We start from the raw sequence: 72,089 nt of genomic DNA on the forward strand, positions 1-72,089 counted from the left end.
ATTCGTACGAGTGTCAACAATGGCGCTTAGTTCAGTGCAGGGCAGCATACGGACGCCGGTGCATTCCGTATTTATGCGGCAGTCATTGCACGCCTAGAGGGTCAAACTCTACACCCAAACTCAGATGAAAAACAAAGGTTCACCGACTCTTTCTCGCTCCCGTGTTCTCTCTTTCCTCCGTGAACAATGCTTTTTATGTTTGGAGCCAGAGAACATGCTTAAACAAGACGTGTCCATACGTCCGAACCGCTCTCGAAACAGCTTGACCCTTTCTGACCTCCTCATCAACGCGGTCGGAATAAATTAACTTCTCAATTAACTTCTTAGGAGAAGTTAATTGATTCCGACCGCGTTGTGAAGGAAGTCAGAAAGGTTCAAACTGTTTCGAGAGCGGTTCGGACGTATGGACACGTCTTGTTTAAGCATGTTCTCCCTATTCTTGCACCCCCTCCTCCTGGGGCTCGGCCTTCTTCTGTACGCGCACACGTCAAGCCGATGCGGGAGTCAAAGGCATCACGCCTCCTGTCCTATTCCGGGGCCTGGGCAAACACAGGGGGCAAGAACTAATGCAATATATACAACGATGAAAAGAAGGGAGATCGGGCGCCCGCTTTCCCGAAATAGACCCCGGAACAAGAGGTTATTTCGTACCCGACTTCGCTCCCCATTTTCCCGGGGATCAACGTGATCGGCGCAGCCTTTGCGGTACGCTTCTGTTGTGGAACGCCTTATTTTTTTGTCCTCGCTCTCGACTAAATCCCGAGCGCGTGCTCCGCAAGCTAAAGAGGTTGTGGTCTCTATTCAGAGGGACGCATTCATAAATCTAGTCTTTGTGCGCTGTTATCGCGGTAAAATTTATAAAGGAACAATCACATTTTTGTTTCCTTGGGTGGTGAGCTTTGAATAGAGAGACACGTGGCGCCATGCTCGAGTTTATTAGATAGACCAGAATAGAAAGCTCGGGGAGCCGCACTGCTGTACAACCTGTTGGTTGACAACCAACGCTTAGAACGCATTGTTCCCAAATATGCACAATATAGTTGATAGCTCTCTTTTTTTACCAGCGAAGCTGTTTAAGCCTGCCGTAATTTGTGGTTCGTATTAAGAAACTATCATCATCAGCAACGAAGAAATAAATAAAAGGAAATAAACGTTCTTGCTGAGGCGGGATTTGAGCCAGCGTACTCACGGTCCCAAGGCGAGCGTCGTAACCACTGGGCTATACAGCCAGTTTTTTCAGCACGGTATTTATTACAATGAATGAAATGTTGTATGTAAGGGAACTATTTACAATAATATGAGCACCAGGTGGACATAAGTAATCAAACGTCAACGAGCAGTCCATATGAAGAAAACGTCACACACAGCAACACCGTCCTTCACAACAAAAACTTGTAAGCAGTGGGCTATACAGCCACGCTTGCAGAACACGCATTTATGCGAGCCTTATGAATTCGTTCGAGCGTCGTCGTCTTCGTCCAGAGCTGGCGCGTTCGCACGCGCTCGTGCCAATGCTCTGCGAGGGGAAGAATAGGTTTTGCGTGCTATGCTCGGGAGAGAGATAAGGAAAATGAGAGCGAGAGAGAGAGAGAGACGCATTCACGGAGCGGGTCTGCTGGAATGGGTTGTCGGCATTGCAACGCAGTGGAACGCGGTGTTGGCATTGGAAGGCGGTGTCGGTGTTGCAAGCTGCGCTATGCAACGCGCAGTGACGGCCGTAAGTCCGGGAGAGTGAGAGAGACATGCATTCACGGAGCGGGTCTGCTGGAACGCGTTGTCGGCATTGCAACGCAGTGGTACGCGGGGTCGGCATTGGAACGCGGTGTCGGTCGGTGTTGCAAGCTGCGCTAAGCAACGCGCAGTGACGGTCGTAAGTCTGAGACGCGCGAAAAGGCGTTATCATCATCATGAGTAATAAGATGAAAAATACGCGCGAACTTCCGGAACATGCTGGGCTACGATCACCCAGCTTCGCGGTTTCAAGCCTTGCGCGGCCGAGTGCAGGGTTGAGCTTTTTTTAAAGTGTATCATGCCTCCTTATTGCGGGTTTGTGGCAAATCCATAGAATGAAAGAAAAGTTCAGAATCTAAAATAAAATACCAATAAAAATTTCGCAGCACTAGTTTCGATCAGGAATAAACTTCTTTTTTTCATTCCGTATGTATAATCAATCGAATAAGTTGTTTCGGAGTAATTTCAACGTGGAAAATTGTGAGAAGTGATTCCTTTCCAATTAGGGCTACCTTTATAAATATGCACACGCAAGAGGCAGGGAATAGGTTGACGTGGGGAGGGCGTACAATTTGGCTATGTCGTAAAATCTGACCTATAACAAAGAGCTCATACAGTAGATGATTTGTCGGTGCGAATCACATCCTATTATGCAAGCATTTTTTATAGGCCAGATCGTCACGCATCGAGCAGTCGAAGCAGCGTTTGCACTGAATATTGTTTCTCAGTACGCGGCTCGAGCTTTAGTTAAGAACAGTTCTGACGTGGCAACTGCTTCGCGACTGCTATCCATGGATCACTGGTGCCAGCGCTCCGTTCCTCAGCAGTGTACAACTTAGGACAAACTAATCGCGAACAGTGGCTTGCAGGCTATAGTAGCACGATGCCACGAAGGCTCCTAAGAGACATAGACTGCCATCAAAAGAGAAGAAGGTGTTTGTGTAAGCATGGCCAGAAAACTATTGTCGTGATTGTCGGGAGGAAAACAATGTAATCAGCGAGAGCGTACTGACCAGGTAACTTTAGATCTAGCTTCGGATGTTTACATACCCGGGGTAATGTGTCTTACGACAAAAACAAGGTGACCAAACGAGAAGGTATAACGGGAAGGACTAGGGTTGGATTACCTAGATTAGCAGAATTAGAGCTGGATATCTAAATATAGGCACAATATGTCACTCAGAAAAAGTATTTTTTGCCACACTTAGGTGGATTACTTTGACTGCTAGTCAGGATACACGCTGACGTCAGCAGCTCAGTGTCATCGGCTTACGCTTTTCTTGCTTATCGTCTATGCGTGGGTGTTTTGCAGATTTTTTGACAGATCTCGGTTCCTTAATAACCTTATGATTTCCGTCTGACACCCTGGCCTTAAAATTTCAACAAAGTCAAGCTTTCCCTTCGTGCACTCTCCTAGCAATCGAAGCCCTTGCTCCAAATGATAAATAACCAGAGTATTGAAAATTATTTCTAGGCTCATTCAGTGTCGCTGTTTAGTGTGAAATGGTATGAAGAGGGAAGTTTAATGCAAAGTTCAGCGTGAAGTCAAGACGTTGTGGAGACGCTGTGCGCATAATCGATGACCGGTGGTCTACTGGAATTTGAGTGGACTGGATACAAAAAATAAAGAAAACTCTATTGAGCGACAGCCGATGACAGATAAAGCGGGTTGGTGAAATTAGTAAATTCGCAGGAACATGATTAAGTAGGTCGATGATGAAGGGTGCGGCTTTGAGGACACGGGCAAGAAGAAATTTCTGCAAGAAGCATGCATGTCTACCTGTAATTAAAAACGCTACTGCTGACGAATAAAAAAAATTCAGAGACCTTCCACTACTCTGAAGATGGAAGCCAGCAAAGCTGTGACTATGGTGGGTCTGCATGATGTAGTGAATATCGCCCCCACCATGAGAATGGACGTATCGACGTTGGGCATCACCCAACCGAACATGTCTATCATGAACGTTTGGATGTCTTTCGTAGGCATTGCAGGTGGGATGTACACAGTCGCGATCACCGTACCGTCAAAGCGTTTTATTAAAGACGGCTACGCCTGCGCGGCGCGCACAAGAGCGCTCACGTTCTCACGTGGTTGCCAGGGTGGTCTATTAGTTATTATTTGATTTGTAAGCATATACAGGAAAGAGAAAGCGAGGAGCAAGGCTGGTAACTGCCACCAGAAGGGGCACAACGCCTGCTTACTCTTCAGAAAGCACCAGACAAACATAGAAAGGAAAGATAGGAAGGAGGAAAAAAAGAGCGAGATGACAAATCTCAAAGAATAAAGTACAACATACAGTAGGGCCCGTCCCTGCAGGTCATGCTACTAAAGAATGTAAAATAAAAGAAATAGTTGCTGGGTTACAAACGTGCCCCTAGGTCACATAATGAAGAAGCAAACGTAAGATCCGGCAAAAACCGTGGTATAATGCGCACAATTTTACAATCCTAAGTTTGAAAACGCCGTCAATCCGGCGTTTTTATACGACTCCACGAGGTGGTGTGATGTGTCTGGAACTGTACACAACAATTGCCATTTTATACGGACGCAATCTCCTGGAACCTAGCCTATAACAGCTGCAATCATAAGTTTGAAAACGCCGTCAACCCAGCGTTTTCATACGACTCCACGAGGGGGCGCAACGTGTCTGAAATTGTTGAACACTAAAATTCTGGTTTTCTATGGGCGCAATCTCCTGGAACCTAGCCTATCACAGCTTTGCTGTAAAAAATTGGAAGCTTCGTATGTTTCAGTCTTCTCGTCAGGCTTATCGACACCAACCACTGGGATACAAAACCGCATGAAGATAAAAGAGTGCTGATGACGATGTCAATGACACTGATTTCTGTCACTCCTTCCGTTTGGCGGGAATTAGTGGCAGTTGTGCTTATTGGTTCGAGGATTTCGATTAGACTCCCAAACATCGTGTTTGCCTAAATATAAAGGGGGAATTACAACAGGCTTCACGGGAGTGCATGATGGCTCCAGTGCATTACAGTATACCCGCAGTGGGTGGACATAGACGAGTGTGAGTGTGCTTCTGAAGAGAGCGGGGGAAAAAAAGAAGTTATTCGCGCAAAGAAAACGCCACTTCCGCTTGACATTAACGTTTCCGTCAACACCATTAGCAGCGGAACTCCTGAAGAAGCAGACGACACTGTTGAGAGTGCAATCGCAAATGACTTCTTTCCAGCTGACGATAAGGGGGTAATGGAGGGGGGGGGGGGGGGCAGAAGGAAAATAAGATGAACATTTCCTATAAACTCGTAAGGCCTGCTCGACCACTGGGCGTGTGACAAAGCAGCAGCAATTCTTAATGCGAAGAATAGAAGACGTCTATCTCTGTAATGGCATGTCCTTTCATTTGGGCTTCGAGTCGAGACAAATATCGCTTCCTGACAGTCGTAGCTGCCGACCTCGTCTTTGTCATCTAATGCTTAAAGGGGCCGTTCAGTGCGGTCAGCGGCAGTGACGAGGCCGAATTGGAAATCGATGTCACAAAGCGGGGCCGGTCACTAAGAGCCTCGACAGTTCCTTTTGAAGGTCAGACGTGGAAAGCCATTAGAAAGAATGTTGGACATTTCCCGTAAGAACGGCGTCAGTGCTCCGCTGGAATTTTGCCAAAGAATAGTGCTACTGTTGCAGAATGTTTGTAACTTTTGCTATCGATCCAAGCATTTCAGCTAGCTTTCTTGCTCGATGGTTTTCACCGCTATCCCGAAGGGAATCTGCTCGATCATCCCGGAATATATATTTTATCTATTTGTCATGTTCAGTCGTGATAGTTTGCTGGAACGATACAAAGTACCTGCTGGTTTATTCTCTCTTGCGTAAGCATTACGTCTATAAAGCACTTCCTATGGTGCTACTTTTACTAGAGGTGATGAACTGCCGCCAACTTCAACTTAAAAAGAATAATAATAAACAACATGCAATGCCATCCTTCAAAGAAACTAAAGCAAGAAATGAACTGAGCTGTACTGTAGTAACCTCTTCTTCTGAAAAAAGAAAAAAATAAAGAAGGCAATCCACTGTTACCAGAAAAGAAATATTTGCAAATAACAAGAAGCACAAGTAGGAAGGATAGGGGGCGACACCACCTTCGCGTTCTCGCACAAGATATCTGTGATGTCACAGCTTTTGATGGCGTTGCCAGGGCTCGATGTTTTCTTACAGGTAATGACGGCCTACAAAGTATTCAAAAGGAGCCACACACTGAACTTCGCAAGTTTCACGTTTACAGAGACCAAAAAACACATATACGGGACAACGCTTTAAAATTTGTGACGTCACGTCGCACAGATGCGCAGTCTATCACTGCAGTTATGGCTTGACATGCAATAAATAAAAATTCGACCTTCATTTTCTCTTCTAGAGATCAAGCTCTTAGGGCGCAAGTGAAGAAACTAATGTATTAAAAGAATACTTATCTGTTCAAAACATTTCACTGATTTTACTTAGCGTGCCATTAAGAGAATGAATTTGAAAACTGGAAAAAACGACGAAGAACTTTGGTCTGGCACTGCAGTGAAATGCGTCGTAAACTTGAAGGTGACTATTTTGCGTAAAGGCTGGACTGTTCAACAGTGCGAAAAGTTTTCGCGTCTGTTCCATGGGTCCTAAACAGTTCGCAGGGAAAGGTTGTGGTATCACACGCTACACTACTAAAACAGGAGCGTTACGACTCCCGAAAAGATGCCTTAGTTGGGTGCGCAGCGTTTAAGCAAGAGATAGCGTGAAAGGTTGCCGAGAGAGGACGGCGTGGGCGGAATGCTTCATTTACAAAATGCGTCGGCACTTCGCTCTTCCTTTCTGCATGAGCAAAACTGGAACGTGGCTTAACAGTTCTCAGGAAAAAAATGACGCCGGGTTATATTTAGGCTCGCGTGTTTACGCATCATGGAGAACGCCGATCTGCCAAATGTAAGGACGATGTGCTACTTTAGGATAGGGGGAACGAAGTTTCTCGTTGGGGACGATAAAAAGAAACGAAATTCAGAGCCCTTCCACTACTGTGAAGATCGAAGCCAGCGAAATTGGGACTATGGTGGGTCTGCCATAGTGAATAGTGTTATAGTGAATTTATATATTATCATTACTGACTATATTGAGCGTCTTTGGCATGTTCGTCAAAGAATAAGGACACCAGCGTTTTGTCTTTGCCCGGCGCGATGGCCAAGTAGTGTGTTTGCTGCGTCAAGTCCGCCCCATCGTCATAGACTAGCGTATCAGCCACAGCGTTCATAGCCGCGGCACACTGAACGGCAGTGCCAGGATCCTGGAAGACGTGGTCAAACGAGCGTCCGTCCTGGAGCGAGGCCAAAGGGCAACTGCTGATAACAGCGCGATCTCTACGTCCCGATACAAAGGTGCACAACGATTGGTTGGACATACAGCCGCCGAGTATCGCGACACTTGTGAAAGAGGCATCGGTGGTGGCGAGGGGTATAACAATGTGCCATCCATCATCCGTTTTGACACCTGTGCTAAGGAACAACTGGCGGGAAACCGCCACGCACATGGAGCCTAATGTGCTGTACACGCCGGTCGGTCTACGGATGCGATCTCCTGGAACCTAGGCCTTAACAGCTTCGATATAAAAAAAACTTTCAGCAGGGAAGACGCAAGCATCAGTTCATACTGTCAGAAGGTTTGGGTCTAAGCACACACACACACACACACACACACACACACACACACACACACACACACACACACACACACACACACACACACACGCACGCACGCACGCACGCACGCACGCACGCACGCACGCACGCACGCACGCACGCACATACAGGCACACAAATAAAAATGCACATACAGATTCACGCACACACACAACGGGATGTGTCAATTGCGTGGACGACGGTAATGACAGCGTCGCGGCACCAGTCTCCACTCGAATACGCTCCAGCTGGTTGAACGCAAACGTTAGCCTAGCTAGCGCTGTCAGAAGAGCAGCATTAATTAGTGGTTGCACTACGTTTGACCCCTCTTGGGAGAGTGCATACTACTCGAAAGACCAGTCCAGTAGGCATACCCTGCTTCCGCCTGATTAGAAAGAGCGCATTTCGTTTGGGAAATGTGCGAAAAATATAGGAAATTCAGTCACTAAACTGGACACGCACTTATATTCCCCCAGAGGAAGTTGCTAGCACAATTGTTTTTCTTAGAGTTGTTTCTAAGCGCTACCATCGCATCTTGTACTCTCAGAATCGTTAATCATAATACTCGCCGGTAACACTATATTCAGTTGATTATCGCCTGCCACGGGACACATGTTAGGACGGCGGACAAGACATGTGGATTCCCTGCGGGAACGTCCACCCTCCCGGCAACGCGAAGGAAGTGTGCGCGTTCAAGCGCAGAGCCGGAGTCCTCCCGTACACAAGCGATGTGTCTGTACCGTTCAATTTCCATTAGCGGTGCCGCTCCCGAAATTGGCGGCGCTACGTCGCTCGATTCCGTCCGCCGGTGTATACCTGATTCAGGTTAACGAAAACAACCCGTCCTTCAGACCTGAGGCTTTCTCGACCTGCACGTTGGACACCAAACCACTTCGCAAAACTTACTTTCTCGCTTCGCTCAAAGTCTGCGCGTACTAATTCGTCTAGACCGCAGGTCTGCTTAGCGCCTCTGCCCACCGCTATTAATACCTCTGGCAGTCAAGCCTGTCAAGACTGCACTTGCTTGCCCCGTTCAATCTTCTCGCTCTCGAGAGGCCGCATAATTTACATGTCTCGCGTTTCGGCTGACTACTACCGAGAAACCGCACCGTCGAAGAAGACAAAAACATCCTCAGGAAGAAAAAGAAAAGAAAGGACGTAAGCAACCTTTCCCCTTACGGGAAGCAGGAAATGACGTTCATCGTCGCCGACAGTGGGCCCTTTCTGGCAGCTCTTGAACCACAGCTATAGGACGTTCCTTCCTCACCCTATCTATTCCTCTTTTCCTTAATCTCCTCGCCCTCCTCCCCTCTCCTTCCTCCGGGTCCTTTTTGGAGTGTCTAGGTTATCGACCTGTACTGCCTCGACTTCTCGAGCGCCTCGGCGGTTCTGTGGCTTGCTCATTGTGGCTGTCGCCATGTCTACGTATACAGCGGCTTTTTCGCCCTCACAAGCGCGTTTTCTTTTCCAGTAAAGAGGCAGAGGGATAGTTTGTGAAGGGTTTCCTTCAAAGGAAGAAAAAGAGGAAACATTGAGCTTTGCTTTTTGGGACCAGCTGAGCTCTCGCTTTCGCTTCATTTCTACCCCCATTACCGCCCATCGTGTTTTAAGGAAGCGAGATCCTCCCCAAAAGAGACCGCACTGTCTTCAGCCATCGATTCCTGCTGTCTGGAGGACACAAGCATCTACACACACACACTGTTCACTTCAGTGATTTTTCCTTCAGCGAAGAAAAGAATACGCATTTCTTTTTCTTGCGTACCTCCCTAAATTTCTATTCATGCGCCACCTCTTCCTAAATTTCTCCCTCCGTACACCTCCCTTTCTATGCACTTCTCTAAATTTCTCTTTCTCGACACCCCTCTTCCTACTTAGATATCCCTAAAGTTCTAACTCCGAGTGTATTGCGAATCTCTGCATGTCTCCCTTTTCTCGCTTTCTGTCTAATTCACGCTGCGCGCATAGTCATGTTACGGCTTCTCAATGCTCCCGAATAAGCCTTTCCTTGGGGGAGTTCTTCCCTTAGAGGGTATCGTGAAAAAAGTGACAGTAATGGCTGCTTTCAGAGCAAGGTGTAATTTGGCGCCTTGTTCGTGGCCGTTAAACATTTGTGCCCATTCTCGACTTGAAAACTAGAGAGAAAAAAAATAGAACGAAAAAAATTTCCGTTCAACATTGGTGCTTGAACAAAACGAAAACACAGGTGTCAAAGGGTGCTTTCCTTGGAAGTTCTGCTTGTAAGCGTTTCTGCTGGGTGCCATTTATTAACAGTCTCCTCGCATTTTAAGAAGCGCGGAAGGTCGTCTGCCTCGAGAGAGTGAGAGATAGCTTTTCTCCGGAAACTTTGGTAAAGAAGTCTAAAGGGTAGCGTATTCATATAGACTCGGTGGAGGCTGAGATGCAAACGTGTCGCGTATGGAGCATGTTATTTTGCTGTCTCACTCACTCTGACGAAGCAGGAAGAATCGGCATTTTTGGTTGGCGGATACTATATATGATAGTTTATTTTAAGCAACACGCGCAGAAAATGTTGACGGAGTGTTTGGTTTGAGAGAGGAGCGAGTTTTGAGGTTTTCAATATGTGATACACCCTGAAACAAAGGACCATGTAATCAGCACAATCGTAATATGCATATATATATAGTATATATATATATATATATATGCCTCCTATAGCTGTTAATTATTCAGTTGATTGGGAAATATTGGTAATGCAACTACTGATGGCAGTGGTTCTACAGGAGATTGGTATGAAGGAAGCACTGTGAGCGCTTCTAGTCTTGCTGTGGCTTTAATTACAGTGATGACGATAGTTACATCATAGCTTGGAACCTCAACCATTGTTCTCGCCGCACTGGGACGGGGGCTATAGAATCTTTTCATGAATATCTTTTCGGGAACTCCACTTCCCAAGGCTGCGTTTTGTTTACGCCCAAGCATTTTCTGATCTCAGGTCCATGGTAATACACGAAAATATTCGTATGCTTATGTTTAGGGGAATAGAGCCCCATGGTGATCAAAATTAATTTGGCGTTTTGCAGAACTGCGTTCCTCATAACCCAATATGCAGTTTTGGGACATGAAAACGCAGAATAGTAATAAATTTTATTTTTCAGTCGTTTTGACTTGTCGCAGCAGTCTGAAGGCCTGGCTGCGACATGGCCATTGTCCTTTTTTAATCAAATGACAAAAGCGTATTTCTGCCATTATCGACACCTGTCTCTACAGCATTGTTCCTATGCGTACAGATTATATCGATCACCGAAACGTCATCGGTAGCCTTCGTCGCACAAAGAAAACCTGCGCCAGCACTCAAACAGCATGCTGCTGAAGGTCATCGCTGCCAGCTATTTCAAAAATAAGAGGTTCGCATTTGTTGCAGCACTAGAAACATTTAGCACGGCTCACCGATCGATTACTCGCGAGGCTTTAGCTGGGATCTCGAAGACAGAAACCATTTGCTTCGTGATTCTCGCAATTTTATATCTTTTCGAATTTATTTGAAATGAAATGGAAAAAAGATCTACTGGTCGCATGAAAAATGAAAAACAAAGAATAATAAAGAGCGCGAGCTTTTACCTAATAAAAAAAACTGAACTTCAAGTGCATGCCAGTCATGATTATGTGTTGTCTTGTCGCGTTACTTTTTCTCGTGTACCGTGTATAGCGCTGGTATTTCAACTAGGCAAATAATTATGGTCGTGCATGTATGGCTTGCATATGAGTAGTTTGAGCCTGGGTCGCACGCACTCGAGCACACACACAAACACACAAACATCCACATACACAGGAACGCACGCACGCACACGTGCATGCACGCACACAAACAAAGAAAGCGTTTCGTACTGCTCATGATGATCTTTTTGCAATGGCTGTCGAAGGTCACAACTCGAAAACAGTCCTCGAGGGAAGCTTGTAAGTCTTCATTGCTTTAAAGTTGAGGCGCAGTTCTCGCCTTTAACAAGCACGAAGCTGACATTTTTTGCTGCACGTGTGAAACCTGCTCATGTTGTTCGCCTCAAAGTGTCACGGAGATTTAGTGCGCCGAATTTTATGGAGGAAGTGGTTGCTGAAACGCATACTGTATGACCATAAACTACGAAACAATGTTTCCTCGTCTCTTTGTAGGTTAAGAGAGAGTATGAGTTTTAGTTCTGGTCCACTGCATACAGAATCAATATTACCGCGACAGCGTTAAGGGCCTCGTGTCGCATAAACTCCGGTGTCCGTGAGCGAGCATTTCCGCATATATTTATACGTATATGTATATGCCACGCCTTGCTAGATGGCATGCGGTATATGCGGGTCATATACCGCGAATAACTGACACGCGGAGCAGGGGGCCACGACCTCGTCAGGCTCTTTTGCCTTCAGTCTTTGCCTCCCCCAAGGAAATTTTGTATTGTTCCCGCAAATAAACATGATGGTTTGTATATTGCCTCACCACTCTATCACTAAAGTTGCGCATACCTTGTCTTGCATTCTTGACAAAGTTATTCCTCAGAATTTTAAGAACAGCCCACAAACAAATGCCATGAAAAAAAAAAAAACACACTGACAGAGCATGCCTTTTATGTTAAATCTTCTCAGGCTGAAATATTAATAGTGCGAAACAATGACAGAAACCTGAAAATTATGTTTTTTTTTTTGCGGCAGTACACTACCTCAGCGATTAGCCCACGCAAGAGGCCGCGTTTCTACCAGAAAGCTCGCTTTCGTGCATATCGCTCGCCGCCAGCGTGACCCGGTAAACACTACGGTTACATAAGCTGCAGTTTCCGGTAAGCGTCAGAAGCAGTCAGGGATATTTGAATGCTATCGCGTTCCGCTCTTAAAGGCGAAGCTTAAGCGTGCTCCAAGGTACTTTTTTTTGACTGCATCGTCGAAACTATATTGTCTTAGGCACTTCCGTGGGGTGCAGCAGGTGTGGTCTTGCTCATGGAAAGTTTTGCCAAACTTAAGAAAAACCTTTAGCTCTGGGGCCAGCTCCCGCTTCCTTCTCAAAATACATGTGAAACGGAGACATCCTTTTATGAGACAATCGCTGGGCGAACTTGAATCACATTTGATGCATTTGAGAGAAAGCGTTATATTCTAGTGAAGGGTATATTGAGAATTGTAACTTCTGGCCTGGATGTTTTGAGAAATGTTCCTGAAATTCGGCCAGTTAAAAAAAATATATACGCACGAAGTTCACAAATCTGTAACTCCGCATCAAAACAGATAACCCATTTCTGTAAACTGCGTCCGTTAGAGTGCATAGAGCGGACAAATTTTGAATACGAATTGACAGCCTACGTGAATACTTAACAACGTTTAGAGGTATATTTCAGATGTGTACATAACACCAAAAAATTTCTCCGCTTCGGATGTGTTATCGTCGGCAATGTTTATCAAACATTCGACGACCTAAATAAAATCTGCTTCCTAGAGCCCCTAGAATTATGGTGATAGCAATTATGGGGGCCCTCCAAAACGTAGTCGCCATTGGCATGGGGCTCCGTATATAGTGCAGTATCCGAAAATTAAGGTATCCATCTGTTATAGAAAGAAACATTTATTTTCAATTTTTAATACATTATTTGAAAGTTTGATCACTCCTCTAGTTCTTTACCTAAATGCCATTTCGGTAAATGCATTTTTGTATGCGTTGGGGCACTTTTTGTATGCCCATGTCATACCAGCTCGCCGCTATGTTGCTGAGGAAGCGTCGGATCTCATCTTCCTCCTTGTCATCGTCGCTGAAGTGCCATCAGGCCAAATGTTCTGCCAACTTAGAGAACAAGTGGTAGTCACTGGTTGCCAAGTTCCGACTATAGAATGGGTGGGCGCTGACGTCGCATCCAAACTGTTGCAGGAGAGCGACGGTTTGCCGCACGATTTCGGGCGAGCTATGTCGTGGAGAAAGCTTACGCCCTTGCTCTGCATTTCTTTTCTCGGATTCTGAACCGCCCGTACGTCTGAGTTGTTTAAGTGTCTCAAAATACCTGTCAGCGTTTATTGTGGTCCCAGGGTTCACGAAGTCGACCAACAATACTCCGTTTCCATCCCAAAACATAGTTGCCACGACTATGCCTAGACAATGTGCTTGTTTGAATTTTCGTGGCCTGGTGGTGAAAAGGAATTAATGCCGCCACTCACAGGATTGCTGTTTGGTCTCAGATGTGAAGTGAAACAGGCAGGTTTCGTCACCCGTAACAACCGAATAAAAATGTTGCCCTTTTCGTCTGCGTAGCAACGTAGAAATTCGCAGCAAAAGTCAACCCAATGTCATTGGTGTTCTGTGGTGAGCATCCACAGGACCAATTTGACGCATACCTTCCGATATTGCAACTTTTCAGTTAAAATACTATGAATAGTGCTTCAAGAAATCTCGGGAACCAAAATACAGAGGTCATCGAGAGTGATCCTTTAGTTTTTACGCATGATCCGTTCAACCGTCGGGGCTGTTTGGACGGAAATTGACGGTATCACGTTTCTTTCTTCGCCGGTCTAACAAATGTCACTCACATTTTTTTTTAACACGAAAGTGTTTTATTCCGGGGTCCACCAAGACTTCACTGACGTATTTCCGTCACGGAAATACGTCATAGAACATAATACAAAGAAAGAAACCAGAAGAAAAAGTTCCACAAACATGCAAAATTTGGGAATCGAACCCACGACCTCTCGGTCCGCGACGATAGATCGCCGAGCGTTTAACCCATTGCGCCACAAACGCATTCGCAGAGAGCTACACAGACGCGCCTTATATATCTAACACTCCTCCGTGTACCCGCGCTCTTGCTCGGGGCGGTGCCGCCGCCTATGAGCAGAAAAGAGAAGTACTGCATTATGACACTAAAGCCCGGGATACATGGAGCGAACTTTCTCGACGAACTTCACGCGTCAAGTAACGACGCGGCGACACGACGCAGGATGTTTGCTGTGTTGCAATACATGCGGCGAACGCCGCCGCGCGTTGGCCGCCGTGTTGGCGGCGGTCCCGGCCGCCCGCTTCGAACTGAATTTGGCGTTGTCCTTGTAGAATTCACTTAGTTGGAAGCAAATGACTGCGTAAACGGCTTTCGCTTAGTCTCAGGCCGCTTCGACGACAGAGTATTATGGATAACCTTGAGTAGTTTTCGAGATCGCTTCTCGTTTCGAACGCGTCTAAGCCTAGCGAAAGAAATATCCGATGCCAACGCCATCTATCGGGGAAGTCGGGAGATAGGCATGACGACAGCATGTGGCCTCTGAGATCAGAAGATTTCTGTTGAAGGTTGTTGTAGAGAGCTTGCACTGCTTGTCTGTTTCCTCGCAGATCAGCGGATATGGGATGTACAAATACAACGCGATTCCTGAGAGATCATACTAGGAACTACTCAATCGGTGCAGAGACATGCAGACACGGCAACACCAACGCGATTGCAGACGACGCGAAAAGGCGCGCGCGCGCGAAACACCAGCATGCATTGCGACCGGAACTAGTGCCTCCTGATTGGCTGTCGTCCACCGCTGCGCGCTAGACGCTTCCGGCGGCGGCGTTCGCCCGACGAAAATGTTTGGACAGGCAGATCGGCTGCGGACGGCAAATTTCTTGACGCCGGCCGTCGGACGTTCGCCGCCCGACGAAGTTCTTCGCTCGGACGCCGGTTATTCGCTCCATGTATTCCGGCCTTAACGCGCACCGACAGTGAACGCTTCGGTGGTCTCAGTACTACGACGCCTCGATGCCAGCATTCGAAGGGACGCTGGCATCAAGAAGCACTACCAACGCCACCTAGGTGGCGTTCACCGTACTCAGCACAGCGGAGCGTGGCCTCCGCAATTAGCTCTGAAAATGTTTCTGAAGTTGATCGCGGAGGCTGCAATTACGACGCGCTGTACGCGCTGATTTGACTCGGTGACGATTCAGTTACGTGCTTTGTCTTGCGCGTTGTATTAGTGTGTCAGTTACGTGCTTCGTCTTTCGCGTTGTGCTAGCGTGTGCAGCGTAGTGCAGCTTCCATATGCACGACGGTTGCTCATGGTCATCGACGTTGGTAGTCGTGATGGAGGAGACGTGCCACCAGGCGTCAGCGTGGGTGCATCAACGCCTAAGGGCGCTTTAGCCACAAAACACCAATAGACATTATATATCAATGTGCAATAAACATTACACTACTTCTGTGAAGACACGTTTCACTTTCGTGTTCTATACCGATTCCTATATAAGAGGGATCAACCACATTTTTTTTGTAGATGTCAAACTTGGTTGTTGTGGGTGCCACTGAAGAAGAATGCCCATCGAAAGAGGCAAGTGCTGCCCTGAATGCTAAGCCTAATGAGAATGGTCGACACGATCAACGATGTGAACTTTTGGATATCAGATTTGGCCTTCCGCTTTGCCTTTGCACACGGCACAACCTTTTCGCGAAGTATTTGGTGCGAAGGAAAAAGTCACGACCAACACTGGTCGGAAAAGGGTGATAACTAACGCGCAAAAAATGTTGCCTGTCAACACGCTCAGTTTAATATCAATAAAAGGGAAAAACAAAAAAATAACGAAAGAGAAAGAAAGATAAAAGAGAGAGGTTCTATATATGCGACGTGCATAAGAGAGCAATTTACACAAGAAATATCAACACTAGAACAACAATGCACGTGCTAAGTAACGCAGTTTTGTTGCAGCGAGGAAGGAAGAAGTCGTAGACGAGACACACTATTACACTACGCCACACGCGGTGTTCTAACAATGCTCAAGCGATAAGGCACCACGAAGCATGCGACACAATTGCTGCGTTGCGCCGTAGGAGAAACAGCGGTGTTTCAGAAATCAGGCGTCTCAAAACGCTCGCATTATGGGGCGAGTGCCCGCCGCAGAGGTGACATTCCTCGCTCCTCGATGGTGCAACCAGATGAGACCTTGGGTTATTGGTCAGGGCCCAACAAGTAAAACCTGCTTGGCGCCCAGCGAAAGAATTAGATTTAAGTGTCACGGTCAACTGTACGTTCCGCTCAAACCAGTGTGTGTTTGTGCACCAGGGTGTGTTTTGCGCACATCTACACAGCAACAACTCTAATGTGAGTGTGCGCAAGGCTCACTCCAACAACGGCATCCAGAGCGCTTCAATGGATCTGGCTGATTAGATTAGCGTCTCGTCTCCCAAACACTGACGGGGGAATGGCCAAGAAGCAGGCGAGCTGAATATGATGTCGCCTAGGTTCATCGCTTTCTTTTAAGCGAAGCTTTATAGGCTCACAGGTTTCGGTGGTGGTGGTGGTGTCACGCTAAAACGTGGGCCGATCCTGGCGATATTGCAGAAAGGGTCTAAGCTCTTTAATGGCGCATACCCCTGTCGTGTGGGCCGATCCTGATGACAGTGCAGAAAGGGTCCAAGCTCAATGGCAGATACCAGGGACAAGAAAGAAAGAGAGAAAAGAAAGAAAGGAAGAAACACTGAAAGAAATAAAAAAAAGAAGGAGACGACGTGCGGCGCACACCCGCATTGGAGATGCTTCACGCGTGATCACGCGACACGCGGATCACGTGACACACCCGCGACCAATCGGGTTCGTTTGGTGTGTCACGATAAGGGACATGGAAGGAAAGCGGGTTGGTGCGCGCGCCTTCGGGCTTTCCTCGCCTCAGATCAGGTTTGGCGAACAGATGGGAAAGCCACGCGTGGTGCGCTCTGCAAAGGAGCAAGCTGAGTTTGATGAACGCCGGGGTGAACTCGCTCGGGAAAGGAGTCGTCGTCGACGTACCGATTCTAGCGTGAGGGCTTCCGAAGCCGAGGCCCGCCGTCAGCAACGATCAGGGAATCCCGAGGCGACGGCTTCCAAACGTTACCCTGACGAAGGTCAGATACACACACGACAAGCTTCGCTTACCCCCATTTTCTCGACAGGGGAAGGGCTGGTGATCTTTTTGGGGCACCAAACGCACTCGGCAACTCTGGAGGACCCAACTTATTCCACATGCACGTGCCAATAAGCAGGCTTGTATGTAAAATGGATTTATGTAAATCACGGCCCCCGGGTTAACGGAAATCGACAAGCAGCAGCGAGGGATCCATGAGCCTTAGACATCGGCTGTCGTCGGGACGACAGAACTATGACGTAGGTCGTCGAACTCGTTCACTCCATTACGTTGGGGCTTTGTTTGAGCAACACTCGCTTATTCGATGTTTCTTTCGACTGTATTTGGCCTCAAGTATTTAACTCCCCTTTTCACTCTATGTTATCTATCGCAAATGCCTAAAACGGTGTACCACCAGGAGCGCACTCTGTGGGCTGAGGGTATAGTGTTTGCGCGTGATAAGTGCACTTTTCCTTTTGATTGTTGTTGTGGATTCTCTTACTGTTTTCCTCTAGATTCTCCTTTTCTCTGTAATTGCGTGGAAGTAGCCGAGAGAATGCTTCTGTGGAGCTTTCCCGTTGGAGATTCGGAAATAATTCTACCCATTCACTGCTTCAACGACTTGTTTTTCACAACTACCATTGTTTACAGCACCAGGCCCTGGTATAAAATGCTTGCAGTCATGCATGAGACCATATGAAATGGAAAAAAAAACAAAGAACATAGAATACGACGTCTAAATACTAAAAAAATTGCTTTGACTCCCAAAGCTTCTTTCTCTAAATATTGAAATAATACAGAGAAAGAGAACGATTGAAACTGAAACCGAAACAACCTCAACTCCGAGAATTGAGGGTTAGCGAAATTCTGTTGTGCCCGCTACCACCGCAGATACATAAAATAAATCGATGACAAAACTAATATGAATCATAATGTTTGACCTGTTTTTGTTAGCGGGGCGGCAACCTACTATAAGTGTTTTTCCACTTGTGATGTCAGCATACCCGACTCCAAAGCACAACGAAGAATTTACCGGTGCTTATTCATCTGTCCTCGCTGAAAAATTAAGGAGAAAAAAACGACATAAAATTCGAAGAAGCGACTTCTCTGTACACCTAACAGTGCACAAGTCCTTCTCTGCTTTGACGTCACACCGAGAACAACTTCGCTTTATAGCGTCGTCATTTTGTGTATTTTGTTCTTTCCTGAGTAGAGTCGTTTGCACAAAACGGCGCTTTCCCACCTGCAAACGGTCCTACTTCTCGATTAGTCGCATAAAAAGATAGAAAGACACAAGAAAAGAAATAAAGAAAGAAAAGGAAAGAAAGGAAAACAAGACTTCTTGCGGGGGCCTCTGTAGTCACATTCGTCACGAAAAGGAACGAACATGTGTGCAAGGTAATTTGATGTTTTTTGGAAAGATCACGGGGACGCCATAGACGAAGTACGATCCGCTGCACCGCAAGTTCTAGGGCAGCAACCGTAGAACTTTTTAACACGAAAGTGTTTTATTCCGGGGTCCACCAAGACTTCACTGACGTATTTCCGTCACGGAAATACGTCATAGAACATAATACAAAGAAAGAAACCAGAAGAAAAAGTTCCACAAACATGCAAAATTTGGGAATCGAACCCACGACCTCTCGGTCCGCGACGATAGATCGCCGAGCGTTTAACCCATTGCGCCACAAACGCATTCGCAGAGAGCTACACAGACGCGCCTTATATATCTAACACTCCTCCGTGTACCCGCGCTCTTGCTCGGGGCGGTGCCGCCGCCTACGAGCAGAAAAGAGAAGTACTGCATTATGACACTAAAGCCCGGGATACATGGAGCGAACTTTCTCGACGAACTTCACGCGTCAAGTAACGACGCGGCGACACGACGCAGGATGTTTGCTGTGTTGCAATACATGCGGCGAACGCCGCCGCGCGTTGGCCGCCGTGTTGGCGGCGGTCCCGGCCGCCCGCTTCGAACTGAATTTGGCGTTGTCCTTGTAGAATTCACTTAGTTGGAAGCAAATGACTGCGTAAACGGCTTTCGCTTAGTCTCAGGCCGCTTCGACGACAGAGTATTATGGATAACCTTGAGTAGTTTTCGAGATCGCTTCTCGTTTCGAACGCGTCTAAGCCTAGCGAAAGAAATATCCGATGCCAACGTCATCTATCGGGGAAGTCGGGAGATAGGCATGACGACAGCATGTGGCCTCTGAGATCAGAAGATTTCTGTTGAAGGTTGTTGTAGAGAGCTTGCACTGCTTGTCTGTTTCCTCGCAGATCAGCGGATATGGGATGTACAAATACAACGCGATTCCTGAGAGATCATACTAGGAACTACTCAATCGGTGCAGAGACATGCAGACACGGCAACACCAACGCGATTGCAGACGACGCGAAAAGGCGCGCGCGCGCGAAACACCAGCATGCATTGCGACCGGAACTAGTGCCTCCTGATTGGCTGTCGTCCACCGCTGCGCGCTAGACGCTTCCGGCGGCGGCGTTCGCCCGACGAAAATGTTTGGACAGGCAGATCGGCTGCGGACGGCAAATTTCTTGACGCCGGCCGTCGGACGTTCGCCGCCCGACGAAGTTCTTCGCTCGGACGCCGGTTATTCGCTCCATGTATTCCGGCCTTAACGCGCACCGACAGTGAACGCTTCGGTGGTCTCAGCACTACGACGCCTCGATGCCAGCATTCGAAGGGACGCTGGCATCAAGAAGCACTACCAACGCCACCTAGGTGGCGTTCACCGTACTCAGCACAGCGGAGCGTAATTTGATGTTTTTTCGAAAGATCACGGGGACGCCATAGACGAAGTACGATCCGCTGCACCGCAAGTTCTATAGGGCAGCAACCGTAGAACTTTTTTTATCCATCTCTGTGTTCAAGGGCAAAAATTGGATGGCGCTTACGCTTCGCCTTTGGGAGTGGAACGCGATAGAATTCAAAGATTCGTGACTGCTTCTCACGCTTCCCAACAACCGCATCTTATGTAACCATAATGTTTACCGGGAAACGCTACCGTCGAACTCTATGAACGCAGGCGAGCTATCTCGTAGATACGCAGCCTCTTGCGCGGGCCGATCCCGGAGGTAAAAAGTACAGCCGCGCCAAGCGAATTACATCATTTTCAGGTTTATGTTATTGTGTCACACTTTTAATATTTCAGTTCGAGAAGCTTCAACATAAAAGGAACGCGCTGTCGGTGTTTTGTTTCATGACGTTTGTTTGAGTACTCTCATTCTCGAAATTCCGAGGAATAACTTTGGCAAGAATAACTTTGCCTAGGTTTGTGAGTGGTGGCGCTGGCTAACACTCCCAGTGTTAGTTCTAGTTCTAAGACATAAATGCCCCAGAAAGTGGATGGGAAGACGGCGCCGCGGTAGCTAAATGGTAAGAGCATCGCACGCGTAATGCGAAGAGGTGGGATCGTTCCCCACACGCAGCCAGTTGTATTTAAATTCATTTTCATTATTTTTATCATTTCTTTAATTCAATTAGTAAGTACTAGTTATGTCCCCTGTGCTGTCCTTGGTATCATTGTTTGTTGGTTTTCTATCGTTTGTCAAGAATGTGACACAAGGTATGAGCAACTTTAGTGATGGAATGGTGTGGCGATATAACCCACATATACCGCATGTCATATACCATGTTATGGCATGTAGCATACTTATACCTAAATATATGCGGGAATCATCGCCCACGGGACGTCGACGCCGCATCTTCACCGACACCACTTCGCTTTCGCCTTAGTAGTAAGTCAATAGGTCCGCGACTACTGCATCGAAGTGACGCTTCGTTTGTTTGGATCCGAACCCCGACTGAGCACGTGCATGTCGTATGAGTTGTTTCTTTGAGCTGCGGGCGCCGCCCGATAAAGCTAAGTGCGGCGACAACGAATCGGACCGCTTTTTTTTTTTTCTATAAGCCTGCGAGGCCGAAGAGGAGGCAGCCGACGGAAACAACACCCGAGTCAGCCGCAGCTGCGATCGAAGACGAGTGAAAAAAGAAAACTGAATAGGGAACGGTGTGAAAAAGTTCAAAAAATATAAACAAGAAGGCAAATGTAAGAAAGAGAGGCGGCCAAGAAACAGAAGAAAAGCCGCCGGTGATAGAAGCAGCTGAGTCGCGCGTAGTTGGGCCGTTTCCGTGGCCTCTATACGCGACTCGAATGCGGTGCCTATAGAAGCGAACTCTTTCCCATTCACTCTCTCTTTCTACCGCCGTTTCTCTCTCAGTATGCTGCACTCAAAATCGCTTGTCCCCTTCTTTCTTTCTTTTTCTCCCTTTCTCTTTAGATCTCTTGCGAATATATTTCGTTTATCAGACAGACAGCTATTGATAGCTAGAGATCTAGATAGACACCTAGATAGGTAGCGTCTACCTAGATAGGTAGACGGACGGACGGACGGACGGACGGACGGACAGACGGACGGACGGACGGACGACAGACGGACGACAGACAGACAGACGGACAGGACGCAGACAGACAGACAGACAGACAGACAGACAGACAGACAGACAGACAGAAGACAGACAGACAGACAGACAGACAGACAGACAGACAGACAGACAGACAGACAGACAGACAGACAGACAGACAGACAGACAGACAGACAGACAGACAGACAGACAGACAGACAGACAGACAGACAGACAGACAGACAGACAGACAGACAGACAGACAGACAGACAGACAGACAGACAGACAGACAGACAGACAGACAGACAGACAGACAGACAGACAGACAGACAGACAGACAGACAGACAGACAGACAGACAGACAGACAGACAGACAGACAGACAGACAGACAGACAGACAGACAGACAGACAGACAGACAGACAGACAGACAGACAGACAGACAGACAGACAGACAGACAGACAGACAGACAGACAGACAGACAGACAGACAGACAGACAGACAGACAGACAGACAGACAGACAGACAGACAGACAGACAGACAGACAGACAGACAGACAGACAGACAGACAGACAGACAGACAGACAGACAGACAGACAGACAGACAGGACAGACAGACAGACAGACCAGACAGGACAGACAGACAGACAGACAGACAGGACAGCCAGACAGACAGACAGACAGAGACAGACAGCAGCCAGACAGGACAGACGACAGACAGACAGACAGAACAGGACAGAACAGACAGACAGACAGGTACAGAACAGACGGACGGCCGGACGGACGGACGGAACGGACGTACTGGACGGACGGACAGGACGACGGACGGACGGACGGACGGACGGACGGAAGGACGGACGGACGGACGGCCGGACGCCGGACCGGACGTACGGACGGACGGACGGACGGACGGACGGACGGACGACGGACTGGAACGGACGGACGGACGCGACGGACGGACGGACGGACGGCCGGACGGAGACGGACGGACGGACGGACGGACGGACGGACGGACGGACGGACGGACAGACACTGTCAAAGTGGGAAATGTTCGCCAACAAATGCTTCGCATTAAAAAAAAAGCGAGGATAGATTATTTATGAGCGTCGGCACTGTTACGCGCGTTCTCCAGAAGCTGTCCATTTTTCTCACAGCTTTCATTGTCATCTCTTCCCCACACCATTTTTTTTCTTATTTTCCTACTCCCCGTCGCTCTTGGCACAGCTGCTACTGCTGCTGTTGACCTGGCGACTTACGTCATGGCCCCTCGGTCCCGAGCCACGTGTTCGGCGCCTGCGTTCGACGCCTAACCCGGGGAAAGGAGGCTGGCTGCAGTGCGCCGCTTGTCTTTTTCCTACGCACATACGTCGAAGTCGCCGTCGGCGTCAGCAGGGAGCCGCCAGAGGCGATTGGCGAAGGACTGTCAGTCGGCTGCAGGGGCTCCTGGGGTCTGTGAGCGGGGCTCGTTTTCTTCCGGTCTCGCCTTGTACAACGTCGTAGGAGCAACCTGCTAAGCGCACAGGGGCAAGCCATCTCAGAGGTTGCACTGGTAAGTGGAGCTTATACAAAAATGTGTATAGAACACGGGGTGGGTTTCAGAAGGGAGGTGGTGGGGCGAGTTGTCGTCCCTGGAGAGATCAGTTTAATGTCGCGCTAAGTTAGCCGGTTTAGTGTGTGTGTGTGTGTGTGTGTGTGTGTGTGTGTGTGTGTGTGTGTGTGCCCTTTGCTGTGAAGTGAAATCTTTTCTTCGTGTGTATCTTGAACGCTGACGCTTGCCACAGGTAATGTGCAAGACTGTGCATTGCGTATGATATATGCATAGTGACGTTAAATTGATGTCACGTTCTTATTTTGTAATGGGACTTTCATTTAGTCTAAGCGATTGTCAAAGATTGATGGTTTCTTTTTTTAACTTTGTTGCTGTCTCGTTTAGTGTCATTTTTAATGCTTTTCGCTATAGTCTTACGTTGGCAGGTTCTTCAGTAGTTAGGTTTCTCATACTGTCGCTGTTATTAAACAGACACGCACACACAATACTCGGTAGTCAATATAGCGTGTGGTGCAACCTGTATTCGCGTTTTTTCTGCATGTGATGGAACGAGTCTCGGTCTAAAAGCGGATTTCGTTGGCTCTCTCTAGCAGACTAGGGTCTAGCTTTATGAACCTGCGTTGTTTCTTTTTTATCTTACAGTATTCTGATTATTAATATTATCACTATCGTGAAAAGTAGCAGCAGCCACAAAGTAAGCCGACTAAGTCTGTTCATTTATTTCTGGTTCAACAGACAAAAAAAAAAAAACATTAAAAAGTATCGGGGAAGCGCATAGTGTAACATGCATAGAGGAGCGAGATGGGCTTACTCTTTTCTGAGGACAGATGTTTACTGAGTCGTGCGTCTCAATCGGACATGCCATTCATGTTAGTACTTCGTGGACTTTTTCTCCACGAGTAGGTAAAGACTGGCTAAGTGTATCTCACATTTGCTTAGAGGCGATAAAAAGGAGTAATGCAATAATTGAAACCTCTCTATCTCTCTCGTGTTATCGTTAATATGATCTCTAGGACCAAATGCTTGATGTTTTATTCATTTATTTAGGTTTAATTTTGCTAAGAAACACGTATAAGTGGAGTATAGCCAAGGACTTTGGCGCCTTAGGTCTGTCCACAGCAACCGATACAAGAATGAAATAAGAGAGCGCGAATTCTGCCACAAAAGCTGAATTGAATTCGTCCAGTGCCGTAGCTTCTTTAATGTAGCTTACAGATGAATATCAATTCGGACATGCGGGAGTCTATCTAGCCATTTTAGACAACTTTGCAAAACGTAGTGGGCGAGTCTGCTGTTTCCTGTTTTTGTAGCGAAAGAAGTACCATGCTTTGTGGCACAAGCTGGGACCAAATCCGCCGCACTCCAAACAGCAGCTGATCGCAAGGTTTGCGCACTGTGCCAACCACACCGAAGCCTCTGCGCAGCGTTGTGTGCACACGCGAACAGGTGTTACAGCTCTCGCAGCGTTGATCGTTCTTTTTTTTTTTCTTCTTTTTTAGAGCATTTGGTGTTTTAACGACCCGCGGTGACAGCGGCCTGTGTGAGATACAGAAGACTTTTGTGTAGAATTGTGCGGCTAATTTAAGTCTAGCAAAAACGAGCGTCACGCATAACCGGAAGTGTTTTGAATCCCGAGACCATACCCTAGCAGCTATGGCAAAGGAGACCAATGTTGGTCCAATGTTAGTCAAGCCGATAATATTCAATATATGGTCACCGTGTGGGCGACGTACTGGCAATATATTGCGGGTAATGCATGGAGAACAGACTCATGGAGACTCGTGGAGATAGGCTTCTTCGTTGAGTTGGTTGGTACAGTGAGAAAGCAGCGCGCCGCTCACGGTTGTCCTTTATGCGTCCACGTTGTTTAGGCGCTATTGGCACTAATGTATGGTAATTGTACTGACCATTGAATGATAAGTACAATGTATGGCCATGCATGGCCATCGATGACTAAGATATGGTTGTTGTACTATTATATGCATGGCCAATGTTGGCTTATTGCGGCGCCATATTTGCCCAACATTGTTCAAATACAAGACCGCCTGCCATGTAGCCTAGGTAGCCGCATTAAGAAAGCTTCGAAATTGGCAGCTTGTTGTTTTCTTTTATCCGAAGTTGTTTTCACATTGTTTCGAAGGCTTTTTTATACAAGTTGAAACATTTATTTCGTGCTTATCAGCACGATCAGACTGACACAGGTGATTGCCCCTGGCTTGAACACATTTACTGTGACAGGAAGCAGGGTGCTATCACAGCGCAAACCACGATCTTTCTTTGTTGCGCCCCTAATAATAGCGCTATTTTTTGATGCAGGCAACTTTACGTTTTCGCACGAGGTCCTTTCACACAAGATCCACAAGGTCCGCCACTCTCTGAGTCTGTGTGGCTCGCAAAACTGCGCGCAATTTGAAACGTGTTCCTGGGGCGACGACCGAGCGGCTGCAATTCGGGCAAGTCGGAAAGGTTTCATTATAAATATTTCCAAAAAGAACGAGGACAAGTGCGAAGCAAAACGTCGCTTCCTTGTTCTACGCTGGTGTCCGCGTTCCCTTGCATGTCGTTTATAATGAACTCATCAGTTAGCGCGTCTAGTGAAGCACGTTCCGTAATGTGCACGTCGCGTAATAGGCACATCTCTTCACGTTCACGTCTCCTTACATGCACGTCCCGTAACGTGAAGGCATCGGCAAGTTGGTTGTTCACATTCGGGCTGGAACAATGCTAAGTACGAATACAAAGGCACATAAAAAACGACGCCAGCGCAGCATGTGGTTTTGAATGCTTTTTTGTTCTCACACATTGCGCTGTTCACGCCAGGATCTAAGTGCTAACAGCTGAGTGTCCTAAGTGCCACGTTTCTTGAACTTCACCGAAAATAAAAAAAAACAAAAGTCAACCATCCGGTAAGTTGTGTCGTATCGCAAATGTAATCTACGACAAAATGCTGATATTATATTTCCTTTAGTAGACAACCGGTGCTTAAGGCGCTATCACGCAAAAATATATTGACCGAACGACATGATATTGATATTCCAAAAACCATGCTATTTGTCGACTTAGTTAGAGCGAGAAGGAGACAAAATAACGTGCGCGCATTTAGCACTCAGCTATATGACCTTCTTGCTTAGGCAGGAAACAAAATCACGTGCAGGACACAATTGACGCACAAAGTACGAGATTTATTCGTATGCAGCGTCACAGAAGCTTTCTGGATTCAATAAAAGTGTAGGTTATACGCGGGTAAAACATTCTTACTTTGTTTCGGATTCATGCGCCTATAGCGTATAAACTAAGCTCGGAAGGTTGCCACTTGCGATCGTATAGCCATGGCGAAGGCGGTGACCTATATTGTATGGCTGCCGCATCTTGCCCATAGGAAGGTCAGTGCCGACGTTCAAAGCAAGAAAGTGCGCGCCTTAATGCATCTGTTGCAGGCCGATTTGTCGAAGAAGAACAGACCGGGGATTAATGTCTGCTGATTAGACATCGATTTTTTATACATTTGTTACCGATGAGTTTCAAACATGTGTATTGATCGGACAGGGTTCTCATCGAAGCGTGCCGTTACATTCTGCACGCCTGCCTGCTCTGACAGGCTAGTTATAGAATGCAATCAATTAAGCGGAAAGCGATTGGTGTCAATAAGTCATTGAGTCAATTTGTTCTTGGGTAATCATGCACTAACGGCACGGCGTGAACAGTGCCGGTTGACTGCTAAATAAAACATGAAGTCAGTGTTGTATCGTAGATTACACTTTAGATGTGACATAAAGATTTACAGATGTTTTTCTATGCTTACGTGTCTTTTTAACGCCTCGAGTGATGGATGGATGGATGTGAAACTTTAATGAAACGCCTCGAGTGAACAACTTTCATTTTTTTGTGGAGGGGGGGGGGGGGGCGATGTGCCGGAAATGTGACGCTTAGGACACTTACGTGTTGCAATTGAGAGGTTTGCTTTAAGAGTGTACTCTACAATACCCACTTTTGTATAGTTTGTAACGCAGACTTTACACGGAATCTCCGTGTCTCAAGCCGATAAAAAAAGACAAAAAGCCGATCTTGCAGCTTTTTAAAGTGCAAGGAATATTATTGTCCTCTCTACTGCCGCTATGTTCGCACGCAGATGCTTCACGACACACATTATCCGCTGGATTGGTTCAATTTATTCCAAAGGACCTGAATGCGTTTGGCTCTAGCGCAACAGGGCAATACTCTTGACCAGAACAGACAACGTTTAGAGTGTAGATTTGTATGTTGCGTCATTGTTCTGCGCAAAACTAGAGATCACCTTCAACAATTCCTCGATTAGCCCGATCTGTAAGGAAAGAGTCTCTCCAAAACAGTAACCGGCTCGTAGCCGCCCACGTAAGATTCTTGTGCGCGTTGGCGCGAATAGTAGCCCGTGAATCGTGCTCCGTAACTTGCATGGTGTTGATTACCTTCTTTCGGCTTCCAAGGTCATAACTGCTTATTTCTTTTGGGATGGCTTGCATCAAGGCATGAAGAATCAAACAAAGTTAAATAAAAGCTTCCAAGTCAGCATCGCGCAAGAACTGCAGCAGGATATTTGCAGACTCGCTGTCCCTCACCCAAAAGACATAGTTTTCAGGAGCAGCCTGGCTTCAGCCCAACCTTCAGTACTCATCGCTCCCGGCAGGGCACATCCAAAGCAGGTGTCGAGCAGCTGAAGTTGTCACAGGAGCCAGGTACTTCGGGCACGTTCCTTCGTCCTCTTTTGTAGATCGCCGAGCATAGCGGCGACCGATGTCGATCCCTGTCGATGTAGATCCGATGTCGATGTCGGTCCGATGTCGATCAACAGGTGTCGATCGCCGAGAACAGGTGACCGAAGCCTCCGAAGAGATACTTCGTGCTCCCGTGTAAAGTTATGGGATGGGAAGCGGACACACGGGGAAATCAAAGCGCTCGTGCACCGTTCGAGGCTGGACTTCAATGCTTGCTCGCAGAATGCCGTTCGACGCACCATGGTGTCAGCGCTCTCGGGTTATGGCCTCGAGCCTATTCACGCTGTTATATGTATTTGAGTTCGTCTCCTTTGGCCCCTGTCCCCGCTATATGGCGCCCGGCGTCTTTTGCACCGCACCACATGAAGTCCCCCGCTTTCATTGTCGTACTCGGTTACTAACGTACTTGACTGCGACCGGGTGGCGCACAAGCCCGGAACTCGATACGGGCATTACTTCAGTTCCTGAAGTCGACAGGCTTCTCATGTTTTACGTCTACCGTGAAGCGGGGACGAAATGTGTCGTACGTTTGCACGAACCTTGCATTTCATCGCGCACATGTGACGACCTCAAATATTCGGAAAGTATTCGGAAAATATCCTTACTTGCGAACAGTTACTATTCGATTTCGAAGACCGAGACGAATAGGGCAATATTCGATTCGTTTTTCAGTAGTTTCGAATATTCTCACCGCCCCTACGCCCTACCTATAATATAGAAGAAGCGCGCTCGAACTAATACATAAATTATTCGAGCCTGAATAAAGGACACGGCCGAAATGACTCGGCGAGCCAACGTTGCAGCTCGACAGCTGTTGCGAGCAGCACTTCCCTTCAGCACCGCGTGTACGAAGTCATTGAAATACGATAGCCTCGAGGCGTTTCCGCTGCCTAACGGATCTGGCTACACTGCAATGCCCTTGGCAGGTGGGAAGGCGACTTTGCTTTATGCCGGTTGCGCCGAAAGTGGGTCATTACAGGAACGCGAGAGTTTCTACTGCCTGCTGCTGATGTACTACGTGAGAATCTTACGCTGTAGCAATATACGAAGGCAACGTTTCTTGGCTTATTAATTGATTTATTTAATGTGAATTCGAAGTGTTGGTCACAATTACAGTACTTCTGGCTGTTTTCTCCACAACGTTGTGTCATGGTATGAGGGAAGGATGATAACGGGAGAAGTGAATACATTCAGGTGAACGATTCGCTTGAAAACGTAAGACACTCACAAGTAATTAAAAAATGCATGAGAAATTCAATTTGCCTTTTCTCGCGTAACCAAGAATTAAAAATGATTGTGAATCTTTTTTTTTTGTTTAGCTGGCGTAAATCTCTGGCAATGAATGTTGTCTTTTGCGAACACGAAGGAGGAATGTCAGGCTAAGCTGGATTGGTAAATTACGCCTCTTCAATCGAGTAAGGGCAGCTGCTACGGTGATGGAAGGCTTGCGAAGCCTGGAAAGGCGCTAAGAAGAGAAAAAAAGGAAAGAAAAAGAAAAGAGAAAAAGAAGTAGTGGCACCACCACCGTGAAGTACCAGGCAGTGGAGCCAAGCAACCATCTCGCTGTGACCTCAGAGATTTTGACTGTATCAGCTCTAGTTTCGTTGATCGCTTATCAGCTAAAAAGGACTGATTCTTATTTAATCGTGTAATTCTACATGACAAAACCACGATGTGATTTTGAGGCATGTCGTCGTGGGGGACTCCGGAATAATTTTGACTGCCTGGGGTTGTATGACGTGCACCTAAATCTAAATACATTGGTTTCTGGCATTTTAAACCACCATTGAAAAACGGCTGCCGTGGCCTGGATTGAGCCCGAGACCTCTAGCTCGGTAGTGCGCGACGCCATAACAACTACGATACCGTGGTAGGGGGGCTTAGAGAGGCTACTCAGTGTGGAATAAAAATAAGCGCCAGGTGCACATGACTCTTTATCCAAAACCACAGGCTCAATCGCGCTCGAAGTTTGAACAAAAACATTATTTTGTACGAGTTCAATACAACAATTACGGGTATTAGCTACTACTTTGGTACTCAATAAACCTAAATCAGGTATTGTCTAAGGCAGCGCGCCAAAGAAACATGTCGGTTCCACTGCAGTGTAACAGTGGTGTCATGTGTCACGGCGACGGTAATTTTCCTTGGTCTTAGCTTAAACAGTTACTCATGAACTTGCCTAATTGGCAATTACGCGTATTGTGCGCCAAGTTTTCCCTCAACATCCAAACAAAATTAAACGGTTTGACTTTTCCCATAATTATATTTTGTGATTGCTCTCGAGAGATTGAGGTAGACAGTCCCTCAGGTGCTGCATTTCTCCATGTTCAACAGCAAGAAATAACAGTTCGTATGTCGTATGCTGTCTGTCTTTTGTATCACGCAGCGCAATATGTTACTGATGTGGACAATCAAGAATGTCTTGTGAGTCACTGTTGGCGTGTACCAACACCGCGTTAATGTTTCTATTTCCCTTTGGAACTTCTTCGCAGGACACCTAACTTTCCGCGGGGACACCTCTGACAAGGAGTCCGTCTAATCCGACAGTTGCCGACCTCGTCGTTGTCACCCTCGTCACCGGTAGTGAGACTCTGCCAGCGGCCGATAATAGCCATGCCGAGCACGGGCCAGGTACCGTCGCTGTCGGCGCTCCAGCCACCGCACGAAGACGCTCACAACAACCGCCACCACCACCACCCGGCTAAGGACCAGTACCGGGTGGTGGTACTGGGAGCAGCGCGAGTGGGCAAGACGGCCATCGTGCACCAGTTCCTGTACGACGAGTTCCCCGTCGACTACTTCGCCACCATCGAAGAGGTGAGCGTGCTCCCAATGGCCTCTTCTGACCTGCTCTCACGGGCACGCGAAGTGTACGATAGACGGATCGATGACGGGCGAGAAAGACAGATAATGACGCGGACCGATTTGTGCCTAACGCGATACTGGTATCTTGTGTGCATTCTAGCTTGTAGCATTCTTGTAGAGACGTTTTCTGAGAACATCCTACCCACTAATTCCGTGCGTGGAATGGGTGCGCTGCCTGAAAGAGTACTGCTTGCTTCAGAATCACTGTACGAAAGGTGAAGAAGTACTGTACTGACAGAATGAAACGCGACAGTGGCATGATGATAAGTGGTTCTTGAGGGAAAGGGAAAGGTTGACGCTATCTTCTGCAGCCCTTGAGGAAACAGTGGCATGGTCGCGACAATCGCAACAAAGGGCGTCTGTGGTTCCCTACAGGCCTCCTCGCCTTCAACAGGAGGCAGTAACAAGTGGCGTCCAATTGCGTGCCCCACAGGGTGACGCCCTCTGCGTTTGAACATGCGGATCTTCAAGGCGATGATTTTGCTGGCTGAATGAGGGCGCAAGCATTTTGGGGAAAACGAAACACGTCAAAAACGTCGGGTTCTGGGCACCACCGATTCTTCTCTAAAAAACGCCTCTCACCCTCGCGGCATACTAGAATCCAACACCTTTCTTGCACTTGCGGGCCCGGATGGCGCTGCAAGTAGCGGCGATGTCAATATTAACTGGTCAGAATTCGAGGTGAGGAAGAGACGTTTATAGTAACGGTGGAAACAAACCCATGAAAAAAAATTAATAGAGCCGGAGTCGCTACAGGCATAACTCACTGTACAATGTAGAGATATATCCTTTAATGAAGAAAAGAAAAGTTGTCGAAGTTTCACCTGAAAGGCGAAGCATCAATTGCGATAGCAAATTTTTAGAGAGCTATACGGAGTAATGATAGTAGCTTTATCAGGTGTATACCCTTGGACATGCAGCAGCACCTGCAACACGCAGAACTGTTGTCGACGCCGTCGGCGTTTTGCCCGCGTTCTCACAAAATGCGTACGGCGTTTGTGACTGTTGCCGGAGCCTCCGATATAAATAGGCACTTGATGCCGCAGCTAAACGTCGCCTCCCTTCCCTCCCCCTCCCCCCCCTCCCCTCCACGGCCTTTCGCGCGTCGGAAGAAGGCGCGTTTGTTCTACATATATGGTGATTGTAAAGGAGGAAAGAGACGCCTACTTCTGCAGCCCTTAAGGGAGCACGGCGCAGAACGCGCGTTTTTTCTTCGCCGTGCGTTCACTCCCCGTGAAAGCGCGCGTCCCTCGCGTCCTTTCACTCGCACATACAGCGTTCGGCGCGCGGCGGCGATTTCATCTCCTCTGACGTCATACGGAACCTCACGGCGACGGCGACGGCAGAAATCTGCTTTGGAGTGTCCATATAATTGCTGTCGCAATAAAAAAAAAGTTGTCGCAGTTTCACCCGAAAGGCGAAGCATCAATTGCGATAGCAACTTAGTAGAGAGCTATACGGAGTAAGGATAGTAGTTTTATCCGCTGTACAAACTTGGACATGCAGCAGCACCGGCAACACACAGCACTGTTGTCGACGCCGTCGGCGTTTTGCCCGCGTTCGCACAAAATGCGTGCGGCGTTGGCGACTGTTGCCGGAGCCTCTGATATAAATAGGCACTTGGTGCCGCAGCTAAACGTCGCCTCCCTTCCCTGCCCCCCCCCCCCACGGCCTTTCGTGCGTCAGAAGAAGGCGCGTTTGCTCTACATATATGGTGATTGTAAAGGAGGAAAGAGACGCCTACTTCTGCAGCCCTTAAGCGAGCACGGCACAGAACGCGCGTTTGTTCTCCGCCGTGCGTTCACTCCCCGTGAAAGCACGCGTCCCTCGCGCCCTTTCACTCGCACATACAGCGTTCGGCGGCGCGCGGCGACGATTTCAACTCCATTGACGTCATACGGAACCTCACGGCGACGGCGACGGCAACGGCGACGGCGACGCCGACGGCAGAAATCTGCTTTGGAGTGTCCATATAATTGCTATCGCAATAAAAAGTTGTCGCAGTTTCACCTGAAAGGCGAAGCATCAATTGCGATAGCAAATTTGTAGAGAGCTATATGGAGTAATGATATTAGCTTTATCAGCTGTATAAACTTGGACATGCAGCAGCACCGGCAACACGCAGAACTGTTGTTGACGCCGTCGGCGTTTTGCCCGCGTTCGCTCAAAATGCGTGCGGCGTTGGTGACTGTTGCCGGAGCGTCTGATATAAATAGGCACTTGGTGCCGCAGCTAAACGTCGCCTCCCTTCCCTCCCCCTCCCCCCTCCCCCACGGCCTCTCGCGCGTCGGAAGAAGGCGCGTTTGCTCTACATATATGGTGATTGTAAAGGAGGAAAGAGACGCCTACTTCTGCAGACCTTAAGCGAGCACGGCGCAGAACGCGCGTTTGTTCTCCGCCGTGCGTTCACTCCCCGTGAAAGACGCGCCCCTCGCGCCCTTTCACTCGCACATACAGCGTTCGGCGCGCGGCGCTTGGCGCTGAGCCGTGCTCCCTCAAGGGCTGCAGAAGATAGCGCCAACCTTTCCCTTTCCCTCAAGAACCACTTACCACCGCGGCGCTGAGCCGTGCTCCCTCAAGGGCTGCAGAAGATAGCGCCAACCTTTCCCTTTCCCTCAAGAACCACTTATCATCATCATCATCATCGGCGACGATTTCATCTCTAAATGACGTCATACGGAACCTCACGGCGACGGTGACGGCAACGCCGACGCCGACGGCAGAAATCTGCTTTTGAGTGTCCATATAATTGCTATCGCAATAAAAAAGATAAAAGAGGGATGGGCAAAACGCTACACCGCTATGCATATAACGTAACACCTGGTTCGCTCAAATAGGCTAGGTAACTAGTTTTTCGCCGCTTCGCTTCGAAGGCGATGCCAATAGAAAACATCATAACCAGCCATATATGCTCCGACTATCGCGTTTCATTCCGCGAGCACTGCACATGATGCAACGGGTGCGTCTGTACGCATGTTGTATGAATGTGCGCGTGTGCGAGCGTGTGAATGAGCCTATTCGTGGGTGTGTGGTATATTATGCACACGCAACTGCCTGCGTGCAAGCCTTTAGTAAACGCCCCAGCTGTTACCGACAAATTAAGGAACTCTGACGGCTCATAAAAGTGATTCCGCGGTTTTCCAACTCTCCCCACAAGTTTAAAGCTTTTACAGATTTCACTTCCACGAGTCGTTCCTTCAGTCGCCCATCACAACACGACACCCGCTTCTGGGTAACGCAGTACAAGAGTTGCTCGTATCGTCTAATAAAACGTAACGGCACCCGGCAATAACGAGTTCAATGTGCGCCTTTCGACCCCTCGAGTATTCCACAAACTGCTCCGTCACGCTCGCTTGTCCTCCTTTCCAATAACACAGAAACGTCAGCGACCTGGCGTAGCATTTACGAAATCCACCCCGCGCGAGTTCATTGAGTGCTCGGAACGGCGGGCAAAAGAAGCGCTCAACTGCTTCGTCTCCGCGACGCGGTTCGCGACGTTCACACGGCGACACTTTTTGCCGATGTCGTTCGCCTTTCGTCTATACGTTTACCGTCCTAATGCGCGCTTGACTCGCAGGCTAGGGCTGTTGTCGTCGTCGGTGCCTGTTCCCGACCCTTATCGTAGTTTTCAGCAAGTAGGATCGCACACGTGTCGACGAAGATGGAAAACAGAAGGCAGAAGCGGACTGCAGAGCTGCGTGGAAAACTGGGTCACCGGTTGCTTGCCGTGTTTGCGTGGTAGAGCATGAGTTATGTCGCGCGCCAAAGTGCGCCCGTGGCTCCCGCTGTACATAGGGGCCGTGATAAAACGCGCTGCCGTGTTCTTCGAGCGAGTTACCCCACTGGAATCGGTCGTTCAAGCCGAGACGATGGAAAACTTAGGTGGTGTGCCCGCTTTTTTTTTTTATTTCTCTTTGTAACGTTTAGCACAGGGTGAACGGAAGTGCTGAAATAAATTTAAGGTATTGTGCCCATGTCTGCTAGGCTTAGGAATGACAGACGGTTAATATGAAAAGACGGCGCGGGAAGGGAAAACAATATTGATCGAGAAGAGCGGCCGAGAAAGCTGTCGCATGAACCTCGTAAACGCCTCGTGGTGCGCTTTAATCCGATTGCTTTGCTATGGAATGGTGGGTAGTGAGCGGCAAAAGGACGACGCGTGTCGCTCTTGGAACATGTTTGCTTCTTTTGCAGCCGGGCCTAGGAATGGATGTAGACGTCCAGGCAGATAGTACATCAAATTATATATGTACACACGCGTGCGTACGGGCGAGTATGTGCCGCACGGTGTACCTACGCAAGGTGCGCGCTATAGTGAACCAGTATTGTTCCAGTGGACGAGTATATGACCAGTCGACCAGTACGCGGTGCAGTGGATCACATTTTATGAACGTTCACTCAAAGTACGATCAATCGCAGGCACAGAATTGCCTAAATTGTATATTGCCACGCGCCTTCTATATGGTCGATGCTGTAGAGTATTATCAGTTTGGGACAGTGCTGTATGGAATAATCTACTATTAATGAAATCAGTTAATTAGTACTCCAGCGCCCCATTCCAGTTCAGTTTTGACATGGGGGCCTGGAACATTTTCCTAAATGACCAGTCACCCCCTAAAGTGGCACTTCTGTCACACTATCTTCAATGAAGCGCCACTACGCAAATTACGTTGGCTTCAATACCAACAATGTGTTGCTCTGAAGAGTGTATTACGCTTTACGTGATGGGCACCTGTGTGTGTTTGTGTAATAAAGGGAGAGTTTGTGTGTGTGTGTGTGCGTGTGTGTGTGTGTGTGTGTGTGTGTGTGTGTGTGTGTGTGTGTGCGTGCGTGTGCGTGTGTGTGTGTGTGTGTGTGTGTGTGTGTGTGTGTGTGTGTGTGTGTGTGTGTGTGTGTGTGTGTGTGTGACCAGGGACAACGTAGCGGCAAATAAAAAATATAATAAGCGGGCGCCGAAAGAAACGCTTCATGATTTGCATGCATGTCCTTAATATGTGAAAATAAAGAAAAATTATGAGGACAGGGAGCAGGACAATGCCACGAGAAAGCATGGAGTATTTTCTAGCTGCTTCTTTCTTTAAGCACGTTCATTTGATGCGCATTAGTTTTCAATGCCGAAGCGCTACAACATGTTTATTCCATGTCCCTCTTTTTGGCGTCCATGTAACTCGCCGAAGACGGGCAATAATGGGCAATAACCTCATAAATGATCAGGAACCAGAACATCGAGTGAGCGGTCAAGATGTTGGTCGCGGTCAGTTTTCATGAATGTAGACTAAGAAGATTTGGCCATGTATATGACGCTCTAAGCGCTATATGGGCGAGAACGAAATGAATTCGATAGAGTCTCTTCGAAAGGCCTGATGAGGTAGGATTAAGAATAGCATGAAAATGCAATATTAAACATCTAAGCGCCGGGCATTATCCAATGGAATGAGTAAGCCGTAAGAGAAGGCGAAAAGAAAGCCTCATGGAAACCAACCAGCCTTTCAGCTGTGGCAACTGTTCGCAGAATGCACGGTACATTATTTTTTTTTTCGTTGCAAGGGTATATATACTGTAGGTTCTCTCAGCGAACTTTCGTCATCTCGAGCAGTCTAAAGTTTCTTCGGTGTTGTACCCTCTTCTATCGCATGTGACTGAGGCACTACTACATCTAAACTTCGGGATGTTACATTGGCCAACGCAGTTATTTCGGTAATGTTTACTTTCATAAGCACCCAGGAACAAATAATTTCCACTGCGTACGCTCCCTCGCACTTTTATCGCCCGTGTATGTAAGCTCTTTGATGCGGAGTTACGTAATAAAGGACCCACTGGCTAGAGCTACATGGAAAGGAAAGCACACTTCAGTCAGCACATATCTTGCTACGAGAGCTCAATTTTGGAAGTGCTGCGAAATGCAATGAATTATTGAAGATCTATTTGAAAAGGCAATGTGTGCGTGTGCATGGGAGTGTGTGTGCATGTGCGTGAGTGCGTGCGTGCGTGCGTGTGTATGTGTGTGCGTGCGTGCGTGCGTGCGTGCGTGTGTGATTATATATACAAATTCACGCCGGTTTCAGTAATACACATTAGTAGGGCTCAACGGTTGGGCCCATGGAATCAAGAACCATAGTCAAGTGACACTATCGTTCAACAGCGTTGACCATCTCTAAAGAAATAATTCTCGCGATACAATATGCCACGCCATTTTTTTTTCTTTTATGGCCTCCGTTGTCTTATTTGTGCGTATAAAAAAAAACTATGCCGGGGTGATTATTATTTACATTTCATTGCATAACTTTTGTTTTGGTTCTCTCGCCAAACAAGAAGATCCATCACCTCGAAACCCGACGGCTAAGCCGGGTACCTTTGTATTTGACACATTTCTGTCCTTCTCAAGGATTATCGAAATTCCCAGGGCATAATCTGCGCCGCCGTTGTCGAGCAAAAAAGGTAAATGAATAGAAATAAGCAGTTTCTTGGGCGCCTCTGTGAAATGAATGATTAATGGAAACAGCCCGGGCTCAGGCATAGCGATAGCTGAATAACAAACGAAGCTCCGTGATCAGGCTTCTATAAGATACCGCCCAAGGTCGCACGATGGTTAGAGCGGACGATCCTAGACAGCCTCCAAAGACACGTTCAAAGAATGTTAAACTTTGCCGTTGCATTGCCTTTTGCACTTTCGTATTTAGAAATTTGGGCGGACAATGCCTCTGTAATGTTCAGTCACGCTAGGCGAACGTTGCGTGCCTATGGTGCTAGCCTTGTTAGCCGAGTTTTTCGTTTGCTTTTCTCAAGTGAGCGAACCACGTTTTTTTTTTAAATCTTAGTTTGACAAAAAAAAATTAATTTTGTAGAGAGTGATCGCGTGTCTAATGAAGTGAGATTACTTTGTCGAGAGCATCTTTCTCTTGTTGAAAAACAGAAATTAACAATAACAAATCCAAGGAGACTGAGTATAGATCGAAAGACAAAGGGGAAGATAATGGGATATCGCTCTCTATCAGGAAAGGCCGAACGCTTACGCTTCTCCCAGGCCTGACCGACGAGATTTAAGAACGTGTTGAAGACCCTGGGAGATGAACTAAAGAATATCAAGGGGTTCTTTTTTTTTTGCCCGAAGAACCCAAGAAAAGCGAGAACAAAAAACAAAGGGACGCAAGACATGGGGAAACAAAAGGGGAAGCTGATTAGATATGCCTTTAGGAATCGGAAGAGGTCGAAATATCGCAGGATCTCCCTGATCTAGTCGGCAAAGATTGACGTCAAGTGAAGTGAAGGTGTTGTGACGGAATGGCACAGACCGATTTTCAAACGAATGGTTGCAGAGGCACACGAGTGCCTAAATTGGAGACAAGAAGAAGTTAGGAAATAACACACACACATATATATATATATATATATATATATATATATATATATATACACATAATAGGATCAAGACGAGGCGTCGATGACTGCAGGGTTTGCCTTCGCGGAACTAATTTCGGCCAGCTGCAGGGTGTCAACAACCGCGCTTCACCGAAGCACCGAGGAAACGTTAAATTGCGCAAGTCCCGACGGTGCCGACATCACTTCTGCCCGAATAATAGCCGCGGGCTAATTGCGGCTTCATCACTATTGGGCGACACTGATTGCAACAAGGAGTACATATTTAATTCCGAGAGTCGGATCCATACTACGGAAGACCTGGCAGCATTCTCATCTGTTAGGTTGAAAGAAGTTTCGCTTGTTTCTGCGTGGTTTCTTTCATTAGTGTAGTTTGTGACGAGTCTCATTTCCCGTGAACCATTCCCCACGCTATGGCTGAATGACTTTGGGGTTATTTCGAGCTTGAGGTCATGGGTTTACCGCGATGCTGCTCACGGACTTCGGTGGGAGATAAATACAACGGTGTAAAGGCTATTCGCAGAATATTGCGATTGGAGACACATGCGATTATCAGTTAAGCTTTCAGCTGCACACGTTGCCCGCTGACGTACGTCCTCCCGCTCATTATTTGCCGCATTAGGCACCCGTGTTCCAGGTTCCGCTAACGGTGCATAGTTGTCATGAGATTTGGTGAAGAAGCTGGTACGCGGTATTTAGCGCCACCTATAGCCTGAGCTCGCCTATTGACGGTTATTGCCTCAGATATCTGGGCGCGCACATTTTAATCATTTTAGCGTTTTGTAAAATCGTTTGCTCGCGATGAGACACAACATGCAAGACGCTTCCGACAATAGGAATTCGCAAGTTCAGTATCTATGCATAGTTTGGTAAAACGAGTAATGGTTTTGATCACACGTCTCTGTGGCCCCATATCACGCGAAAGAGACTTCGGACAAGACGATTGGCGATCAATACAAACACCGACACAACTTTCTTGGGCAAGTAACAACAAATGAGCTCCTGTACTGGGCTTCAGGACAATATAAAGATTCCAAAGTGCTGACAATTATTTCGGAACGCTGTTCTACTACAGCCTCTCTCTCTTGTTCATAGAATATCAGCCCATTGACTGGCACGTAAAACCGCATAATTTAATTTTAATCAGCCCATTGAACTAATATAAAAGACGTCGTAGTCGAACGGATAATGTTCAACCGCGGGGCTCTTAAGGATGTTGACTTAAATAAGCGTCGCTTTTAAACAAAATTGGCTCCCATTCTCTCATAGTTAAAGGATTCAAGCAGAGCCTGTGATTCCATAGTTCCAAAGCACAATTAGCAATCCCTTTCGTAACTTATGGGGCATCGCCGTTTGTACTTTCTTTATTTTAAATGTAGAACACCGCCGTTTGTGCTTCCTTTCATATGCGTATAGATTATGACGGACGCATTGAAAGACATAGACGAGGCGGGTATAGAGCTGACGATGGCGCATACATAACTGTAAAATTCAATACATACGTATACAAAGGTGAGTAGAACATATCAAACACAAAAACCTAAGAATATGTCCCAAGAAATTACGTAACATATACAATTCAATGAGAACACCAAACACTAATATCTGTCAAGACGGGTATTCCCCCTCCCACACCGTCACTTATGCAGGGCGAGGGTGGTGACCCTTGAAAGCTTGAAAGTTTATTTACCATAAATAGGCTATACAATTGCAAAGTGCACACTTTCGGGACCCAACAAATTGGTGAAGGGTCTCTATCGATTGTTGTAAAGGAAAAAAACACTTCTATGACAGCTGCTATTTTATACTCAGAAATCACATAAAACAAAAGCAGCTGAAATAACTAAAGAAGAAATAAAAGAAAAAAAAGAGTATACAGTAGTACAGAAATATTTCCCACATAAGTTATAAATTTTTCTAACAATTTTCTTTCTCGCATCATCAAAAAATGTTAGCAGAGGAAAATCAAAGGGACGACGTTTAATAACCCATGTCCAAACCTTGCAGTCCTTCATGCTATCTGGACTGAAAGGTATCCCATGCAGTGCGGGCTGCCCTGCACGTGGACTAACGGTAACATTGGACCTTGTGTTGTGGGAGTGTGAAGCCATCGGCTCCGCCTTCAGGGAGGATAGGTGGTCTCTGCTCTTGGGCAGCCCCGAACTCTACGACCAAAGCCTGGCCATTCAGAGTGCCCGCGATCGGGCCGTTGGTCTCTACGGGGGACTATCCGGGTGGCGCGGTGTCACCCCTGCGTCGTTTCTGGATCTCGCTCGCTTGCTCGTGCACTCACTCACTCACTCACTCACTCACTCACTCACTCACTCACTCACTCACTCACTCACTCACTCACTCACTCACTCACTCACTCACTCACTCACTCACTCACTCACTCACTCACTCACTCACTCACTCACTCACTCACTCACTCACTCACTCACTCACTCACTCACTCACTCACTCACTCACTCACTCACTCACTCACTCACTCACTCACTCACTCACTCACTCACTCACTCACTCACTCACTCACTCACATATACAGTATGCACACAAGTAAATCGCGAGTCACGTTTCGTCCACGTCAAGCTTTCCGTTCAATCCCTTTCGATATTTGCGCCGTCGCTCCGAAACTTCCCAACGCTGTCCCCGGTGATGCGTAAATATCGATTCTGTCACGCGTTACGAACATTCAACCTGTCACTCTCCAAGTGAAACGCAGTCCGAGAAGAGATGGATTGCTGCCATTCGCAGCCTTCCTGCCTTGTCCTGACGCAACAGACGCGCCGTTTCTCAGAGCGCGCCGAGAGGGCACAACAGTCGCCAGGCTACCTGGTGAGGACGATAAACGGCCGAACGTCGGCCGACCGACACATCGGTATAACGTGAATAACGCTACTAAATCGCAGTATTTGTTTTGAAAGCTCGCTGTGTTTTGACGGGACTCTGGTTTTGAGGGGCAGCGTATAGGCCTATGACGAATGAATCTCAGATACGTTTGCTCATATCTTCGGCGCTCCGGGAAGCGGTACAATTTAACAACACCAGGGGAGATATAACGCCAGTACATGGAAATTTACGATGGTAGCAGTTATTTATTATGATAGTTGAACTCAATGTTCTTCTCTTGTACCCCTTTACCACTTATTGCGTCACTCAAATGCACTCGGTTAGTGTGAAAGGCTTAAACTGCGGGCAGTGTGGTTTCGATGCTTGAATCTAACGGTTCCAATTCACTATTGAACACCAGTGCTTACTTCATGACGCAGCTTCTTACTAGCCAGTGTCACTTCCATCATTTGGCCGTCATGCGTCACAACTCTGGCATTGAATCACTGCTCAAAGTGAGATAAGAAAACTTCGTGTATGAATACCACCTCTAAATGACACCGAGCCCTATGGAAAGATAGAAAACAGTTCACTCCGTGTTTAACTGGCGTCACCAGCACCCTGAACTTAACGCCATTTATTCGAATTCTTCCCGATATTACCCAATTCGGGGAAAGGGACTTGACAGCTTGCGAAGCTTGCTAAAATAGAAGTTTAGGTGAGTTTGTGATCAATGATCGACCACGGACCCTAGTGCAAAGCAAGAAGAGATGCATAGTGCGCAAGCTAAACATTCATTGATGGCCCCCGCAAATGAATAAAGTATGGAAATCACACGAGTTGTCATTCCGTGTCAATGAGCGCATAAGAGGGCGGACGTCTATAAATGTTTTAGTTGATCGTCAGTGTTGCGCTTGCGTGCATTTCATTTGTCTGGAGATGCTAGAATTAAGTCTTGAAGTTGGCAGGGCATAGTTAGGATTTACACTTTATTTATGAAAGAAAAAAAATGCCACTAATTTTGTTTAGCTGAATGCAACACAGCATTACGGATTCATTATGGATAAGTGTTGACGTCGCCCAACTCTTATATTTTCTGCAAAGTCTATTTGGACGCCCCATGGCTTTTTAAACGAATTATTTCGTCGTGTATAACACCAAATATTATTTGCAACATCTATTGGTCTCAGGAATTTTCGAATAATTGTTTGCTGATATTGTCACTCGTTCTTTAATGCTCCGTATGTGACATAAAAGTAGCCTGCCTGAAAAAAGGTCAGCTTGAGCCAAAATTCACTGCTTTTTTTCTCTTCCTCACGCAGTTTCACACGGGCGAATACGAGCTGGATAGTTCCTCGCTCACGCTGGACATCGTGGATACGAGTGGCAGTTATCCGTTCCCTGCCATGAGGCGGCTGGCCATCACCACGGCCGACGCGTTCGTGCTCGTCTACGCCATCGACGACCCGGAGTCGTTCGAAGAGGCACGCCGAATTCACGACCAGATAGTCGAGCTCCACTCGGCCAAGGCTCCTGTAGTCGTGGTGGGCAATAAGTGTGACCTGCCTGCTGCGATGCGCCGCGTCAGGCGAGAGGTGGCCGAGACCATCATCTCCATCGACTGGGAGCACGGGTTCGTCGAGTCCTCTGCCAAGGAGAACATCAACGTGCTGGGAATCTTCAAGGAACTCCTTGTGCAAGCCAAGATCCCGTACGACCTGAACCCGGCATCCGTGAACAAGAGGCGTCGCTCACTGCCCGTCTACCCGACCAGTCCGACCATCAAAAACAAGACAGCGCTCAAAAGGAACAGCTGCGCCGTTTCATAGCTGCGCGGTGGTCGTTGTTATTGTTCTTTTAGAGAAACACATCTTCTGGACATGCGATTGCCTCCATTGCCAGTGACTGGCCTTTCGCTACCTGTGCCGTTGTGCTAAACTCAGCAGATGAATTCGCAGTGAAGGGAAGTGTCGGCATCCCTGGGATCAAGATCAACACTTTGCCCGTGTCCAATGCCAGTGAAACACTGCCCGGATTCAGGAGGCTCCGAAAGTACCAGAACGACGTCCTAGTGAAACTTTGAGCTAATCAGAAGACTGTTCGTCGTGGAAGAGGCAGGAACAGCTGCGCCCCCTGCAACACAATAATCACCCAGGGAAGGTCAGCGCAGTGGCGTGAATATTCAGCGAATAACAACGTTGTAGGCTTGAATCCGCAGCCGATGGAAAGTCGTAGGAGAAAGAGAAGATGACGTCTCGGCTTCACAATGATGGCTGGTCCCTGCCGTTGATTGGGGACCTGTAGTTGTACATACGTTTTTATTTTCAGAAATGTATTCTTTAGCAGCTTGAGATGCTGACCTCATGTTTTCATGATGATAAGAATAACAAAATATAAAGTGGTTCCAGTAACTCACTGTCCAATTCTACGTCGTCTACAAGGTTTGACCACGTTAGCGTTTGAGAGCGGTGATTCAGAAGGCAATCAGCATGCGAAAAGAATATTTCAATGTGATGGAAATTTCACTCGCGAAACCCGACTGTTACAAGTTTCTTGTGCTCGCAACGTACGAAGCTCAGCGCAAGCAAAGAACAAGCACCCTACCGCCAGCACGACACAGCAGATAGTGACATGGCTGTGACGCAACCTTGCCACGGGATCCATCATTGGCTTCTCATGAACACTGAATGTGTGTGTGTGCCCCCGTGGCCTCTCGTGCCAGGAACAATCTAACCCAGATGACAATACCAGTGCGCCTGTGCTGAATATCATGAACTGGGCAACTATGACTGAGCAGGAGAACAGACGCGTGATCAGCGTACGGTCGACTTATGTTGACTACCAGGACTGTTACACCTCGTCGCAATGAATTTGCGTGTTTCGGACATTGCTCATTCTGTCGGAACACCTTAATTGCGACTAACAACACATAATCCGTTGCAGGCATAATAAACCTTGCCAGTGCGCGTAAAAAATGAAGCGGCTTATTTACCATTTACCATGATGGGTGCCGCGTGAGCAGCACCCATCAGTCTTGAGACCCGATGCATCGCCAGAGATGACCTACGAGATGCCGGAAACTGAGGTAGCGTTGTAGTAAACGTACCAGCGATGAAAGGCCAATCGGAAGTTCCAGTTTAGACGCAGAGTCAGTTTACCAGCTTAACAAATAGTTGTTTTTTAAGTTCACAGGCGTAACGAAACGCCAATAGCCAAGAAAGCAGTGTAGGAACATTGGATTTGGTAAGAACGTTCAAGCACACGCGTTGGTTTAGAAATTTGGTGCGAATATACGACCAGAAAGACAGTTAAATGTGGTAATGCGCGAAGTTTCCTTTGCCATATGTAGAGGGTTGTACCTCAACGTTGGTTGAGCTTGTATAGAGGTTGTACATGGACGTTGCGAAACCACGTCTATGTATTGTTCTTTTTTTGTCCCTTTTTTGTGCCAACACTTCTTTACTCGGCCAAGGTATATACAACACTTACTGCAATGCCATAGCGCAAGCTGCCACCTCACAAATGTAGAATTTAATGTGGTTATTCTCATATGGGATTACAATAACCTGGCAATCTCTAGCGCGCAGGAGATTTTTCGCAATCAACCTAAAATTAGATTCCGCCTCTACAGCCTAGTACTCGAACCCACGACTTTGTGCTCTTTGCTAAGAAATTTCCATAGCCACGTAGAGACCATGCAGCGGGTTAATAAGGTGACGTCAAAACAATTGAAATTAACTGGAATCTAATCGCACGTTTCAAAATGGAGTTTGAAATATCATTTGCTTTGTTAGTAATTATACGCTTAGTGTGAAAAAAGTCTGTAAGAGTATTTTCAAGGTATCGAGCAATTATAAATAAAATTGCTTTTAGAACAAAAAAAAACAGACCCTTAACGTACTTGTTAAGAGCACAGGACTATTTTTGACGGAATCAAGGACACACCGAGAAATTGCGATGCTCTGACACAAAGCTTATTCGTTCGTACATGTTCAACGGTAGTTTCCGAAAAACTCGGACCTGGCCTAGTTTGTCACATGTTCATCGCTAAGGAAAGACGAGGACAGGCACACAGAACTCGAACAATGACATGGTCGGTATGACACCATAAACATGTCACGTGGTAGCTTCCTAGTTGAGCGAACCGCATTGAAAGAGGTACAACGCTAATTAAGGAAGCCTGTTCCTCGATTAACTTGATGAGAACAGAGCAGGCTTGAAGCTTTAGTAGTGACTGGCGTACCCAGCCACCTAAGTTAAATTTACAGGCTCTTTTCCAAATTGTGGCGTAAATCTCTGTGGCCACGTTTGTGCCTATGGTGTTGCATACAAACAATGAAAAAAAAAGAACCATCTCATGGGACTCCCGTGTTTGTGACTGCTAAATAATCGCTATCTATCAGAATTCTAATGTGAAGCTTTTGGAATTTGTCTTTCTTTCTCTGTAACCGCTTGATTTTGATGTTTCTCTAAGGGCAATTTCTTAAACACTCGTGTAATATTATCAGTAGGACATCAATGAGATGTGCAGACGAGATCTTCCGCCACACCAACTGCAAATATTTCAATAAAAATTGGCATTGTCTCAGTTCTTTTGATATGATAGGCGACTTTATTTATATTGGAAATCGATCTGATGATTCAGTGCGTAAGTATTGAGGATAATGTTTTATACAATGATTATTATGACACGCAGCATATTCCTCAAAGACACATATACACTGACCCAAATTGGCATCAAAGAGGTTCTTGAAGAGCGGCACATAGCCAATGGCGCGCACCTACGGACGAAGAGTTGGCGTTAATCAACGTCATCAACAAGCAGCACATACGCTGTGTCACGTGCGTAATGACCCCAGTTGGCGTCAAAGAGGGTCGGCCATTGGACAGAAGCACATAGCGAGGGGCACATATCCAGCCAGTCAAGATGGAGTCAACTAGGTTCGTTAAAGAGCACCAAATATACAGTGCTACTGATCCAGTGACCCAAGTTTATCCGACGATTGGTTTTGAATCCGGTACTCTCTGTACAGAGCACGATGCTCTGTCCATTTGACCATGGACTACGCAATGACCCAAGCTGGCGGGTCACTACGGGTAACCCAAATAATGCTAATAGCATTAAAAGGTGACTACGCCTCTAAACATTTTCTGTTGAGGACTGAAATACATGCCAACGCTGTTGACAAGAAACAGCAGGACCAGTGGTGATCGTATATATAAGTTATTGCACGCCGTATCATTCTTCAAGAGGTTACGCGGTAACCAGTATAGATACATTTCTGGCACTGTCGATATGAGCGCATTCTCAAGCCTTCAAATTGGTGGAAATGTCGCAACAGGTGAGGCTAAGCACCACTACTTGTAATTGCTTGTGTCTCAGGAACGGTTTTTCTAGTCGAAGTAGAAGGACAAGTTTTTCTTTGTGCTGTCAGCTGGCGGTGTTGCCACAAGTCGTCGACGAGTTTGTCGATCATAGATGCCTCGATTACGAACACCTACTCTGTTGGTTTCCTGATGCCCTAATAACTTGAACGGAATGGTTTCCGAATAATGAAGAAATATTCGCGGATGGAGGCACATCTGACAATCTCAAAGCATGATCATGAAAATAAAAGAAAGATAAATGTCAAATCGGAGGAATTCATCGATGACACGTAAGATTGAATGACAAATTGCAGTCGCATGACGTTTCTGAAATTGTCACATAAGAATTCTTAGGCGTACTAACGAAAAGAATGTTTAACCATCAAACATGGTCCTAATGCAAGCGGGATATATTTCGATATATAAAGATATATTTCGGAGATTGTTTACAAGCAGGTTCATAATTTTGGAAAAGCCTGTTAGTAATCTGTTGTTTTTTTTCTGGTAGGGAGAAGCAAAATTTTTATTGGTTTACCCAAATTTTTATTTTGTGTTGCGGTGAACCAAATTTAGGGAGATATCCGCCACCGAAACAGCGCAACTTCGCCGCCCGCTTTGCTAAAAACAACGTGAACTGGCTCTCAAGAAGGCTGGCTTACGGCTTACAAAAACTGGCAATGTGACGTCATACATCCTTCCAAACTCTGCTTCCCTACTGCGCTCAGGGGCCACAAAATTTGGAAATCAAAACTTTGTGTTGAAGAGTCGTGTTGAAGTGTTATTGGGCGTGGCGAGTTTAAGACGAAAAGCGATAGTTTTTACCTAATGTGCGTTATCAAATGTACAATGGAGAGTTGTTGCTGATCTAGATATTTTCCAGATGTTGTCCAGATGTTTTCAGTTGACGTTTCATTATTCTGAGTCCGCTACGTTCCAAAGAACGAAGGAACTATGGTTAATTCAAGAAATGGTGTAGTGCCCTTAAAAAGCGTGAAGTGATTCTCTTTAAGCTAAAAAAATATATATATTTTGCTGTTTTATGTTCAGCTCGATATTTTTATTCTTAATGTTGACGTGAATTCTCCTTGGCGCACGTATTCATAGCGTTACTAAGACACGGGAAGTTGACCACGTGTAAGAATGCAATAGTACTCCCTTATTATGGTGGCGAGCGGCCCCTTTGTCGGATAACATCACGTGCAACTTCGCAGTTGTCCGCTACACAGTAGTCAACACGCTGCAGGATTTTTGTCACACGCAGCAGCTCTTTAAACAGGTCCTGTCGCCAGTGAGCTTCAGAAAAAAAGTTACGGACATAGTAGTTGTGCTAAATATAAAAGCCGACAATTCTTTCATCTAAGAAACGCACTCGATCTCGAGGCTTTCTTCTTAAGGCCTGTAGTTCTGCTTACTTTGACAGATGTCGCATCGATGCAAAGGAATACTGTAGGATGTTGTAAGGATAGGCTAAACGTTTTAAAATGTGCTACATCAGTGATTTTCTGGTTTCAAGATGATTTTTATGTTTCCACAAGCTTGCGTCGACGTTCTTATTTTTTGTTTTGCTGTCGTAAAGTCACAATTCTATCCGCGCTCATGTGTTACTGGTGGACTCTTGTTAAACTTGTGCGTAGATAGCGTGAGAATGACTCCAGCCATGTACACTAAAATGACGAAGCACGCAGCTTCCATGTGTAAATAAAGGCTGCTCGGCTGCAAGCAAGTGGCGCTGATTTGTTTTAAAAAATTAATTATGCTGACACTTCTAAATATCTGGCAACAATAGACCAAAAAGAGCTATTATTTACGTGGACTCTCTAAAGAAGAAGAAGAATTTACTTAGCAAAAAGGCCAAGTCCAGTAAAGTTGCTCCTCAAGATGTCTATAGAACCTCTATGTCTACCTTTATCGTGGGAGCTCTGATAGAATAAAAAAACGCGCGTAGAAACTTGAACACACCATCGTTTTATTCAGTTTAATCGGACACCTTCCACGGCCACAGAATGTGTCCATGTTTTTGTAGCAATTGTAATATTACAGCGAAGCTGTTTTTGGCTAACCGATTCGTCCGTCCGTCGCCTGTACACAGAAACCATTATCATCAGCAATGACTCGAGCGTCGTTTTCTTCTACAGCTGGCTTCGTTGCCGCTCATTATTCCAGCGTAGAATGTCACTTCTCTTCTGTCGTCGTAATGGGGAGGCCGCGTTTACGGGAGTATGAGCCATTGCTTAAGGGGTATGAGCCATTCACTGTCTTACGTGAGGGACAGGCTTAATGATGAAGCGATTTAAGTTTTAAGAGTCGCAAGCGGCAATGCGACAACGACGGACTACGGGGCATCCCGTCAGTGAAGTCGTTTTCACCGTCGCAGCCAAACATGTGTGTAACCTGATTAAGAAAGATGTAATGCGTGGAGCAGACAACTGGAGAGTCTGTTAGAGTTGTAGAATGGCTGCTAAAAGAAAGAAAACCCTAGTCGAGGAGGATTAGGCGATAACATGAGGAAATATGCAGGCGGTGGACGACGTCAGCTGACGCAAAAACAGGGGGCATTTGGAGACTTTTTGACGGATAAGCTCTTAATCCGGCAATGTACACTCAAAAGGCTGCTAGTGATTATGACAATATCAGTGGTGTTTGTGCAAGTAATGATTATCGTAGTAATTACGAAACACAGTCCCCTTATGAGTACGGCAAGATGTATCGTTTTATAGTTTCGATCTCATTAAGGGACATTTACCTGTTTGTTTTGTTTTTCCGAGCATCGCTATAGCTTTAGGGGATCAGGATGTAACATGGGGCTCATTAGTAATCCATATTGAAGTGGCTACAGCGCGTAAACAGACAATGGGTGAATAACAGAATGAAATACAAGTTATTCTGCAAGTAAGATGGGCTAGCTGGTTAGACGTACTGTGGAACATGATATTTTCTTTTTTACTAATTTGTAGCCGTAAAACCATTTTCCATCAGCCCCAAGAAGTATTGTGTTTGTCCCAGTCATTCGTACCTTTCGACCGCTTATGCGATGTAGTCGCTTCAATAGGCGATCAGCATATTCGTGCAGACTGACGTCTGGCGTTCGTTAATACCTCGTCGGAATGCTCGATAACGAGGTCGTTCTGCAAAACTCTTACGAGGACGCAGCCTGTTTCGGAAACCTCTTGCAAACTTTTTTTTTGTGTTGCTTATCGCCGGGCCAGGGGCACGTTTCTTGCGGTCGCAACTTTTTCTGGCACCGCACCTGCCAGAGAGATCCGGGCTGTCCAAATTTCTTTGCACGTCGCTGACGTCACTCGAAAGCGGTCGCACCCTTCGTTAACGAACGCGCGTGCTCTCGGCAGAGCTTCCAATGGTATAGCTAAAAAATAAAGCAAAGAAGCACGAAGGTGAACGGCATAGAATGATGTCAAGAGTTGTCTTGCCCCCCCCCCCCCCCCTTCCTTATTGCGATACACGTCATCGCAGTTGCGATGACGTGAATTGCGGCAAAGGCACAGATTTAAAGGAAAGATTTACTGCGGAAGAGTTGCTGTTTGGACAAGAGGAAAAAAAAACAAGATCGCCCAGTGAATGGATTTCTGCGATGTTTATTGCCTTTAGAACAGGGAGCATAACTGTAAAGTTTGTTGGGAGCGCAACGGGGGGGGGGGGGGGGGGGGGGGGGGGACTAAGTTCGGGCCTGCCATTGAATCCATGCACAACATTGAATCCACGCAAAACCGTGATGTGAACTTCATTTCTTTTCTTTTTTTTCCCATTCCTACCGACCTTCTAGCACCGCTGCACCAGTGATCGCGCTTAATTGCAAAGTTTATCACATCACCGCCAATTAGCTCGCCTTTCACTTTTTCAGAAACTTTATCATCACTAAATTTTTTCTGGTGCTTTATTTCAATCACCTGAAGTCATTTTTCCCCGCCGCAACCTCCAGTGCAAAGTTAAAGCACCGATAACTCACTCTCGTCATTTTGCAAATTGAATGCATGAATAAACTTTTATTTCCCTTTTTAAGAAAGGGGAAAGGCCGGGGGTGAGAGAGAGAGAGAGGGAGGTCTGTGTGCTCCAGTTTCAGCACCTTATGTTGCCAGACGTCCGCCTACCTCTCGTGGTAGGCCCCCGCTACCTCCTCAGCCCACCTCAGGACTCGGTCCTGTAGGGCGGGATCGGAGCTGCGCAGGGCAGTCTCCCACAGCTCCTCGCTACTGATAAATATTTTGAGGGTGCGGCGGGGGGGGGGGGGGGGGATGTCTGATGGGCCATTTCCACATGATGTGGTAGAGATTTAGCTGTCTGGACAGCGCCACCCTGCCAGTTAAAGCATGGCTTTATGCACTGTAGTCGAATGAAACCACTTGTCATCACACGTAGCTACTGAAAGAAACGCAGCAAACATTCCAGGGAGTGCTACACACTGAGTGCATGGATTGACCTTACAGCCTGACCTCATTGATTTGCGTTCACTTCTCACGCGTTCCCTCTTTTTTTAAACAGCGGAGCTGTTTAAGGTCGAGGTTGATCCCTACGGAGCGATGGTGTTCGCAGTTTTGAGCGAAGTGGGGAGAGTGAAATGAGAAAGTAGTTGCAGAGAGAGAAAGCAAGAGAGACAGACAGAGAGCAAGAGAGATCAAATAAATAATTGAAGCAAAATAATATTTCTTGGTGAGGCGGGTTTCGAACCCAGGTACCACGGTCCGAAGGCGGGCGTCATAACCACTAGGCAATACACCAACTTTTTTTCTTTATTGCATGCAATTATTAGTAGGTTTATGCAAAAATTAGTTTCGTTACATTTGTACACACATGAAAAACAAATGCACACACGCGAGGCAGTCCAATGAAAGTTCAAATATCGGGCAAATAAACACAAGCGTCCAGATACGAAATATATTCAGGAACGGGATCAAAGGTTGCATGCAACTACACTCCGCACTTGAGCAGCCTCTTCTCGAAAGACAGACCTTGTCGACTGTGGTGGCTCGGCATGTATGTCGATCATTCAGCTTCTCGATAATAAACAGAGTCCTAATAACATAAACAAATCACATGGTGCATTACAGGTTCTCTTTTTGAAAGGAAGCAACCGGATATCGTAAGGTGTGAGAGGAATTCTTTTTTGATAGTTCTGTGTAATATCTTCCAAAAATAAAATGCATCACGACAAAGAATAAAGCAATGTTCTATTGTCTCAGGTTTGGTGCATTGTCTGCAATCTGTATTCCAGGATACATATAATCATTTTGCATGAAGCCATGTTTTAACTGGCAGGGTGGAAGTGTGCAGCTTAAATAAAAATGTTTTCGCTGCTGACGTTAAACACACGACAAAAGAAAAAAAAAACATCTTGACCAAAGAGAGAAAAATGCGGCTTTCGATACATAGGTGAAGAGAAAAGGTTACTTACAAGTGTTACATTTAGTGACGTTTTATCAACGCTAAATAAATATTCTAGCGTGAATCTGGTTTTTAAATGTGAAATAGTATCCACCAACAGTGTCCACCAACACTTGCAGGACATGCATTTATGGGACACATAGGATTGGTTTGTACCGACGATTGTAAGACAACTTGCTATAGGCGAGAGAGAGAGACACACAGAGAGAAGAGAAACACAGATAGAGAGAAAGAAGGATAGAAAGGAAGGATTTGAACCCGGGTACTCACAGTCCGAAGGCGAGCGTCATATCCACTACGCCATACACCCACACTTGCAGAGCTTCGCTGTTTCATCAGATTTCGCAAGCGTGGAACTGGCTGACATTTTTTTTCAGTTTCTTACAGATTGATATGCATTGCACTATTAACGTGCCAATTTTTCGCCTGTTCCATTTTGTGAGCATTTCTCAGCGTTTTGCATCTGTACTTAAATTTTTTGTCTGTCCTTGTGTGTTTTAAACCATTTTCTAAGTCTTTTTATGCACTGTATAGTGCTGGACGTGTGGTCAGAATTATGCACTATATAAGCTGATACAATACCATACGTCGTCAGTGTACAGCGTGCAGTCAATAAAGGTTAGTAAAAACACGAACGCAAACGTGTGCGAATGATGCTAAGAAAAAGTCGCTTTAAAAAGTGCGCGGAAGGGGAGTGCTCCGGCGCATTCCTGGTGAGTGCGAAGTGCATTTGGGTGTTTGCCACATATTTGACAAGTCCTGTTTGCCAGGTCTGTTGTCAATGTGGGCGTTCAGTCTTATCATTTGCCAGTGCAAGGATTGGCGATGATTGGGCAGATACGCAGTATCAAATTCTCATTGTCCCAATAATGAATGAGACGGAATATATAACAATAATTAAATAATAAACGAAATTGCTTATTAGGATTCATTTTGAGATGCATCTGTGACGTTATATGTGCATGTTTGATAACGTGATTTGTAGTTTTATTAGGCCGAACAATATAGCGCTCAGTCACACTATTTTGTCAGTGAGAATTCAGTGCTGCGTCATCTACTCGGCGAGCAATATACGTGCAATATAGTTGACACTAAAAGAAAAACATGGAACTGGGCAGAACATGTAATGCGTAGGGTAGATAACCGGTCGACCATTGGAGTTACCGAATGAGTGCCATGGGAAGCGAAGCGCAGTCGAGTACGGCAGAAAACTAGGTGGGGTGATGAAATTAGGAAAGTTGCAGGCGTAAGCTGGAATCAGGTAGCGCAGGACCGGGATAATTGGCGATCGCAGGGAAAGGCCTTCATCCTACAGTGGAGATAAAGATAGGTTGATGATGATGATAATGATGATGATGATTATGCGTGCTTGCGTATGCACACGAAATGCCGGAGTGTAAGCAAGCAAATAACGCTTCGCTTCAATAATACTGTAGAGAGAAACTGTGAATAGCATACCATGCGCCCAGAGTTCGCGCCACGTCGAAGTTTTAAAAAAAATCCATGTAGTGGAAACGTTTTTCGCCGATGTCCTATAAATGTAATCGGATACTTTTCATTGGGAGCCACTGAAACGACTGGTACAACAAAGAAAAAAAAATCCTTGCTTGAAAGAGTGTGACATCCACAGCTTTTATTTTCGCTATGACTTCACCCAGAAAACGTATTAATGTGAAAGATGATAGTTGGAAAAGACGTACTTTAAGCAGAAATGTTAGCCGGTAGAAAACAGTGTACTGATTCAGTAAACAGGCCGGTTAGATATCACCCAAAGCTGGCAGATACTTTTTTCTTTCTATCGACGACATTTGATATAAACCTGTTTTTCAACGCCTGCAAAAATGCCTCATCCGACGCAACTAACGTGAATCTTTTTGTTTTTGTTTTGAATCTTTTCCCAGAGATAACAAGCGCGAATTCCTTTTCTGTTTTTGTCTGACATTTTGCTTCCTTTTTTTTTCAACTGTGAGATCTGTGAGTAAAAGGAAGTCAGGTCGCCTTCCTCTCCCGAATTCCAACCTTTATGACAAAATATTGCTTTTTAGCATAAGTGCCACAGAATGGCGCTACCGGACGAGATTTTGTTGCTACTCTCACTCAATATTCTTTCTTTTTCTTTTTTTGGCGTGAATCATATTCAGAACTGGTTTTGGAACGTAAAACCCCCGAAAGAAGAAGTATTCTTTCTTTTTTCTTTGTCGTCTCTCGATCACGCGGCTTATATCGGATCTACCTCCAAGCAGCTACATTTCTTCAACACCAAAACTGCGCAAACAAATTTCACGTCCTCCAATGATGTCGGTAGAATAAAGCAAACGAACATTCGGAGGCTGACTACGGGTAATAGTTCAAAACTAAAGCACAAGTGAATGCTGATAGGCGCTGAACGAAGTGCTATAGCACCCGCCGTCGTATTTTGAAAGCGTAGTTTTCACCGGTGACACTTAATCTTCCTTCCTACCTCTTTCGTTATTTTAACTGTGTTTGTTATAACGCGTGGGTCTCTTTTTAAAATTTTGGTTTTGGCAATCTAACAGTTACAACATTCACGGCTGACGCCATCAAGCGCTGAGCGAGAGCTCCGGTGACGGAAGTAGCTTACGCTTATAACAGCAAATTTTACGCTATACGTAAACATAGGCTGCCCAGACTGCTTTGGTACATCATTCAACCGCGCGACGTAGTACCTTCGAGTGAGATGAGGTGCCGACCAATCTTGTCTATAATAAAAAAAAATCAGGGGCTGCCCATTCAGCCTGAAAAGGACGCTATGAATGAACCGGAAGTGCGTTTAAGACACGCTTGAACGTTATCTCCATTAGGAGTTCACCGGGCGCAACAACATGACGGTGACTCACTAAGTGAGCCGGTGTGTGCATCACACTAACGAGCTCTATTGTGCTCGAGATGAAGCTCGTTTCTGCTCCTAACACGCAGGACCGTGTTTTCGTAATGCAAATGAGACTGCTTACTGCAGTATATCAGTTCGCTCAGCAAGCTTCATATATCTGCGAGCCGCCTTCTTCGCATACGCTCGCTCGTATACGCGTATGTGTCGCCATGCTAAAGCATAACATCCTTTATGGTATTTGCGCTTTTGCACCGGCCACTACGCGTACCACTGAAAATGTGCTCACGCACGTACGCCGTTTGCTTATCTTCCTATCTGCACGCATGTCATGTGCGCGCTAATCGAGTAAATGGACCAGACGACTGGTCGTCGGCGACGTCTGCGCTCCGTCTGCTGCTTATACGTCAGCTCGTATTCGTCTGCTCGGGGCTAAAATGGCCACATCTCTGTGATCTCAGCTCATCGTTCTCGAATGCATATGCTTTCTCATCCTTCACTTTGTATATGTTAGCTTGTTCGTGCATGCATTGGCGCGTGCATACTCATACAAACTCGCAAAAAAACGCCACAAACAGCGGCTAGTCGTCTGTTTCCATGGATAGCAGCAGACGTTGAAGCAGGCCATTCCTCCATTCGTTCGTGCGTTTATCGCGCCTTTTAGTGTGCCCGGGTCGATGGTGTGAGTGCCTTACCCCGGATTCATCGGCCTGAGGTTCTCAGTATCCTGGATAAAAATGCGGCTTCAACGACGTCAACAAAGGGTCAGGAAGATGCAGTAGACGTTAGAGAGAGAAGCAAGCGAAAAAAATAACAGAAGGATGAAGCAACAAAAGAGGAAGCGGAAGGATGACAAGGAAATGCGGAGCGGATAGAGGGAGGAACGTATTGTGCTGTGGAGCTTGTCTCCTCTCAGCAGGGATTCAAAGACGACCTTTCTCGCTTCTGCAATTTCTTGTAGAAATGTGGTTGACTGAGTTAGTAAGTTGGGTTTGTTGGTGATCCATTACGAGAAGTAGACTTATCTTGTTGTAAACGAGGACAATGGAAATGAAAGGACACATTGGCGCAAAAAAATGGCGGATATTTTTGAAAGCGCGCGTAGCAGACCACAGAGCTGAGCCTCACTGTACTAACTCACATATAGTGAATATAATTTTATAATCAATAAACATGCCCATCCATTTCATATCTTGTAATTCCCATAGAAAATGAGATAGTATCAAGTGTGCCCGCAAAGAAGACAAGGTGGGCGTAAATGGTCGTTAAAATGATTCGATGTATAAATATTGAATAAAAATCTTTGTTTTGTCTTCTCTTCATGTTTAATATTGACATATTTTGAATCTTAATCGTGAGCACTGATGTAGACATTTCTGGCCCCCATTTTCGCCTATCATCTGAGTGCTGCCAAATTAAATTAATTACAAGTTTTGGTACCATTCCTTGCTTGTTCTTCCCCACCATACAAGCGCTCACTTATTGCACTGTCATCCTTTAAATAAATGCCCCACAAATACGGCCGTTCGTAGAAAGGAATGAATGAATGTTCCAAGAAATTTATTTATTAAAATTTTACCGCCCCTACAGCATCGCTGCTGCTCTACTGAATCCTTTGTTGCACGGATATTGGAACGCCCTCCCTAATTTTCTCGATAGTGTTGGCGGTGTCACTTGAGGGCTATGCACATTACCCGACCGACGAGCTCGTGCTGGGCGGCTGCGCGATCGCTCGCTTTCCACTCACTTGACGCAATCATCATTCTTCGCACGTCTGACATCGTAGCGTCCATTCAGAGAGACGATGGTTGTGGCGAGCAGATGAAGGCCTACCGGCGCAGCTTGTTGTCACAAAGAGCTCGATACGACTGTTAAGTTGGGAGTGAGTTAGACGAGATGTGGAGATGGAGGAAGGCAAGCCTAAAAATGACATGAATCATGACACGACATGAATCAGGGCAAACAGGAAGTACAACGTTGAAAATAGCCCGTACACGAGATGAGAGCCAGCGGGGGTATTCTGTAATAGTCCACCTAGTGGACTGTCCATTTCGGCTGTGGCGATGGGCTTCAGCTACACGAGCGAGAAGGAGCCAGCCAGTCTCATCCTCGCTCGGGCAAATGGAGTCAATCGCGACAGCCGAAATGGACAGTCCACTAGGTGGACTCTTACAGAACCCCCTCCCCGCGGACAGTCACTGCGTTCAGCGGAAATCACCGGGAATTCACGCGTATGTGACAAATACACGCACATGCCAAATGGCAACAGGAAGTAAGGACAGTTATTTAACCGAGCGATGAGTCCATCTAGACCCACCATGGTTGCTTAGTAGCTATGGCGTTGGGCTGCTGAGCACGAGGTTGTGGGTTCGCATCCCAGCCACGGTGGCCGCATTTGGATGGGGAGAAATGCGACAACACCCATGTCCTTAGATTTAGGCGCACGTTAAAGAAGCCCAGGTGGTCCAAATTATTGCGGACTCCCTCACTACGGCGTGCCTCATAGTCAGATTGTCGTATTGGCCCGTAAAACCCAATAATGTTTTTTTTTTATTTTTAATTGCTCTAGTTGGTATTCGTTGCCTGTTATTGGGCTCCGTACTCATCGATGGTGTGCATCATGCACACCATCTTCGTGTCAGTTTGCATCTTCATTACCCGTGTGTGTTCATCTTGTCCCCCGTTAGCATGTGCTGTACCTATAGACCAATAACAATAATTGAATGAAAGTTGGCTTGATAGTTGGCTGTAGGAATGATTTCTTGACTGTCTGCTTGATGCATTGATTCTTTGATTGAATTGGTATGGTTAGGTTTACTGTACAGCACGCATAAGACAGTGGCTACGAGAAATGCCGTTGTAGACGGCGCCTGATTTATTTTGAACCCCGGGAGTTCTCCAAGGACTACGTAAACGTCATTGCCTTCCGCCGAATTGAAGCACAGTTGCAGCAGCAAGCAATTGAACGAGAAACCTCATGCAAAACATCAGGAAGCCGTTAAAAACAAGGAAAAGGAGAAAAACAAAAAAAAGAAAGCAAGCCACTAGGGCGGTTGGCGTGAATGGTAGAGGGATGATAAGGTTGTTCAGTGGCAGTGTAAAGGTACTGATAAAAGGGGGGGGGGGGGGCATGAATGGTACAACCGCTGTCAGAAAAGACAGAAAGGAGACGTAGGCTGAACACACGTTTACCGCGTACGCGTACTAATGTGTTCGCGCGCAAAAGGCCATCTGATGTTGAAGGAAATGGGCCGCGTTCGTTGCATTCATCAAAACAAGCTATAGTATTCACACCAAAAACCAACGTCCATAATCGTATCAGAGTTAGGTTAGTGTGGGCTTATCAGTATTTCTAATCACGAACAAAAAGTAACTGGCACCGCATTTCTGCGTAAATATCGCCTTCAAACAATGTATAAGATCAATAATATACCTGCCTTCGACAGAAATACTTTACTGAATAATATATTTAGAAAATGCCAAGGGGTGGCGGGGTTGTTTATCGTTATGTTATTATTGTTTTCGAACGCAGTAACAACATAGTAGTGTGTATCTATTTCGGCCTCTGCCCTCTAAGATTGTAGAAACTTGTTTGCACATCGTAAATTACAATTTGTCAACATTGCTAGAGGCCTGTTAAAAGTAGCAAAGCGGACGCTCTTTTCCCGGCGTCGCAATCGTTTTGAATGGCACAGAAAAGAAGTACATACTTTTTCGAGCAGCTGAAAAAACAAACTGGAGGTCGTTCCTCTCGCTGGCGTTGGTAAACAAGCATTGCCGACACTTTCATGCGGCAGCCTCTACACGTAGGAAGGGGAATATCACTTTGAATTCAAATGGCCAGTCTTGGAATCGCGTGTGTTTCTATTCCTGGCGTTGCTCTTCCCTGAGCACAAAGCTGGCGGGAGTGAAATCGTAGCACGAACTGCAGAAAAAAAAGTAAACGAAATATTTCATAGAGGTTAGATCAAAGTTAATAGCTGTGGCCTTCTTTTTTTCTTCAAAAACTACGAATTTCAAACAGCACAAGTTGGCAGTTAAAACAACGTTTGACGTGCACGGCTGCGGAAAGAAATTATCGTCAGCTCCATCCAGCCCTTTGTGGTCTGTAAAGCCCATCGCCACTGCTGGCCATAGAGAACGGCGCCCCTGCCAAACGATGTTGAACTTGGCCTGCTTTGTTCATGCGGCGTAGTTCTCACTCATCGGGGTTTTAGAAAAAGCAGAGGCACTTTACCTGCTATGGTCTCTGGCGCGACGTGACCCCGAAAAATTGGAAACAGTAAGCAAATAAATGACGAAGCTCGGAAGAAACGACGAACAGCGCAACAGACGGAGATCAAACACGAGATATCCACCGTATCTCGAAAAAGTTCGCTTCGCAGAAAACGGGCGATGGGATCAACAGCGTTTTCTTCACGCAACGGAAAGCGTTCGCCTGTTGTTTTCTTTTGGAATCAGTCGTCTGTAACTCGGTGCACCACTGTGTGTCTGTGAGCACCGATGGTGATATTGAACGAACCACGCAGAAAATAGGTATCACGGATTCCTTAAATCGCCTTGAACTCGCTCCTGATTGGCCACATACATCGCTAGCATTTATTCTTTTGCTCAAGATTTAGTGCGCACACACTGCGCATCATATGTTTTTCTCTCCTGACGTAGGGCAAATATACTCTATGGGGACTTAAAGAAAAAAAAAGAAAATAAATAAGGCAACGCAAACAGTTTACCGGTAGTAAATGAGTCCGCAAGTACGGAAAACAACAAGTCGAGGTTCCCTGCGTTCCCAGCACAAGGAATCTAGAAATCTACACTTTCCTTGCAGGGCCAACAACATGCCCTACATGTGTTAGCCTGGCCGTTATTCATGAACAAGTGACCTACTTTCATCTCGACTACTTCGCAGCAACTAGTCCGGCCGTACACGTAAGCAGCCATAATGAAGGCGGGCGCAGCTAGGTATTCCTGTCCCACATTCGCAAGCAGACGACATACGTGTGGGGTCAAATTATTAATCCCGCATGGCTCGGTCATTAAACCGGGAGAGGCTCGGGTAATTTAAAACGTTTGTTCATAAATTAATTCTCAGTTTTTTTTTGGAGCGAGGACGATCTGTGTTGTCTCAGCAGCATTCCCGTCTCCTGGGAGGGAACCCAAACAGGCTGCAGTTCTTTTCTATTTAAAGCACGGGAGCAACTGTTTCGCTCCAGAAGAGAGAAAGAGCAGACGACAATAGAGCAGACGGTCAACTAACTCTTTTGTCGCCACCGTGTCGCGTGACCCAGATGCATGAGACGAGATCGTCCAAGAACCGTTCCCATGGCGACCGCGTGTAGAAGTGGTCTGCTTATTGTTTTTTTTTCCTTTTTGCTTCTGTCCGGAACTTGGGGAAACAATCTTGATCCACTCACCCCCAAGCAATGGGTCTCTCCTTGTTTGTAATCAACCAGACGAGACGATAAATGACTAGAGAGAGCATGACTTGCTTGACCTCCTAGCACAGCTTCTTTCTTTCTCTCTTACTCTCTACAAAGACTTCTGTTTTAGAGACCCCTAAATTAACCATTTCTGCAAGACGTCTTCCTTTATCGGTGTCGTTTGGTGTCACGCATGTGCACTTTGTAGTTCGCTCGCCAGGGTGTAGAATTCTCCGTCTTTCTCTTCATGAAACGGAAATACTGCTCGTTAATTTAGGAAGCAAATACATCCGGCCGTAAAACAGCGGGTCGTTTAAGGCGCCAAGTCTGGCTCATCGTATATCCTGCCTGAAGCGGACGACAGTGCTATGGGTGCTCGGTAGTCCCATTGGATTGCTAGTGAAGGCGAAATGTTTAGCTTTCTCCGAAATTTACCGACCGTGTGTGGGGCGGTAGTGCTAACCACCGATTGAAATGGCATGACCTAGTGGCAAAATTATCTAAGTGCAACTGTAATAGTGACTTCGCTAGTTTCGTTCTGCATGCTAATAGGAAGAGCCGAAGTGCGTGGTTACCTCCAATGCATTGCGCTTGAAAATGGGAAAATTCAGACAATGTAGCTAGAGCAGGCGATCGCAAGACTACAGCTATCTTGCTTCGCTGCAGATCGCTCATCGAGTTTTTTTTCTGCTGTTGTTAATTTCACCTAATTGTACCTTTTATTTTTAAATATGAGAGCCCATAATCAGCGGCACAAGATGGGACAGGTCGGACAGATATCAACGCTCTCGAAAATACTCGACGTTTTCTTAAGTGCCACGGCACCAGAATACTTGAAGCAAGTGTTACTGGCAGTGGCATCCTCTGAGTTATTGCATCGGTATCGACCATACGATAACGACTATTGTGCTCAAGCCCTTTCGATTGGCCAGTGCCTAACTAGGAGAGGAACTGCGCTGAACCTATTTTCATTACCATCAGACGTCGGTTCTTTCCTTCAAAAGAGCAAGTCTTCAATGTTTAAAGAAATGAGAGCAAGTTAGCTTGCAGGTTTCACAGGTATTTTTGAGGCTTTGAGGCGAATATCCCCCTATTTCAATTCAATTTTTAATTTAATAACTAGCAATGAAAACCGGAAACTTACAGAAGAAGAACTAAGGTTGGATAATAAAGAGAACCCGTGTAACCCGGACTGACAAAGAAAAAAACGAGAATGAATGAAAAAGTGCAAGCAGCAATAAAATCAATCAAAGCCGGTTGTCCAGGAAAGCATGGCGAAGCGACAATTAGCGAAAGCTGTAGTAGAATGAAAACACGCATACACACACAAAGAGAAACGACAGTAGAATGTCATTTATATTTGTAATCGCTAGCGTGCAATTGAATTTAAAAAAAACGCTTCGACGGTGTTTGTTTTAAAATAAACACTTAAGAGCGGGAAAATAGTTCACCTAAGGGCTGACTATACCAACATGCATTTCTAGAGTGAGGCTCTATTCGCACCGTTTTTCAATTTCCCTCGAACTATACCGTGAGCCGGGTGTGGATACTGCACGCTGACCTCAGAGAGGCATTGATAGCGCACGACCACTCGTTACCACTGACACACATGATAATTATTTGAAACAACAGAAATTTCACCGGCTGCAATTAAAACAAACTCGGTGCTCGAACGAGCCATTGAGCGAAATGCAGCTCCACTAAAGTGAAACCAAGAGAGGTGCGAAGCATGCAGTGATGCACCGCTAATGGGCTCGTACTGCCTTAAGCAATGACTCATAACTCCGTAAACGCGGCCTCCCCATTACGACGACAGAAGAGAAGTGCAATTCTACGCTGTAATGATTAGCGGCAACGCAGCCAACTGTGAAAAAAAGACGACGACGACGAACGCGGGTGGCACGTACGCGTGCGAGCACGAGCACCAACCGCTTGCTTCAACGCAGGCAGCTGTGGAAGACGACGACGCACGCGGGAGCAGTGGCACGAGCGTGTGCCGAGCGCGAGCACGAGCCCCTTGCTTACCGTGACTACGACGACGTCGACGATTACGACAGGAGACGCCGACAGCCCGAGCGCATACGGTGCTTAAAGCGCGAGCACGAGCCCCTTGCTTACCGTGACTACGACGACGACGATTGTGACAGGAGACGCCGACAGCCCGAGCGCATACGGTGCTTAAAGCGCGAGCACGAGCCCCTTGCTTACCGTGACTACGACGACGACGATTATGACAGGAGACGCCGACAGCCCGAGCGCATACGGTGCTTAAAGCGCGAGCACGAGCCCCTTGCTTACCGTGACTACGACGACGACGATTATGACAGGAGACGCCGACAGCCCGGGTGCATAAGGTGCTTCGCACCTAAAAAGCGTAGTTGAAGAGGCAGGTTCTTTGTTCCAACGAGAAGCAAGACAAGATGCAACATAGGAGACTAAAGTATGGCAATCGGTGTTCATAACCATGGAAAGGCCGACATTTATTCTAATCAGAAAGAGAAACCTCACTGATCACGTGATAGTCAGTTCGCCTAATAGGGTACGCAATTTCTCGAGACTTCTGCAGAACAGAAACGCCACGGACGTCAGGTGGCAGTACAGCACTTCCGTGCCTTTTCCCGGGTGCCCGTTCTCTCATTTTTGATTCTTGCTCGTTTCAGTCAAATAAGGAGGAATGAATTCTTAAGTGCAAGCTTTAGATCCGAAACTCCTAAATACACGAGAAACGAGAAATAGTTTTTCTCCACAACAGCTGCACTTTTTTTGACGGTGTTGTTCGCATTCCAACGACACATTCAAGCTCTAAATACTTTTCTAAAGAAACCTTTATTTAGGCAGCGACTTTTTTGGAAACGTTCTTCAACAATAAGGAAAAAAAAGGCGCAGCTTTGTTTTCAAGTCTAACTTAGCAATAAAGAACGATATCACAATTTTTTAAACTACACCAAACAATAATTCTAAAGAGAACGAAATTATTGTAATGAACACCCTCATAAGAAATAATACTAATTTGTGGGAAAGAGTTGTAGAACCGTTGTGCCCGCCGCGGTGGCTAAGTGGCTATGGTGTTGCTGTACCAAGCACAAGGTCAAGAGATCAAATCGCTTCCGCGGCGGCCGCACTTCGATCGAGGCGGAATGCAAAACGGCGGTGCTCCGTGCATTGGTGACACGTTAAATATCCCTTGGCGGTCACAATTAATCCGGAGTCAGCCACTAAGGCGTGCCTCATTATCAAATCGTGGTTTCGACACGTGAAAGCCCCAAAATTAAATTCAATGGAAAGCCGTTGTAAGCATTACCAATTTCAAGCAAACAGAAATTTTATATTAAAAAAAATGTCCGCTTTAGATAATCTTACAGATGCCCGTCAGAGAATTGTGATATCTGTTTTTGTGCAGAATCACAGATTTCCAGACTTCGTGCTTCATTTTGTTTTTAAGTACAGGAATTTTTTTAGATTTTGTGTAGACAAGTTGAAGCCCTAAATCAAAATAATTCTGCATACTACAGTCACTTAAATTTTATTCTGTTTCTCAAATCCAACAAAGTTTCATCAAATCGGTCTAGGGGCTGTTTCACAAAAATCGTTCCGTATTTTGCAGGTATTTGAATAAGCGGCGTCGGAGTTAGCTAAAGAAATACTTGACCTTGTAGTAAGGGAAGGCGCCGCTAATATTGAGATAACAAAAACAGGAGATGTGTCGCGACGCCTATTTCTCGAACAATGCGGATGTCCACTCTTCTTCCTGATCCTTTCGTCGTGAAGAAAGGGCATTGAACTCCGGCTTCTGCACCAGCCAGACCTCATGCGACATCGCGGGGTGGCGAGCAGTGTAGTGGTAGCTATGTGGTGGCAGCAGCCGTCTGCTTACAGTCGTCTGCTTATGGAGTAGCAGGGATGTCCTCCGCTTATTTCTTTCCTCGGAGACCCCGTTTGTCTAGTTGCTTACTTGTTTGTTTGATAGGCAGACGTTTTTGTTGAACTCGGGTCGGCTTTGGTTTTTGCGTGACGAGAAGACTCTCTTACTCCTTGTTCTCTGGCTTTTTCGCGTCGCCACATTGGCTGGCCGCGCGCTGACTATGTTTTGTCGACGGACTCCGACGAAGTCCTTTATACGATGCACTTGCTCGCCAGTGGTGGTAGTGTGGATTGCATCAAGAGCTCTGGCAACAAACTGCGATACATCATGGATACCAGGAAATGCAACTCCCTCCTCTATTCCAATGCCGTACATCATTTCTTCTTGTTTGTCACATTCCAGATTTTCTATTATTTAACTGAACGCGAATCCTCGTATCAAGTACCTCGGTCCCACTGCCTTTAAATCACATGCCTCTTTTTTTTACTTCATGTTCATTTTGATCTGTTTCTTTGGTGCTGCTTTCCGACATCGTTTTTTTTTAGTCCTTTCGCTCGACTGCTAGACAGATGGGCGGTTTTGTAAGGGAAGGTAGCTGCCGGAAGTTAACGCGTCAAAACCGGAAGTGCTGCCAAGAGGCGCAACAAAAACGTTAAATTCGGGAACTTTCCTCTCACCTGACTCGTGTGTACTTGCGTTCTTTTAACTCTTAAAGTTATAACAGCGTGTGATTTCTTCTCTATAATTTATTTGTGTGGAACATGTTAAAACGGAAAAGTAGATTATCAAATGTATTTCCTTTTCTCTCCGCAATAGAAACGAAAGTGAGGTTTGCTAAAGATTTTGCCACAGCTTTGTTACGTACAAGAATACGTAATTTATGCTGCTGTCTTTCGGCCTGTCCGTCTGCTTGGTTTCTTCATTTTGGAGTTCAATGAAACTGAACATAGCGAAAACCTTGCAGGCTGCGCCTACTCTCTTCCACTTACCTACGTCTGTATCCTTAAAACCTTTGTGATTTCAACTCTTCTTTATCTGCTATTTCGAGAAGGAAACAGGCTTCCTCGCTGGTTAACGCAGTTTTGCTATCGCGTCACTTCGGTTGGGAGTCCATTCGCTGTGCCTGTTCATCAAAGTTCAGAGGGTATTTACTATCAGCGAGGTGGATTAATGATTTCGCCCGATTTGGTGAAACCTGCGAAAGTAGAGATTTATACCGAAGATATTTGTCTTCTTTGAAATTGTCTATCGCTGCTCCATTTTACTGTACTTCGTACATGGAGATTAGTATGTGAATATATTCTAAAAAATAAGTAAGGTATACGAAGATTCACTAAAGAAAATATGGTTGTCCAACTGATAATAGAAGGAAACAGAAATGTAACCACTTGGTGTACATTCGACCAAGCTCCGAGGCTGCAGAACAACACGTGCAGGTCGGCGATTAAAACTCAGCACACCGGATTAGGACAAAATATTGTGTAGTTTCTCAGCTTTCCACCTGAACCATTACTTTATATATATATATATATATATATATATATATATATATATATATATATATACGTCCTCAGTTACGTCCGATGCAGGATGACGCGCAGTCACAGCGAAGCTCAATTGATCCTACTTTGGGTCAACTGGTTCACCAGAGGGCAATTGTTTCGACATATTTGATGTCGAGACAATGGCCCTCAGTTGCATGATTACGTTTTTTTCACTATGTGATGCAAGATAACTATCTCATTCAATGGCAAATTCTATGCACAAATGTGACCACAACTCTCGCTGTAATGAAACACAGCACAGTGAAGCAATCATTCTATGCAGATCCAAGGTAATCAACGCACTTGTGACCAAAACGAACAAGAATAATTCCACGCTTACATCGACCAATCATTATTGCTTATGATGTTAGCACTCACATTGTTCGAAAATATTATATAAATTATAATCTGGGGTTTTACGCGTGCCCATACGATAATATGATAATCAGGCACAAAGTGGAGGATATACTCCGGAATAATTTTAATCACATGGTGTTCTCGAACATTCCTTTAACGTTCCAATCTAAGTACACTGTCATTTTTGCATTTCGTCTCAGTAAAAGGCGGTCGCCATGGCCGGGATCGAAATCGAGTAGTCGGGCCCAGCTGCCCAACACAGTAGCGATGGGGCTACCCCAGCGGGTGTCATATTGTTTGGACAATATGATGTATACTTCCCTATGATCGTGGTGGACACATTGCCTTGCTTCGTGCATGTTTTGAATATGTGATCGGCCACCTGAGAACATTTTTTCGGACCCTGCGGTCATCACGTTCTGCGTACATGTGCTTTAAACTTCTGCCTCGCCCTAACCAGCCACAATCGCAACATAAGTCACCCGCATATAAAACGAGAAACACTTGATTGAGACGTTCCAAAACTTTTGTTCGTAATGGTCGTTAAATGCCGCCTAATATCAACATGACCCGAAATGCTTGCTAATATGCAGTGTTTCGATGCAAGTCATGAGTCAGCGGTTCCATGCCACTGACACAATAGCGTTTCTCAAATATGGAAGTCACATGGAATATTACAGATTGGTTATATTTGACCGAATGATTGGGCGCCGCGAGATGTAAAGGCTGATCTCCTGATTCCAGCATAACGGCATCCAGGGTAGCTCTCCATGAATGTTACGGCAGTAATATTCATCCAGAGCTAAACTAAACACAAAATTAAACTAATGAACAAAAGCAAAAAGAAAATTCTACGACTTCAATAAACCGCAGTGTGGCCCCCACACGTTGAATGACGCCACTGCGGCGAGTTACTTTTCAGCGCAATTTTGAAACATTGCATGCGAACAATATCTGAAATAGTATTTACAGCCGAACTCAGAAATTTTGGTGCTATATCTGTTACGGGTGCTAAAGTATCTCACGTTGTTGACACACGGGTGTTGCCTACCCAGGATTTTTCATCCGTTAGATATTGCACAGAATGTAATTTCTACTTAGGCTTTTTTTTTTCGTCTTTTCTTCTCCAATTATATCCATGCCCTGCTCCTGAATGGCCGTCCCGCATCAGTTGCCGTAGATAAAAAGCGTTGCATGTAAGCCACGACATGTGAGGCAAGGTTGAATGACCGCACATAGCGAAAACTGTGACCAGGAAGCGCGAGAAGATTGAAAAAATTTTTGTTTAAGCGGAAGGAGCTGAAAACAGATGAAAATTTGTAAGAATGAAGTCAAGCACTAGAAAGCAAATTAGGTTCGAGCAATTGCACATGTAAAACCATCAGGTTCTCTGTATGCAACGAGTGGATGAAATGAGTGCATCGCCAGCACTGGCACTGTTGCTTACAAACCTGTCTACAGCCGCGATTGAACAAATTCACCGGTCACTGAACGCGATCGAGAGTAGACCCTGCCACGTGAATAAAAGCATTAAGACTCATTTCGGGACCAGCGGTACTCTCTACGCTTATTTTAGGTTCTTTATTTTTGAAATTTTTTACTTTTATTTTCCTACGAAATCTGTGTTGTCGCTTGCATTGCCGAAGGAAAAGCTGCAGTCGACCTCATGCCTAATGCTAAGCTCATGTTACTGGTTAAAAAGAGCATGCAATAATTTATACATGATAGCGACTGTCTTACGATCTTCACCATGCTACTCTTTATGATGAAGCATGATAGGCGAAGTACTCGAATATTCTTCAAGACTACAGAAACTAGGATAGTAAGCAATTTATGGCCAGAATTAAGAGATGCATTGCCACAGCGGTCGCATTTCGATGGGGGCGAAATACAGAAAAACACCCGTGTACTTAGATTTAGGTGAACGTTAAAGAACCCCAGGTGCTTCAAATTAATTCGGAGCCCCCCCCCCTACGGCGTGCCTCATAATCAAATGGTGGTTTTGGCACGTTAAACCCCATTTTAATTTAATTTAATCTAATGCATTGAGGGCATCGCATGTGTATGCTGCCACGTTCCTTAGTTGAGCTTTGATCGAATGGCAGTCAATTACGCTTGTTTTTTCACCTTCATACTCAAGCTTTTTAATTTTGGTCTTCTCATTTTGGTAGTAATCCAAAATTTACCATTTTTCATGCAAGAATAATTTTAGTGTTACTGTTTCATGTGGGCATAGCTTAATAACAGGGTTGTCGTCATATTTCTAGTTATATTGAAGTGCTGATTTACATTCACTACGGGAGAAGCACCTATCCCATCAATTTCCATTTCTAAAAGTCCTTCGTCACTCAATTTTGTCCTATCGCTAGAACGTTTCCTCACATCATTTCATCTAATCATTTTCTTACCTGGAAACCTTTCGCTTTCCTTTAAACGTATCTCTATCAGAGAACACTTTTCTTACCTGGAAACCTTTCGCTTTCCTTTAAACGTATCTCTATCAGAGAACACGCTATATCTGTCCTAAGCTTTAGATAAGCTGCTCAGCTAGAGTCCTTACTCTATAGAGAAAGCTCGCTCTATACAGGAAGCTTTAGCCAGCTCGGCGACACCTATCTGAATACATGGGAACGCACAAATCGTTTTCTTCGACAACCGCCTCGCAGAGCAATCCTGACAGTAGAATCGCGGTACGCATAATTTCGTCTCACGTAGACACCCTTGAAAAGCGCTGGCTCGTAGCTGGCAACGCGTGTGCAATGCGGTGTGCCAGGTCATTGTTCCCTAATGTATTCTCACTGAGGCGCTTGACATAAATTACCAGCAAGAATTTGGCTTAAGTGTATTATTCCAGCAAAAGTATGGGAGTATAAATTAAAGACCATGCGCCGAGTTCGAAACAATCACAAATATATTGCACACAACTGCTTCGAGCAATTATTAATTACAGAATATTGATCAAATGAATCATTGTTACTAGGATATTTGTGAAGAGAGTGTAGAGTGGGATGTGGCAGATAGCAATAGCACAGGTGGCTCCATCAGCAGTGGCAAGGGGACTAGTACGGTCGTCATAGCGAGACGCATTGAACACGAGCGGACACTCCGCCATAACTGGCGCTAGGAAATACGTCACGTTAGTATTCACATCATCAGCTGATGGCTCACGCGAGCATCGAAAAGAATGTGAAAGAAAATTGATATATAATTTACATTTACTCATCGAATCATGTGAACCTCATATAGGTCGAACTGTTGCTGTTCAGCAACACTGGGGACGAATTACAGCAAATGATTGAGGACCTTAACCGAGAAAGTGTAAGAACGGAGTTGAAGATTACTATGCAGAAGACAAAGATACTGTTAAACAGTGTGACAAGAGAACAAGACTTCCCGATCGCCAGTCAGCCTCTAGAGTCTGTAAAGGAGCTCATTTATCTAGATCAGTTACTCACAGGAGACCCTGATCATGGGAAGGAAATTTACAGAAGAATACAAATTGGTGGGAGTGCATACGGCAGGCTTTGCCAAATCCTGACAGGGAGCTTATCACTGTCATTGAAAAGCGTACAATCATTGCATTCGACCGGTGCTAACATATGGGGCAGAAACTTGGAGGTTAACAAAGAAGCTCGAGAACAAGTTAGGGATCACACAAAGAGCGATGGAATGTAAAATGCTAGGCTCAACGTTAAGAGACAGGAAGAAGAGCGGTGTCGATTAGAGAGCAAACGGGCATAGCGGATATATTAGTTGACGTTAAGAGAAAGAAATGGAGCTGGGCCGGCCATGTAATGCATAGTATGGATAACAGGTGGACCATTAGAGTTACCGAATTGGTGCCGAGAGAAGGGAAGCGCAATCGATAACGGCAGAAAACTTGGTGGGGTGATGAAATTAGAAATTTTCAGGTGGAAATTGGAATCAGCTAGCGCAAGACAGGGGTAATTGGAGATCACAGGAAGAGGCCTTCGTGCTGCAGTACCCAGCCACCCACCACCCGCGAGCGATTAGGCTGTAAATAAGCACTCATGTAGGGGCCGCACGCAGGAACCGAGGAACCTTACAGAGTCAGAAACATGAAAAGCCGCTGCTTCAAAATATTTGCTAAATAAAGAACGCAGAGCACACTGCTCCCGATTTAATTCATAAGCGGAAAGTTTGGACAGTTTGGAATAAATTTCTAGCGCAGCGTTTAGTACAAGCACCGTATACGCAGCTCGTGCCGTTTGGACAAGGCGTAATGAGCTCTGAATGCACTTAGATGTCCTCTAAAGCTTTGGCCAGAGGTTCGTGTCGTCCGCACAGTCACCGTCTACGATATGCGTCCAGCGGAGGTTTTCTGCGCCGCACCGGCGTCACGCGCTTGCATTGTAAACACGGAGGCAACGGAGGTCGCTGAGGCAAGCAATGGAAGCGCTACCACGTGATCAAACATGGCAGCGCCCACGGGAGCGCCGGGAAAAGGGTCAATACCTGCCACTTTCGCTTCGGGCATACGCGTTTTACCACTGTGGACACCCCTACGGAAGAGAGGTTTGTATCGCAAGTTTATCGCTATACCGATACGCTATATCCAATGCGGGGACTGGACGAGAGCGAGGCCGGGCCGTCTTCTCTGAGCGTTGTGGGGGAACGGGAGGATTTGAGCCGTCGTCGGAAAGGGGCGTCTGGCCACCCCTCAGCTCTTGCCCAGCGAGTTGCTTCACTGGAGAGGGTCCGGAATGCCAAGTGCGCGAAGCTAGCGTCGGAGACTGAGGAAGAGCGAGCCGTTCGGCTCGCAAAACACCGGAAGCCGGACCACAACCACAGACAAAGGCGGGCTTTGGGCGAAAAAAAAAGACAAAAAAAACAAGCTTTCGCTTTGCATATCCAGGGTTCGCTGAGTTACGCAGCAGCAATTTTTGTTTCTGCAACGGCGCGCAATAACGCTATTCAAGCAGATGCGGCTGTTGCAGCAGCACTTAGGAGGCTGCCGATGAACGCCGGCTGCACTCACTAGGGTGTGCTCCACCGCAACCCATAAAGAACGACTGTTGACAGCTACCTGAATCTTCTCGCTGAAATTGCAGAAATGCCTGAAACTTGTTGACACCTTTCTAAATACATGACAACGCATAAATCGTTTGCTTCCCCCACTACTTCCGAGAGAAATATTCACTGTGGAATCGCGGTACAGATAATATTCTTTCACACACCCTTGAAAAGCGGTGGCTTATAGATGACAAGGCGTCTGAAATGCGTTGTGCGAGGTTGCTGTGCTCTAATGCACTCTCGCTGAGGCACTTGACACAAATTACCAGTCAATATTAGGCTTATTTGCACTATTGCTACAAAGTTATGGCAGTATAAATTAAAGACTAGGCGGCGAGTTCAAAAATCGCAAATATATTGCCACAGCTTTGCTTCGGGCAGTTATTAACTACAAAATGTTGACCAAATGAGTCTGTGTTGCTAGGATAATTATAAGGAGTGTGTAGAGTGGTATGTGGAGGACGCCAAGAGTTTAGCTAGCTCAATTGACAGTTTAATTTCACGGCGTTCATTTTCTCTAAGCACATGACACTAACGATGATGAGCCACGATAGAGATACGGTTGGTGAGATATGTCAGCATTTATTTTGCTTATAGTTTTACGAACCTCCATCTAAGTACAAAGGAATGGACCATTTAAGCGGGCCGACTGGCTGTCCGTTAGGCAGGTGCACTGCGGCAGATAAGTGATTATATAGATAGCCCCGCTTATTAATGCGATAGCGTTTAGGGCCTCCTGTTGCAGAAAGTCCGGCGTCGGCAACCGGCGTGTGATCGTGGGTGGCTGAGAAAATCATCCAACCACATCGACCGCGAAGGCCCTCCACGTGGTGCAAGGCTTTGGTGAACAAAAATAGAATTTCTCACAGTGACATCCATCAGAAAAATGGTAAAGTACGACTTTATCATTCGGCGTCGGATTCGCCGTAGGATTGTTTACTAATCGGTGTCCGATTGTAATTTGAATGTACGAGAAAACATAATTCTGCTACGAGGAAACTCAAACATTTCTACCAGACCTGCGCGCACCGGCGCAATAGCAAACAAACAATAAAACAATAAAAAAAGGTGCTAGGCCTGCCATTTTTATTATAAGACCACTTATATTTCCCCTGGAAAAACGTCTTTCGAGCAATGGATTTCAGTTTAAAAGTGAAGCCAACTTTAAAGGGACCGGCGTAAGCTTGGTCTTTGTAAGCTGGCTTTCCCGCGTTCAGCTGTTGCAGTGAATGTAGCCTAC

At 46.2% G+C, this 72,089-nt stretch overlaps 1 protein-coding gene across 2 annotated transcripts; it reads left to right on the plus strand.

Moving 5' to 3' along the window:
• Window positions 1-22,968: 22,968 nt before the first annotated feature.
• Window positions 22,969-43,995, plus strand: LOC119453395 (GTP-binding protein Rhes). Of its 2 annotated transcripts, XM_049667840.1 has the most exons (4): window positions 22,969-23,198; window positions 25,515-25,651; window positions 30,442-30,766; window positions 42,343-43,995. In XM_049667840.1, exons 3-4 carry the CDS (start codon window positions 30,563-30,565, stop codon window positions 42,847-42,849), a joined length of 711 nt encoding a protein of 236 aa, XP_049523797.1. In that variant the 5' UTR covers window positions 22,969-23,198; window positions 25,515-25,651; window positions 30,442-30,562; the 3' UTR covers window positions 42,850-43,995. The 2 variants fall into 2 exon arrangements, with proteins under 2 accessions (XP_049523797.1, XP_037571364.1); XM_037715436.2 differs by lacking the exon at window positions 25,515-25,651.
• The last annotated feature ends 28,094 nt before the right edge of the window (window positions 43,996-72,089 follow it).

Source organism: Dermacentor silvarum, chromosome 5, assembly GCF_013339745.2.
Source record: "Dermacentor silvarum isolate Dsil-2018 chromosome 5, BIME_Dsil_1.4, whole genome shotgun sequence".
Classification (NCBI taxonomy): domain Eukaryota; kingdom Metazoa; phylum Arthropoda; class Arachnida; order Ixodida; family Ixodidae; genus Dermacentor; species Dermacentor silvarum.

Bases quoted from the DNA above. Each gene is read 5' to 3' on its own strand.
- LOC119453395 (XM_049667840.1), top strand. From the start codon at position 30,563: ATGCCGAGCACGGGCCAGGTACCGTCGCTGTCGGCGCTCCAGCCACCG. The intron at 30,767-42,342 runs GTGAGCGTGCTC...TTCCTCACGCAG, and splicing joins ACTTCGCCACCATCGAAGAG to TTTCACACGGGCGAATACGA.